At 39.2% G+C, this 72089-nt stretch overlaps 1 protein-coding gene and 1 non-coding gene across 2 annotated transcripts; both read right to left on the bottom strand.

The window, feature by feature from the left end:
- Positions 1 to 35143: 35143 nt before the first annotated feature.
- On the bottom strand, positions 35144 to 35225 carry LOC131217976 (small nucleolar RNA R38). The gene has a single exon (XR_009157556.1). It is a non-coding gene; the product is annotated as a small nucleolar RNA R38 (small nucleolar RNA).
- A 9140-nt stretch (positions 35226 to 44365) lies between these two features.
- Positions 44366 to 48258, bottom strand: LOC131217416 (probable LRR receptor-like serine/threonine-protein kinase At3g47570). The gene is made up of 2 exons (XM_058212338.1): positions 45570 to 48258; positions 44366 to 45020 (listed from the first exon to the last, which is right to left on the bottom strand). Exons 1-2 carry the CDS (start codon positions 48256 to 48258, stop codon positions 44578 to 44580), a joined length of 3132 nt encoding a protein of 1043 aa, XP_058068321.1. The 3' UTR covers positions 44366 to 44577.
- Between the last annotated feature and the right edge of the window lie 23831 nt (positions 48259 to 72089).

Here is a 72089-nt window from a genome sequence, read left to right as displayed (position 1 = left end):
CACCCCCATGCACACATGTGCAAAATATATATATATATAAGAAAATAAATAAATAAATAAATTTTAAAAAATAAAAAATAAAAAAATATATAGAAGGAGAGAGACGCTACTGCCAGCGTCCAGCGCTGTGGGCCTACAACAGCCACCACCCATGATGTATGTATTTAATCCACACCGTTCATCCGATTCCCAAGTTCATTTTAGGCATTTAGCCAAAAATGAAGCCAATCCAAATCTCAGGTAGGCCACACCATCAAAATGATTGTTTTAAAAGTAATAATTTATTAGGGCCTTCTGTGATGTTCTGTACTTTGAAAAATACTGAATATTGGACTTGTTAGGTCTGTCTCGGGCCATAAAATCTAACAAATGGAGTGGATCGTCAGGATATGGGCCTCATATATGGAAAACCTTGAGAAAGCAAAAAAATAACAAAAAAATATATATATACATAGAAGGGCGTGAGCCCATTGCTGACGTCAACCACGTCCAGCGTCCAGAGGACGCATGCATTGGAACGGGCAGGGAAGTGGGCCCCACCACAGGCCCCACCTTGATGTGTGTCAAGCATCAACACTGTACATTTGATGGGTCCCCTCTTAAAAATGGGTCACGCCAAAAATCAACCGTACAAAGAACTTAGGTGGCCCACACCATCTAAAATAATATGCAGACATGGCTAAAACATATAAAAGCACTTGCTGGGCTCCACCTGAAATTTGGATGCATCTGAAACTTGGACTGACCCCTCCATCAAGTGGGACACACACAATGAATGGACTGGATCTCTCAAGTGACACACCTTGATTAGAAATATACAAATACTAATAATAATAATATTAATATTAAAATAAAATAATGGGTGTGAAGGCGGTGGCGTCCTCCCCGAACGTCCACATTTGGGGTAAAATTTTGTAGGCCGATCATGGCTACACCATGATGTATGAGCTACATCTACACCATTCATTCATCTTACTAGCCCCATTTATTGCATGGTCCCAGAAATCAGGCCGATTAGAAGTTCATGTAGGTCATGCCACTTGGACAGTGGAAATTGTACTTAAAATACTTAGATTTTTCTGGGGCCACCATGGTGATGAAAAGTATATTTGGGCCATTCATCCACTCCTTCATACCATTTTAAGTCATGAGTAAAAGAATGAGGCAGATCCACACTTTAGGTGGACCACATTATAAGAAATAGTGTGAATAAAAATCCCTACTGTTAAATCCTTTGAGTTTTACGGTGATGTGTGACTGCCACCAAAGTTGGGTTAGCCATTAGACCGTGGAGCCAACTCGTTACATGTATTTTACATCCAAGTCGTCCATCATTGAGACCATCCATGTGTTATGAGCCCCACCCGACGTACGTACCTTCTATCCACGTCATTCATGTAGTGGGTGGTATCAGCTATGATGATATTTGTTGTACAAATTGTTCATGGGGTGAACCCCACCATGTCAATGGGACCCACAATTATACAAAATATAATAATAATAATAATAATAATAATAATAATAATAAAGAAAGGGAATTGCATGCTTACCAATCAAAGCTTCCCTGGACATAATGTGATGCATGTGAAGCCCACCTAGGTGCATGTGATGTATACCCACACTGCCTATATATTTTCCAGTCACTCGGGAAGTGAGCCCACCTCCTGTCCGTGGACACAAGATGAAGTAGAACTCAATTTTAGGTGTGCCACGCTATAGGTAGAAACAGTAGTAATAACCATTGGAAATTCTTAGGCTCTAGTGTGCCCTTATATGCTGGGATGCTTCCTTGACCATGGACTCCACTTTATAGTATGATGTAGATCTATGCCTTTCATCGGTTTATCCTCATCATTTTAGGGTATGGTTCCATAGACTAGCCAGATCTAAATCTCATGCCACGGGAGCAATATTGATCACTTGTCCACCGTTAAATATTTTCTGGAGCTGCAGTAATGTTTGTGAGAAATCTATCCATGTATTCTTTTTAACCAATCATGGGACACCTAATATACATGTTTTACCAGCCGTTCATCTATTTTGACTAGATCATTTTAGAGTGTGGGGCTGCCTATATATTTACTGCAATTCAAGTCGTTTTCATGGTACCCATTGTAATGGTTATTCCTCATTTAGACCGTCGGTTGGTAGGAATCATGTGGATCACTACACTATAGGAATTTGGGATCTTGGGTGGCCCAACTAGTAGTGTGGATTGGTGGAAGTTGTGTGGACCACCACACGTGAGTGCTTGATTTTTTATAGCCTACCTAACTGTATGAAAATTGGGGCAATCGTGTGACTACTTTCCTAAGTAGATTTATGATTGTTGTGGCCCTTAACCATGCGACACCGAATATGAACCATTATCTATGTGACGTGTGAAGTGGTTGTAGTATAAGACTTATCATAATTGATGTAGACATGTATTCGTAGCCTATGGGCAAGGCCCATTGGGATATATTTCCGGCCCATTTGATGAGGCTCATTGTGATGTATTTCTGGCCCATGTGAAGTGGGCCATAGTGATGTGTATTAGGCCCAGGTATGTGGTCTACCTGTGAAATAGATTTAAGGTCACTTGCAATGTATTTGAGGCCCATGGGCAAGGCCCGATGTGATGTATTTGAGACTCATGGGCGTGGCTCATTGAGATATATTTTAGGCCCATAGGTTGTGGCTTATTGTGATGTATTTGAGGCCCATGTGTAGGGTTCACCTCTTGTGTATTTGAAGCCCATGGGTCGTGAAGCCTGATGTGGTGTATTCATGGCCCATGAGCCAAGGCCCATTGCGATGTGTAGTGCACATATGATACGGCCCAATATGATGTATATGCGGCCCATGAGTGAGGCCCAATGTGATGAATGTGCGACCCTTGTGAGAGACCCAAAATGATGTATCTGAGGACCGATGTGATGTGTGATTTCACCATGATGTATGTATTAATGTTTTTGTGGGCCATTCCTTGGGGGCAATGTTGGTTAAATGTCCACATTGTCGAAGCCGATTGTTGAGGCTGGTTATTGATACTGATTATAAGTATGTGACAGCATAACATCATCATACATGCCCATACGCATCATCTGTATGTTTGTTATGAGATGTGGTTGACCATTACATATGTCGTTAGGCAGATTGTTATGAGACTCCCTGATAGGCGGAGGTTATTTCACATGAGTGCACGGTATGCGCAGGATTGATGCATGACTGTATTGTATGACTCATGCATCTTGCATTGTGTACCCTAGAAACATCAGGGCCGTAGCCTCCACAGGCATATCGTGGAATGCCAGATGGGATACCGAAAATGTTTGGTTCTAGCATACGGGTGCTATGGTTGTCCCTGAGTGAAAATTTCTAAACCTCCGAGGATAGGAGACGCCCCAACCTCGAGACTGAGTTGATTCATGAGCGCTCGAGTGTCGAATACCAAGAGGCCGCGTCTCTCACTGTGTCGTGGTCGATTGGGAGGGGGTGTGGCCTTACCCACCCGAGGGTAGGAGACATTACTAGGCTGAGTTTGACCAGCTTGTGAATGGGTCCATTATCGACGTGCCAGATAGGTATTGGCAGACTATTGGCTAGGCGGATAGTGAGGTTTCTTACGATCACTTGGACTGTGCTACTTGGAGAGAGGCAGTGCCATTTTGAGTGTACTAAACCCCGGTGATGATCTCAGAGAGGAACTGTACTAATATGTGGACCTATTAATCAGGAGTTGCATACTCATTCATTCATTTATTCACTATCCACTCGGGCTGATGGTGCGCAACTATTTGTTACGTGTACCTTCGCAATGGCTAGGATTTCGGTTGGGGCGTGCGACTAACCTGAGATCAGGAGTTTCCCACATTGAGTTTGACTATCCAAATTAGGTATGAGACTAGTTTGGATAGAAGTCCCTTGTGATGTACCTCGTACCCTGCGATACTACGTGCTATCATCCCGACTTCACACTCCAGCATGGTCATTCCATTCGCACTGCATATTGTATTACATCCACGGCATACGACATTTTGGGTTACTGTGCTTTTGCATTTAGATACGGCTGACAGCATTCGTGAACTCATCAGGAATTGTATATTGCATCCTCGGCATATGATATTTGACTCTTCATTTGCATAGCTGATCTGTATTATGTACTCTGATATTGTATGATTATGGCATGACAATATGATGATGATGATGTGATTACGGATGTGTGTAATACGGTTATGGACATGATATAGGAGAAATGAAAACATGACTTGGTGATGCTGGTAGCATTAACTCGGAGTATTACTATGATGTATATGCATTGCATTAACATTGATATCATACCTTACGTGCTACATTCCTTTCATATATATGATTTCCTCGTGGCATATTTATCTTGCTTGCATGTAGGACACACTGCACACACGTGTGTACTCACTAGGCTTTTACCTAAGCCTCCTATTTTTCATTTTTTTCAGGGCTGAACTAGCTTGGAAGACTTTGCTTTCTCGATGCATTGCATCTATTTTTCGATTTGGCAATGTTGACGTTATGTACCTTTTGGAAAGCATTGTACTTGTACCCATCAGGATTTATAATGGAGAGTGTTGCTTGGTATTTAATCATGGATCTCATGCTCAGGTATTATTATATGTATATACCAAAAAAAAAAATCAGTCAAAAATCTTCCTTGTGGTGCGCCGAACTCGGGACTTAGTGTATGGAAGTCGAGTGCCGAATTTGGGGCATCACGAAAGCTGTCCGTCCCCGAGTTTAGGGCGTGACACAAACCGACTACAACCATAGATTTAGATCAGGGTTTTCACCCTGAAATGCGGAGTTGGGTCACTCAACTCGTGACTAAGTTGGGGTGACTGTGAACACAGCTGGCTGGGTGGGTGAAATCCTTCAATAACAGAGAGAGAACCGGCGTGGGTACCTGATCAGGGGTGTTGCATGGATGCTGAAAGGGTCTGGATGTGGCGCTGGGGACAAGTAGAGCCTGTAGTGAGATGGGTCGGCTTTGGATGGACGATTGGGATTCACACTAGGCGCCGCACTTTTCTTTTTTTCTTTTTCCTTTTCTCCCTTTTTCTTTCCCTCTCACTACATCCTTCCTTTCTCTCAATCTTCTCTCAGCAGCTGAACGACTCAAACTGAGTCGAGTTGCTACCAGGCTTGCAACTTGCGTCAGCGACGTCCCATCTCTCTCTCTCTCTCTTACTATTTTCTTTCCTTCTTTCTTCCTTGGGATTTGCCCTAATAAAATGACTATTTATAGCCTCTTAGTTATTTAGGAGGATTGTCACGCCCCAAACTCAGAAACTGGGCTCACAAAATTTTCGATTGCTGAATCCGGCACCGACAGCCTCCGTAGTACCCCATTCTCATCTCCCGGCACTCACACACCAGGTTCCGATCCTGGGATTCTACAAAGAGGATTTCTAACATAATTTTGATTCGTAATGAGCATAACCATAAGTATAACCCACGAACAATAACCACAAGAACACCATCACAAAATCTACTATGATAAAAAACTTTGAGTACAATGCGTATGAAAGGGAAATATAAGATAATGAAAATAATAAAAACTCCAGAAGCTCGACTGCACACTCCAACTGCGGCGAGGCATGACTGCATCTTGATGTCACCTACACGCATCAATCGTGCATAAGCATATAGAAAGCTTAGAGGGCGGTGTAAGTGTTTGCGTAATATGAGCGTGCTCAAAATGCAAGGTCAGAGTAATGTGGAATCATGCTGATGAGTACATGAATGCAATCAACCGTACTAAGACTATGTGGTGCAAGATATGACTACTATCGGTCATATTAAGACCATGCAATGCGAGATGCAACTCAAGCATGCCAATCCTTATCCAAATCTATATATCAATACGACTCATCACTAGAGCATCAAATATCAGTATCGTTCTCATTCTGGATAATCACCGGGGTTTAATACACTCTAAATGGCACTGCCCCTTTCCTATGAACGTAGTCCAAGTGATCGTAAGAAATCTCACTATCCGCCTGGCCAATAGTCTACCAATATCTATCTGGCATGTTAATAGCGGACCCATTCATGAGCTGGTTAAACTCAGCCTAGTGATGTCCCCTACCCTAAGGCGAGTAAGGCCACACTCCTTTCCAACCGACTACGACACAGTGGGAGACGGGACCTCCTGGTATTCGGCCCTCGTGCGTTTATATATCCACTTGGTCTCGACGTTGGAGTCATCCTCTTATACCATTGGGTTTAGAGATTTTCACCTAGGGACATTTATGGCTCCCCGATGCTTAGTAACAATATTTCCAGTGTTTGATCCTGCCATCCACGATGTGCCTGTGGAGATCATAGCCCTGATGTTGATAGGACGTATCATATCACATGAATGCGAAATGCATAAATCACATTACCAGTCATGCAACAATCCTGCGCATACCGCACGCTCATGAAGGACAACTCCACTTATCAGGGAGCCCATAAATAATCTGCCCGAAGGCATATGCTATGATCAGTCACTCCTCATATCAAGCATACATATGATGCGTATGAGCATGAATCATGAAACTATACTAAACATGTTATATGGTGATGGATTCTGTTCATAACGAAGATGGGCTTAGACGGCCTACGCACTACAAGTATGGGCCTATCAATGGGCCCTATGGAGAGTTACTATGTGGACATTTAACCATCATTGCTCTTACAATGTGGACGTCAAACCATCATTGCTCCCAAGGCATGGCCGCCAAAACATCATTACATACATCATGGTGGAATCTCACATCGCAATGGGCCTCATATACATCACAGTCGGCCCATACAAAGGCCTCACATACATCTCATTGGGCCTCATATACCTCAAGTGGGCCGCTCCAATGGGTCAATCATACATCAATTGGGCCGCACCAATGGGCCGATTCAAATGGGACAAATCACATGGGCCGAATCAAATGGGCCGTTTAAATGGGCCAAATTAAATGAGCCGATTCAAATGGACCAATATAAATGGGCTGATTCGAATGAGCCGATACAAATGGGCCGAATCGAATAGGCCGATTACAACACAATTCATCTACTTTTAGAGATCAGTATAGAGTGTGTGTGTGTGTGTGTGTGTGTGTGTGTGTGTGTGTGTGTGTGTGTGTGTGTGTGTGTATATATATATATATATATATATGAATCATATTAAGAGATCAACTGGACTATACCACATCTAACAGTGGTGATAATGATTTTCATAGTTAAAAATTTAGAAGGCCCACCATAGCATTTATTTCCCATCCATACTATTCATAAGGTCACAAAGTCATGAATGGAAAGGGAAAACAAATATCACATTGGTCCAGGACCCTATAACCCAAAAGGGTTTTCAATGGTGGACATTCATCCCACTGTTTATGCAATGTGGTTCACTTGATATTAGGATATTAGATCCGCCTTATTTTCAGTCTCAAGCGTTGAGACAAATTAGCTAAATGGATGGACGATTGGATGCAGCACATCCATCAGTGGTGGGCCCCTGATGCCACCGTCCAGATGGATGGATGGATAAAACGCATCCACCTATGGTGGGTCCCATGTTCACGCATAGATGGACGGTAGGGATATAACACAACATCATGTTGGAGGTCCAGGAGCGTGGCAGATGGGTGGACGGTTCAGATGGAAAATGTCCAGCGTGGCAGACGGGTGGACGGTTTGATATTACACAGACCTCATGCGTGGGACCCACAACACATCAGATAGATGGACGGTGTGGATGGGGTCCACACAGCAGTTCGGCCCCATACGCTGCTATCGGCAATACAGTAGCTATATATCTACCGTAGGGGCGCTGGCCATTCGGCCATAACAAAGGTGGGTCCCACGTGGTTGTGGCCCCACCACAATATATTATTTAAATATAAAATATCATATTATATAATAATATATAAATCATATACAATGCAGTAAGGTGGGCTCCCACGTGGATGTGGCCCCACCACAATATATTCATTTATATAATATAACATAACATCTAATATATATATATATATATATATATATATATATATATATATATATTCTATACTACCGTCCAGCGTCCAGGTAGCTGGACGGTTGAGATACATTTGGCCCTCAACACATCTGGCCTTCAACACATCTCATCATGATGGGGCCCATAGTATTTAATGTCGTCATCACAGCAGCATGCTGCTGGGCCCACATAGACGGTCTGGATGATGGTCAGCCCCCACAGACTTGCTGACGTAATTACAACAGCAAGGTGGCTGGTATGAGATACCCCAGCCAATCCACTTCCATTCCAGATGGGTCCCACGTCCAGTTTAGCTGGACGGTATGGATGAAATACATTCATGGTGGGCCACACACTCACATATGAGGTGGGCTATCAACAAGGAAAGGGGAAAAGAGAGATGGATAGAGAGAAGGAGAGACAGATTGGCGTAGTGGAGGGACCCCGCCACTATGGGCCCCTCATATGACTACAACACATACATTAAATTGGGTCCCATCACAAGTGGGCCATCAAATTGAAAATGAATGGTGGATCACCCACTTATTGCACTCCTCTTTGATCCCTTGGACTCCTATACTCCTCGCTTTCAATGTTGATGGAGGTAGATGATGAATGAATGGTTGAGATATGAGATGAGAGTGTGGGCCATACTTAGTTTTTGAGAGAGAGCTTGGTTGTTGGATATTTCTCATGGGATTTGGGAAGTTGCTAGAGCATAAGAGAGAGAGATAGAAATAATGGATGAAGTGGTGGTTGTAAGGAAAGGAAATGGAGAGGTAAGGTTTTGTTTGAAATTTGTAAAAGAGGGATGGGTAGGGGAGAGAGAGAGTTGACTTGTGAAAAAAAGATAGATGAATGCTTGTACTTGACGTATGGGATGTACTTGATTGATTGATGGGACATGTTGTAGAGATTCCCTCGAAATTCGTAATGCGTGACGTTTCTTCAGAATGAACGCGGGCCCACATCTTCTGGCTCGGGTATCGGATCGATGCGCGAGTCAAGGCGTTAGAACCGTGACGACGGCGCGGTCGCCAAGATACAAGTTTCGGGTTGAGCCGACTTTGGTATGTAAGACTCGGCTTAGGATCATGCGCAAACATCGGATACAGGTCGAGGGTGGCCGAAATTCGACCGGAAGGATTGCAGAAGCTTACGGAACGGTACGGTTTATGATACAAGCCTTACAAGGATAGACCACTAATCCCTGGGATTAATCGTAGCTTTGCGATTCTAACCCGAACAAGAGCTTGGTTGATTATCGGACACATGCACATTTTGGTTTGGGTGTAGTTAAGCTAACTTACATGGTCAGAATCCATCATTTCAGAGGATCATTTGATGCCAGAGGCCACCAATTGGACGACTCAGATCAGTAGATGGGGCCCACTAGAGAATGGTGGGTTTTTCATTCAAACCAAGAAGATGACTTCCATACTAATGGCAAGTTCGGATCAGCTGGTAATTCTAATGATCTGATGCGTTCAAACGGCGTGGATTTCTCCCACAATTAGTGGGACCCATTGAATGGGTGGCGATTAACATCTCTTAAGCATTTGGTTTCAACAGCGGTGACGAGTGCAACTTGGGCTGGCTATTGAGAAAGCCCTAGTATGAAGGGCTAGGATGGATTTTCAATGAGCGGCTGAGATCCCAGAAGAGGGTTTCACACGGATTTCTAGCGTGGAAAGGCAAGGGGCAGAATCCTTTCCCTTTTTGGAACCGGGTGTGCTTGTAGCCTGATTTGTGGTTGATGTTGTGTGCACATGTGTGCAAGGTATCGGGTTACAAAGGGAGTGGATTGCACGAATTTTGGTCCTCTATAATATGGATGGTTTGGATCATGCGTATGGGCCATGATGGTGGGCCACGATCCTCCCAAGCGGACATTGTCAGTTCGTCCAGACGCGGGCGGGAAAAATGCCTGCTGTTTTGCCATTTCCATCGAGTCAAACCCGGTTTGACAGGGGTTTCCCGGTCTTGTGCACAGTGAGTGCACACACTCCACGTACACACGCATCAAAGGTGGGGCCCATAGGGACATTCGTGATGTGATCCACTTCGTTCATCTGTTTTGTTGGCTCGTACCATGGCCCAGTCCAAAAAATGAGGCAGATCCAAGTCTTAGGTGGGCCATATCAAATGACAAATGGCCTTTGAGTGCTGATTATTGTCAATTCAACGACGATCTCTGATCCCATCCCATGATCAGAACTGTCCATCTAACTCCTTGATGTGTATAGGGCCCTAAGTCTAATACTGGGGCTGATCTGGAGTTTAGGTGGGCCACACTTTAAATTCTTAGACTTTAACCATGGATTTTCGCTGATCTGATGGTCAGATCCTTTCTAAATCCTATCTAATGGTTCGTACTCCAATTTAGGGTAAATTTCGCAATCATTTCTATAATTAATCACTCCTACCTCTCACTTGGATGAACGATCATGGGTTTGAACGGGTGGATTGCCTCAAGACGATTCATCGACAGTTTAGAAGTTCCTTATATGGATTTAATGACTAGTTTTGATGATCATATCCATCATTGTACGATGCGAGGCCCAAATCTAATTATCTATCTCGAATTTCATAGTTGACCCATAGTTCCAAGGGTCGCCAGATCTTGTGATCCAAAAGTGCAAGTGTTTCAGACTCACTCCTCACAAGTCCTAGGTGTTCTAAAGTCAATAGAGGCAGAGATCTAGTGACCAACCCTATGATCAAAGGTTCAGATGGCTTGATCTACGGATGAAGATTCTCCTAATGGTTGGATTTATGTTTGAACAAAGGTGGGTGTTTAGACGAATTAGCTTCGTGATTATGTTAAGCTAAATTCTCCTGGTAACACCCGAGTACTGAAACGTATGGGGTGTTACATATCCTAAGGTGAGGATCACCCTTTAAGCTTTTCTACATCTTAATAATTAGCTTGTTCATTCATCTTTGTTTATTTACTTTATTAATTAATAATGTGGTTCATTACTTCTATTGATTTTGATTTCTTGTGATGATTGATAAATTAAATTTAAATTCAATATTTGAATATGCAGTAAGATCTAGAGACCTCGATTTTGATTTGAAATGAATGCTTTAGATATGCATGTACTATATCGATATTATACATGCATGATTTAAGTTGTCATTCATGATCACTTGATGGAATGATGAGAGGTCCTAGAACTAGTGGCCACTTTGTCTAAATAAATTAAATGAAACATTTGATGTAAACTTATCATCTTATGAAACGTACGTTGCCTAAGTGACCTTTGGGATAATCCATTTTTATTACATCCATGGGATGGGTTGTTTGCCCTATGTGGCTTTAAGGAATCGTCTTCATATAACCTTGCGATGATAAGTTTCACTTGTAAAACTATAATTGGCTACTAGTTATGTAAGTTACCTTTAAATATCCTATTTTTTAACCTCATGAGCCAAGGATGGTGGAATGAGACATTATGCCTGAGTTGTCGGCTTATGCTAGGTGACAAACCCCCTTGGTGACCTTTGACCTTTCTTAAAATGATTGTTTGAAATTGGAATAATAATGGTTGGGCTAATTATTCATTTTCATGACATGTGGATTTTTTCGGGTGCCTAGTCCTCCTTGGGCGTACCTTTGAGTATTTTTCCGGGAGACTAGTTCACCTTGGGCGTCCTCGTTACATTGTCTTTTCTGAGTGGCTAGTTCTTCTTGTGCGACCTCGTTGCATACTCTTTTCCGGGTAACTAGTTCTCCTTAGGCGTACCTTTGAGTACTTTTCCGAGTGGCTAGTTCTCCTTGGACGACCTTGTTGCATAGTCTTTTTTTGGTGACTAGTTCTCTTTAGACGATCTCGTTGCATAATCTTTTCTGGATTACTAGTGCTATCTTATAAGAAGTATGATTGGTTTTACAGTTATCTTATAAAACTTTTCCTTCAATTTTAATGGTATAGTGCTATTAGGTAAAACTTATGGGGCACATCTCATAAGGGCCCACTATAGATAGATCAGAAACTAAATTTGAACTACTTAATTACTTGGGTGGATTGGTGGATATTTCTTGGATGGTTGAGATGAAAAATATATATAGCAAATGGTTTTAATTCAATAAGCAATTGTTCCATCATCAGAGCTTAGGATTGCTCAACCAATCAGATTTTGCTGTGATGACCTATAATCAGTGGGTCCCACAACTTTAAACGTTTAATTTTGATTAGATAAACGCTTTGATGCACTAGCACGGTGTGATGGATGATAAGCAAGATTTAGATTTACAGAGAAAATGCATACATGGCACGCAAGTAATTCAAATTAAAGTGTCTAATATATGGGTACCAATTTAGATGCAGTGTGAACCAAAAAATTTCTTTTATTTGATAATTCAAACTAATATGTTGATCGACATTTATTGGACGTTTAAAAATGAAAAATATCAGATGGTCTTATTTCAAAAAATAAGTATCCATGAAACAAAAAAGTTAGGATTGTTTAGCCAGTCAAAAGTTAGTTAAATTAATTTATGCCATGTGTAACATTTCTAAGTGCACGCGTATCAAGCGTCGTATGCAGCTGGAGTGTCAAAAAGTCCCCTTTTGGTGATGCAATGCATGAGGACGACATCTCAGTGACTGTGAGTCAATCGTTACACGTATGCCGGCCAGCCTACTAAATTAAAAGGGACCGAGTGCGGATCCGGTGTTTCCTGGAGTCCGGAACTCCCTGACTCGCGTCACTGAAAGTGCCGCATCACCTTTTTTATTTTTTTTTATTTTTTTTTATAATATATATTAAAAAAGTACAATTTAATCAGAACTGTAACGGAGACGATAGACACGGGGACGCGGATTTCCTGTCAAAGCCTTTTCCATAATGCTCCTGTGCAAGGATTCGGCATGGGGCTGATTGCGAAGTTTGTGACAAATGCAACCTATTCATCCGTTTTTAGATATCATTTTAGGACATTATCTCAAAATTAAGGTGTATACAAAACTTAAATGGGCCACACAAAAGGAAACAGCGGGGATTTAGTGACCACCATTGAAATATTCATATGGCCACAAAAGTTTTGTATCAGTCTAATTTTTTGGTAGTTTCACTTCATCCAATAAAAGTGACCTTATAAACGGTTTGGATGACATATAAACATCCAGACCCTTAGGAAGGTTTCAACAATAGGAATTTCTTTCTCCACTGTTTCATCTTGTATGGCCCAGTTGGGTTTTCAATCTTTCTAACTTTTGGTAACATGTCCTAAAATCAGCTATAACAATGGATGAATGGATTGGATTTCTTATAAACCTCATGATGGACCCCACCTTACATCCTAGCGGTGGAACTTCCTACAAAAGGCTTTCCCCGGTGAATCCTCATCCGTTAGACGGTTTCCATTGGAAATGGATTGGCTACTCCCTTGCTACTCCGTGCTATGTGGGCCCACCATGATGAATGTGTTTCATCAATGCCGTCCATATATTTTTCTAGATAAGTTTATGGTATGAGACCAAAAATGACGTATAACCCAATCTCAAGTGGACCACATTACATGAAAGTGTTGAATGAATGTCGACCATTAAAAACATTTTGGGGGCCATAAAAGTTTTGGATCAAGCTGATCTTTGTTTTTTTCCCTTCATTTGGGTCTTTATGACCAAATCAATAGATTGGATGTCAAATAAACAATACAGTGGGCCTTATGAGGACTTTAATGATAGATATCCAATCACCATTGTTTTCCTGTGGTGTGGTCCATATGAGATTTATATCCTCTCATTTTTGGGATCAAGCCTTAAAATTATATGTAAAAATAGATTAACAGAGTGGATGAAACACATACATCATGGTGGGACCCACCGAGCACTGACCACCACCACCAAGGCTGGTGGTAGGGGGAGTAGCCAATCCACTTCCGTTTCCATTTGGGATTTAGCACACACGTTGAGTAGTAAGACTCGCTACTAAGACTCGCTACTGAAGTGATGTTACCTATTTATGTGGGTTCTACTATGATGTATGTTTTGTATCCACACCTTCCATCCATTTGGAGAGATCATTTTAGGGCATGAGCCAAAGAATGAATCAGATCCAAAACTTGAGTGGACCCCACCACAGAAAATAGTGGAGAGAGTCACTTCCACCATTAAAAACTTCTGAGGGCCACAAAAGTTTTCGATCAAGCTGATATTTGTGTTTTCCCTTGTTTAATGTCTGTGTTAACTTATGAAGAGGTTGGATCTCAAATAAAAATCACGGTGGACCTTAGGAAGGCTTCAATGGTGGACATCACTCTCCTCACTGTTTTCTGTGGTAGGGTCCACTCCAGCGTTGGATCTGCCCTAAAATGATCTCTCCAAATGGATGGATAATGTGGATACAACACATACATCATGGTGGCCCTCACAGAACTTGGTGGCGTTACTTCAGTAGCGAGTCTAGCTACTCAACGTGTGGTAGCTAATTCGCTTCTAATTTCTTTCTTCTAAAATTTAATTAAGCCATGTCATCTTACGACACTTTTATAAGATAAAAAAAAATATTTACAAAATCTGCTTGATTAGCAAGGAATATCTTAGCTGCGACCTAGGATGAGTGATGTTCGTAGGATCTTCACCGTGGGCCCACCTTGATCTATGCGTTATATATCTACTACAACCATCCGTTTTCTCACATTATTTTAAGACTCGACTCGAATCGGTACTTGTGATCGGGTCAGACTCAGTTTGGATTAGTCCAAGCCAGACCCAGACTCAGATTGGGTTAGGCATGCTGGACTCGGTACCGAGTCAGGTCGAGTTTGGGTCAGGCCTATTTCAAAACCGAATCGAGTCGGGTCAGCCCTAACTCGATCCGAATCGACTCGATGCCCACCTCTAACCATGATGGCTGCTATTTATTTACTTATTTATTTTTTATCCACACTGTTTATCCATTTTGTCCACTTACATCAGGGCATGAGTTTAAAAATAGATAGATCGATATCTCAAGTAAACCACACCATAGGAAAAGTGGTGATTGAACACATACCATTATAAACTTCGTAGAGCCCAATGTAATGTTTATTTTCCATCCAACCAACTGATAATGTCACAAAGACATGGATGAAGAGAAAATACAAATATCAACTTGATCCAAAACTTTTGTAGCCCCCAATAAGTTTTTAATCTTCTAATCATCCATATTTCTTATGGTGTGGTCCACCTGAGATTTGGATCTTCCTCAATTTTGTGCTCATGAACTACAATGATCTATAAAAATGGATAGACGGCGTGGATAAAATACATGCATCATGGTGGATCAAATAGAGCTTTTCAAATAACACACAGTACTGCAGTTGGTAGTATATGTTACCAGTGTCCCCTTTGTCATAGTCACTGGTATGAGCAAATTGTCAATGGCTCAGGTGTGATGTTTTTTGAAAAATCAATTTGGACCACAAGGTGCCTCACCCCATTTTAGGCCACAGGCCGAAAAAAATCAGTCTATCTATAATTCAAGTTAACCACATGATTGTAAACAGTGTATAGACAATCCTCACCTTCCAAATTGTTTCCATTAGTCTGGCCGAAGTGATTCATGTATCGGTATGATTTTTTGGCAAAATGCTTTAAAAAAAATATTTATTATTATTATTATTATTATTATTTTAATAATCTAGTTGTTGAAGTGGATTTTGATGTAAGTATAATATTTGACCCTTTCTATATATATATATATATATATATATATATATATATATATATATATGGGAAAAGGTACTATGCGCTCGACCCCTGATAAGCTCCTGTGAGGTCGAGCTGTGTGGGCCCCACCATGATGTGTGTCGACCATCAACACCGTGCATTTGATGGGTCCCCTCTAAATGATGGGACATCCCAAAAATCAGCCGTATACGGAACTCAGGTGGGCCATACCATCTAAAATCATGTGAAGACACCGTTAAAACATATAAAAGCACTTGGTGGGGCCCACCTGAGTTTTGAATGCTGCTGAAACTTGGTCTAAACCCTCATCCAAGTGGGACACACATAATGGATGGGCTGGATTTGCAAACCACATCTTGGTGGGCCCAAAAAATGATTATGAATGTTTTAATGGTGCACGGCCCCTCCCCACTTCTGTATGTGGTGTGGCCCACACAAGTCACGAATTGACTTAATTTTTGAGACCTAGGCCCATGATGGAATGGTGCATCTGACTGATGGGGTAGATGTTCGAAACGAATCACGGTGGGGCCCACACAGCTTGACCTCATGGGACGGACTTGTGAGGTCGAGCACATAGTACCTTTTCCCTATATATATATATATATATATATATATATATATATATATATATATATATAAACTCTTTTTACGATTGGAGAAATATGGGGGATTGAATTTTTGACGGGGGCCCACCATGATGTGTATGCAAAATCCATTTTGACAATTAAACGCGTAATCATTTAGGCCCGAATAAAAAAATAAATAAATTAGGTTAACACGAGATTTATGTGAACCACATCAAAGAAAATATTTGGAAGAGAGACATCCACCCTTTAAATTTATAGGACCCACCATGATGATTATATAAAATGGACACATTTGGTTATCTAATGGAACCCCATCATTTTGTCTAATGGAACCCTATTACTTTGTCAAATGAACCCGTCACTTTGTCTATTGAAACCCCGTCATTTTATTTGACAAGCGCTACTTTATCTAGTGAAATCACATCACTTTACACAATAACATCTTCACTTTGTCTAGTGGAACCAAGTCACTTTATTTAAAAACTTTTATTTTATTAAGCAAAACCCTATCAATTTGTCTGGCAACCCCATCACTTTATCTAGTGGAACATCATCACTTTGTCTAATGGAACCCCGTTACTTAGTCCAATAATCATGTCACTTTGTCTATTAGAACCTTGTCACTTTGTCTAGCACTCCTTTCACTTTATCTGGTGAAATCCCGTCACTTTATCCAGCAAGCTCGTTGCTCTCTATCTAGTAGAACCCCGTCACTTGATACAGTAGAACTTTGTTACTTTGTCTTACTGCATAGTCTTTTTATCTAGTAGAACCTCATCACTTTATCCAGCAACCTAATCACTTTGTCTAGTGAACCTCGTCACATCGTCGAACAACCTTATCACTTTGTCCAACAACCTCATCACTTTGTCTAGTGGAACCCAGTCACTTTGTCTTTCAGCCCCATCACTTCGTTTAGTGAAACCAGGTCACTTTGTTCGGCAACCCATCACTTTTTCCGACAATCTATAACTTTGTTTAATGGAACCCTATTTACTTTCTCTCGTTTAACCTTATTACTTTGTTTTGTGGAATCATGTTGCTTTGTCTGGCAACCTCGTCACTTTGTTTAGTATAACTCTGTCACTTCATCTAATAACTCCGTCACTTTGTCCAATAAACCCCGTCACTTTTGCCTAATGACTAACAAAAAATTATCGACAATGGATGGTTTATATTGTCGATGGCCCTACATGATTTAAGACCCATATTGAATTGTCTTATTGCCATGAAAACTATTCATTATATATTGTTCTTGAAAACTATGCTTAATTATCTTGATGTTTAGTAAATCTTAGGGGTTGTACCTCACTGGGATAGCCATTGATGCTATCAAACCATATTTAGTGTGCAGGAAATGCAGATGATGGACATGTTAGTGTTCACTCGGGTTTCAGGTACCGGGGTGTTATAGGCGTGATTATTGGTCAAAGTAATGGGGTTCCATTAGACAAAGTGACAATGTTCTACTAGATAAAGTGATGGGGTTGCTAGATAGATTGATAGGGTTTTGCTTGATAAAATAACGAGTTTTCGAATAAATTAAGTGACTTGGTTCCACTAGACAAAGTGACGATGTTATTCCGCAAAGTGATAGGATTTCACTAGATAAAGTGGCTGCTTGTCAAATAAAATGACGGGGTTTCAATAGATAAAGTGACAGGTTCATTTGACAAAGTGATATGGTTCTGTTGATGCAGTTTCCGGCTCACCCCTTTGCTACTACCCAGGAAGAGGACAAAGGAGACCCTGGCTTGTACAGGGGACCCTCCAATGCCTAAGTGTTCACAACCCCAAGTGTAGGGTCGCGATGTGGTAATAATCTCAGTCAGACCGAGGTCGAATCCACATGGACTGATTGGTGTGTCTTCTGAAAGTAACTAAAACTGGAATTAGAAGAAGACATAAATCTAAATATGGAATATAAAGAGTAATTGTGAGAGATTTAATGAAAAACTTTAAGGAATTCAAAGGTGGGAAACTAGGATTTCCAAGGATCCACTTGCAGAGATCAGGAAGATCTATGCTTGATTCAAAGACACAACTGGAATCAGAGTCCCATCTTATCCAATTGAAAGATATCTCAGTAAAACTAAATCTGAACTTGCTTTGACCTAATTTTCAATGGATGAGAGCTGTGAGAACTGGAAGTGATTCCATGACAAAACCATGCCCAGGAGACAAGGCAAAGAATAGGATTGACCAATCCCACAACCAATTATAAGAGAATTGAGAAGATTAGGTAGGATTCTATCACCCAACCATGCCCATGGGACGTTGGTGAACAACGGGATTGCCTAATTTCACATCTCAATACATAGAAAGTACATACTCAAATCTATTGTAATTTGAGTCACAACAAATCATTAAAAACTGAAAGTATTTCTTAAAAATCAAACTAGAATTAAAGAAAGTTCAACATAAACATGAATCAAAGCAATAGAAAATATCCCATCACGCTACAAGCTTCATCTCTTAGCCCTAGCTAAGAGGTTTAGCCAACCATAGACATGATTGAACTAAAATTTCTTAAGAAAAGTATAAAAACAACTAAGGAAAAAGAAGAAAAACACTTGGCGACGACTTCTTTACACTTTTGCTCCACTTCTCAAACCCTAGATATTCCAAAAAATTCATAGGAAACCCATATTTATAGCCTTGTCCGCATAGATTCTTAAAACTGTCTCAAATTTATGTAGTTTTCCAAAATAGACTCTACTCTGTACAATTTCACAGAATGACCTAGAGTTTCAAAATATGCTCATTTAGCACACTTTTAGGAATATGTTTGTTTTTAGGACAATTTCAGGATTCTTTTTTTTTTTCACTTCAAATATTTGATTCTTTTCATTCCTCAGTTGGTTTTCTTGAATCTTTAGTATGTGAATTCTTCTATCTTGGTCTTCTAAGATTTAATCTTAGCTTTGGTGATTCTTGTGTGTTAAATCCATGCTTTTAGCATCCTTTTCAAATCTAAGCTCTTAGAATCACCTTGCAACACAAACATGATTAAAATAAGACATTAAGCATTATCATGTTCATAACACCAAGTAATAAATGGGGTCAAATATGCAATATTTGACCCTCAACACAATCCCTAACCAGCATTTTGCTAGTCCGATGCAAAGTATGTGAAAGATGACCTGTAATGCGAAATGTTCAACCTTTATCAAAAAATAATCTTTTGTGTTATCAAGTATGCATGAGTAAACTCAAGATGAGAAATTGAGATTTTGAAAAACCTAGAGTTGAATCATATAAGTAACCAATCAAACAAGTTCTTTATCCATTAAGCCAGAGCATAGTTCGCATATCAAGTTTTTCAATGCGTTCAGTGACAATATTATTTTTTTCACAATGTTAGCCATGCTTATCACTTATAGATTGGTTGAAAACTCGAATACTGATTCCGAACTTATCCCATTTTCCTTCTTTTTTCAGTTTTTGATTTTATATCAACGATCATTTGTATTCATTCAGTCTTTTCAAATTTTTTTTTTTTTTTTTCAGATTTCTTTTTCTTTTATAGATCTTGCATTATTTTTACATTCTTTTCTAGTCTTTTCATCACACATGACCTTTTTGTCGATCTCCTGTTTTCTAACTGGTTCTTTTCTTCTTTTAAGATGGATAAAATTCTCCAGACTCGGTTCTCAATATCTTTCAATGATCATTATACTAACAATTAAAAAATCTAATACTATTCACTGAAAACAATTTGAATAACATAATATTCAAACTTACTCTTAATCAATTGAATATAAGAACCATAAGTGATAGGCTACTTAGTTGCTCTAACTCCAACAATTCAAAAGTTGAATTCTATCTCATCGTCATACTCAAAATAGTCTTGAATATGCAACTTATTGCTTTCTAAACAGATAAACATTGAAAATTTTTCAAAAACTCTACACATTTTGCTCAAAACTGAGAAAACACTGATTAGGTTATCGAATCTCCCATCCCCAACCTAAAATCTACATTGTCCTCAATGTAAGAGAAATAAGCATGTCTTGCCAAAAAAGCAACGTAATTGTAAGAGAAATGATGGAAAGATAGTACCTGATGAAGAGATTTTGAGGTTTTTTTCAAAGGATCTCAGCGTGAAAGTGGTTAGAACAAGAGTTAATTAACCAAAAATAAACTTATCCTAAAATGGCGAAAGCAAACTATCCTAGAACGGCAAAAAGCAAACTATCCTAAACAACAAAGAGCAGCAAACCTAACTATACCTCCATCAGACTAGGAGATCAATCCTGATAGATAGGATCATTCAAAGGTATGAATATGTCCTCTGAATCAAATTTTTCAACAAATGGCCTCATCTGATGTCCATTCACTTTGAATTCATTGCCATTGATTGGGTTCTGAATTTCGATGGCCCCATGAGGATAGACATTGGTAATAGTGAAAGGGTTAGTCCAACGGGATCGGAGCTTACCTGGAAAGAGATATAATCGAAAATTGCATAAGAGGACTTTCTGACCTGGTGTGAATGATTTTCGAAGAATATGTTGGTTATGAAATACCTTCATCCTCTCCTTGTAAATTCTCAAGTTCTCGTACGCATCATTCCAGATTTCTTTTAGTTCATTTAACTGAAGTTTGCGTAGCGAGCCAGCATTATTTAGATTGAATTCAAAATTTTGATTGCCCAGTGGACTCTATATTCCAATTCCATAGGTAAGTGGCTAGCCTTCCCATAAACAAGTCTAAAGGGAGACATTTCAATAGGGTTTTAAATGCAATACGATAAGCCCATAAAGCATCGGTCAATCGGATTGACTAATCCTTTTTATCAGGGTTAAATATTTTTTCCAAAATGTGTTTGATTTTCCTATTGGAGATCTCAGCTTGCCCACTTATTTGTGGGTGATATGGAGTGCTCACCTTGTGAAATATGTCATATTTCTTCATTAAGTTCACGAATGACTTATTACAAAAATGTGAGCCCTCATCACTAATGATGGCTCGAGGTATTCCGAATCAGGAATGAATGTTCTCTTTTAAGAATTTAATGACCGTTTGATGGTCATTGTTCCGGCACGGAATCGCTTCGACCCATTTAGTGATATAATCTACGGCGAGCAAAATATATAAATTCCCAAAAAATTGGGTATATGGTCCTATGAAATCGATGCCCTAACAATCAAATGCTTCGATCATCAGAGTGGGATTCAAAGGCATCATGTTTCGACGGGACAATGCTCCCAATTTCTGACAACACTCACAAGCTTTGCAAAACTCATGAGTGTCCCTGAACATAGTGAGATAATAAAAGCCGCACTGCAGAATTTTGGCTGTGGTCTTTTTAGCAGAAAAGTGACTGCCACAGACCCGAGAATGATAGAAAGAGATAACACTTTGGTGTTCATTGTCTAACACACATCTCCTTAAAATTTAGTCTGGGCAATATTTAAACAAATATAGATCATCCCAGAAGAACTTACGAACCTCGGCGAAATTTTTTTTCTTATCTTGCGCAGTCCAACGTGTCGGCATGAAGCCTGTAGCAAAATAATTAACAATATCAGCAAACTAAGGTGAATGTGAGACTTTGAACATGATACACGAGCTCTGGATCAAGTTGATATTTGGGCCTTAGCCCTAAAATGACACGGCAAAAAGGATGGGTGGCATGGATTATATACATATATCAATGTGGGCCCCACAAGTTGGGCCTTGTCCATGCGAAAAAGGCTTTCGCTGATGTCACTTTCTCAACATTAAATATGTCGTAATTTCTTATTCACTCTGAAAACATACAACTATTGAACTAAGGGCATTTGGTCTGAAAAAATTTTCAAAGCTTGTCAAGAGGCCACCCTCAATTTATTTGGAAGGTGGAACCTCTTCCCAGAATTTGAACGTACAACTATGCCAGTAGGGTCAAAACCCCTTTCATTTATTATATCTTTCTTTTCCTTTTGGGATTGAATAAAAAAAGTAAAGGAGACTTAAGAGGCCACCCGCCCTTTATTCATGGCATCGTTCGTGTGATCACTGCTGTCATTGGGTTAGAAAGAAAATAAAAAGGAGGAGAGACTGAGACTAAGACCACAGGTATCACGCGGACTGCCTACCAAGTTCCTGCGTTGGGAAGTTAGGTGGACCAACAGTAATGATTGTGATAAATCTACTCCGTTCATCTGTTTTTTCTCCTCGATTTAAGACATGAGATAAAGAATGAGGCGGGTCAAAACCCCATAAGAGGCTAAAGCAGTGGAAACAGCAGGGATTTAAAGACAAACGATTGAAACATTCGTAACGCCGTAGAAGTTTTGTATCAGGTTTTCTTTCTTTTCAGTTCATCTCAACGGGGATAGCCTTATAGATGGTTATGAGGTTATATATATATATATATAAAAAAAAAAAAAAAAAAAAACCATATAAGCAGTTTGGATGGCATATGAACATTAATGTGGACCTAAGAAAGTTTCAACGGTAGGCATTTCTTTCCCACTGTCTCCTCCCATGTGGCATCCTCAAGTTTTGGATCCCCTTCATTTTTCGTCCCATTTCTTAAAATAAACTGGAAAAACGGATGGACAGGATGGATTTATCACAGAAATTATGCCAACCCTACCTAACTTCCCAGCACATGAACTTTCCCTTCCTAGGCCATCCCCGTCCACTAGCACAACTTTCCTTTCCTCACGTAATTCACGCCTACCATCAGATGAGTAATATGATAATTTAACGTCCGACCAGACAACACTACCTCCATTTAAATATATAGAAATCAAAATAAAGAAAATAACTATCTACGCTAAAAGCTAAAGATGAAAGATACGGAGGTATATAAGTGTTTGGCGCGTGAGGCTTTCATGTGGGGCCTACAGTATCAATATCCAACCATAGCTTGACACGTAAGCTCTCTGCGATGCAAACCGTGTCCATAAGTTAGACTCTCCCAGTCTCCTCATTCAACAATAGCTTCACCCGTAAGCTTTTTGAGATGGAAGCCGGGTCAAGACCAACACCGATTGTGTGTCCTTGGTGAAGTATTGACGTGGCAAAATTGTGTGCCCCACCACGATATATATGTTATATCACCGTTCATCCACTTTGAGAGATCATTTTAGAACACAAACTAAAACAGTGGCAGATTCAAAGCACAAGTAGACCACACCACAAAAAATATTGAGGATTGAATGACTACTACTAAAAACTTCTTTGCGATCATAGAAGTTTTGGATCAATATGATATTTAGCTAGACTGATATGATCATATGAACATGTTAGATGGAAAAATAAACATCAGGATAAGCCTTAGGAAGTTTTCAATGTTGAGTGTCGTTATCCCCATTGCTTTGTGGTGTGGTCCACTTGAGCTTTGGATTTGCTTTATTTTAGGTTTACGTCATAAGATAATCTCGAAAAATGGATGGATGATGTAGATATAACACATACATCATAGTGGGTCCTATAGAACTTTGTCACACAATGGGCCACGCAATCTTCTTCCTGTCGAGATCTACTCCTTCAGATGAGATGATGAAATGAGAATCCATCATATTCACTTTTTTAGGGTTCGGTTTGGGAGATGAGTTGCTGCTGTTGCTCGCCATCTTTCTTCTTCCTTTTTCTCGCTTTTCCTATTTAATGCTGTTTCAGGTGGAATTTATAACTAATGAGGAAGAGGCTGAATCAAAAATTGGTCCACCCAGCTTTGGATTTGGTTTGGGTTGATTTTTAGAGGGTGTTTGGCTGGTGATCCCAACGCCACATAGCTAGCTGCTGTCAAAACTCTGTGGGCCCCACCATGATATATGTGTTTTATCCATGCCGTCAGTCTGTTCATTTTTTAGCTACATGAGCCCAAAAACGAGGCAGATCCAAAGCTCAAGTGGACCACAACACAGGAAACAGTGGGTAGAATGATTTCCACCATTGAAACCTTTATAAGGCCCACAGTGATGTTTAGTTGTCATCCAACCTGTTCACAAGGTCCCACAGACCTGGATGAAGGAAAAACACAAATATTAGCTTGATCCAAAACTTTTGTGGCCCATCAGAAGTTTTCAACTGTAAGTGTTTTATCCCCTCTGTTTCCTGTGGTGTGGTCCACTTAAGCTTTGTATCTGCTCATTTTTTGGGCTCATGCCTTAAAATTAGTTGAAAAAAAATAGACGGCGTGGATAAAACACATATATGGTTGCACCCATAGAAATTTGACACCAGCTAGCTGGCTGGTGTAGGGGTCACCATCGCCAAGCCACGTCGTCTTCTTCGTGGCTTGCTGACTGTATGCGGCCCTGACGGTTATGAATGAACTGGTGCGACTAGCTTGACATTGGTGACTGAGATTCAGATGGGAAGCCAGGCCTAGTCCGAGCACGACTTGGGTCATGCAGGGCATGGACCCTAGTTTGTTACTCATGGGCTGGACTTGGACATGCTATAGTCTAGCCCATCTGCGATGCCAGCATATGGGCCGAACTTGAACCATGGTTTTAAGACGTGGACAACTCTGATGCAATTCCTCAACTCGAACTTGGTCAGACCTGATCTGGTAAGCTAGCCATCTTCCGAGTCCGATTCAGGTCATGCCGGGAATGGACGCAAGTTCTTGGCTCAGGGGGTTCAGGACTTGGACAACCCATAGGTTGGCCCATTTGCGACGCCAGTTTATGGGCTGGGCTTGACCCATGGTTTAAGACCTGGCTGAGTCCGAATCTAAGGTCGGGTTGAACCTTCGCTATAAGATCAGCAGTCTGATACATTTCTATAATGTTAGATAGCCAAACCCGAGTCTACTAAAATGGTTGTTGAAGCCCAATTCGAGTCTTGCTGGGCATTTAGACAGGTCCACAGCTCAAGGGCTAGACTTGGAGATGTCTAGGCTAGGCCGTTCACCCTCTCTAGTACATGGGCTAGACTTGAGCTCATGATCTCAATGTTCAAATCCACTTGCTGAGTTTATATATAGGGCTTCCCTATCACGAATGTTACCTGGACCGAAAATAGGGCAAGGGCAAGTGAGAATGGGCAGAGTCTGGAGCATGATCAATGCTCTGGGCTGAGCCCAACCATACACTAATCAGGCCAGGAATTTAAACCCATGATTATATAGAAGCCCGGCCCAAATCACAATTTCAAATCCCACAAAACTGGGCGAGGCCCAAAACAGCTTGAGAACATACTATCATTGTAAGATCTTTCTTTTTCCACAAGTGGGACCCATGGGATATTGATCCGGACTGTTGATCATGACTGGAAAAATACTTATCCTCAGTTATTTATCCTTGTTTTCGGGCCATTGACGTACTTTCTATTAACTGTCTCTTTAGAGGACACTGATATGTTTGGCATGGTGTCCCCACACAAAAAACCTAAGTTTGCCATCCCATTTCCATTGATCCATGTGGTGTGGCCCACCTGAGTTGTTTTTATGGCTAAAGTTTAATTTGTTCCAGGTACTAGAATCTAACATGGAACCTGATAGAGGGAGTGAATTTTGCTTATACAAGTTAGTGGGCCAAACAAGCTTGGTTGTTTTAGGCGCTGCCAAAACATTGGATTGCCATTCTTTCGGATCTACCTTCCACCATCTGGTAATCCATACATTAATAACAATGAATATGAGCGGGCCATTCGTAAACTTTTTTTTTTTTCCTGACGGGATCATTTCTTTTGTGTATAAAACATGTGGCCGACCTGATGAGCGGACATGCCTGACTTTGGGCCAGCGTCCACACATGGGGCACCTGATAAAAGGGCTTGGATCATACAACTTGCCATGTGTTGCTGGATGTTTTTTTTTTGGTAGGACAAAAAAAATTTGCATTCGGAATCCGTTTCCTTCATAAAATATTAAGAATTTTACAAAAGAGTACCTCATTAACATGGTATTTACATTTTGATATCTTTTTAAATTAAGATTTTGTTAATTAAGGTACCTGGTTGATCAAGTTATTGTCAAAGGGATACCTTCAGTTAGCTTTCTCTAACTTCCCTTATGATTTTTTTCTAAAATGATGAAAATACCCACCAATTAATGAGGTTGCTTAAGAAAAATAAAAAAGGTGCCTAAATATAAATATATTGATTAAGTGTTTTTATAATAAAAAAATCTCAAAAAAGGAAAAAAAATCAACAATTTTCTCCATATCTAGATCCCATAGTTGGGACGTGGCTATTAATCCGTGCTTTGCGGGCCCTACCATAATTGATGTATTTTATCCATTATTCATCCATTTTTCCATAATATTTTAGTGCATAATCTAAAAAATGAGGCAGATCAAAATTTCAGATGGAGCCCTAATGTACAACAGGTCGTGGATTCATTCATGATTAAAATGGACTAAAGCAAGCCAAGAAGGATCGAACACACTTAGCGTAGTTCGATCGGTTGACAGATTTTGTCGACATGTCGAAATTCTATCAGAAATTTCAGATTGTTTGTTGTCTGGTTTCTGCCAATTTTTATAGGTCAACAGATCTTGTCGACAAGTCAATTGATCAGGTAAAAAGTCCACCAAAATTTTATATTATTTAGTCTGGTTTCTGCTAGTTTTGATAGATCGACAGATCTTGTCAACAGGTCGAAATCCAGTTCAACATGTCGACAGATCTGGTTGACAAGTCAAAATCATAGAATTCCTAACTTAACTCTCTCGATACTTTTAGGCTATTAATTTCGACCTGTCGACAGGCGGCAGAAAAGTTGTGAATTTCTCTGAATTTGTTTCATTAGTTTATTAGAATTCTTTTGATTATGTTTTAGGGTTTGTTAGGGTTATTTAACGAGTTTTAAACTCATTTTTAATTATTCATTAATTCAATAAAGCAATTCCTTAGAAGTTTTCTTCTTTCTCCGTATGGATTTGAGATTTTCTCTTGTGCATTCAAGAGAGCCTTATGGATCAAGGTAGGTATCGAATGAGCAAGACGGTGATTGACCTCATCACATCCTCTTCCGTGTCTATAGTATCAAAGTGAGGACTCCCCTCAGCCGATAGCAACTAATGACAGAATGGATCAAGAGCTATCCACTGGAAGAGTCAGTTGACCATGCAAGGACTGCCGATAACCCTCGACTGTATTGTGGATGCACTAATCCTTCCCCCCCCCCCGAGTCCAAGGCGATGCTCTACCGTCCCTAATCGTTGTATGACGCAACCTCAATTTTTGTAGAGTGCTTTCAGAGGTAAATCGTAGGGCTATCCCAGATGAGTCAAGCTCCAGCGACGAGGACATAGATGGTGTCATTGCTTGACATCCAGTTCGTAGAGATAATTGAATAGATCGTGTAGAAAAAACTTATCGAGGTAAGGCCGAACTTCCCAGTTTTAATAGCTTATTGCGTATATAAGACTTTCTCGATTGTTTAGCCGAAATAGAGTGGTTTTTTATTATTATATAGACGTGTCAGAAGAAAAGAAAGTGAAGTTAGTTGTGTATAAATTGAAATCTAGTGCTTCTGCATCATAAGAGAAATTATAGCTCTCACGTGTCCGACAGAACAAAGCACCCATCCGGTCATGGCCGCGGATGAGATGTCTTCTTCAATCACGATTCCTCTCTAGTGATTATGAGTAAATGTTGTTCCAATAATACCAAAATTACCGGGAGGGGAAATGGATCGTCACAGATTACACCGAAGAATTTTAGCGGATAACAACGCCGAAAGATTTGTCGGAGATCGAATCGCAGAAGGTACCACAGTTTATAAGCAGGTTATGATCGACAATTCAAAACCGAAGCCAGATGTACCCAGTCGGAACTGTGGATGAAGCAGTTCCATTGGCAAATAGGGCAAAAACGCAACTTGTAAGAGTCCTGACTCAGCTTTATCCTTCGACTTGACCCCCCATGGCGGGTCCCACGAGAATTGCCTGTCGGCCAGAGAAAATGAACCAATAGGAGGGTGTGCTTAACCTTCTACAACCGCAAACCGTGACACGGGTAGTGGTATATCTATGCCTCAACATGCAATGCCTACAATAGCAGGTCCCAAAAGGATTCTAAGTCATTATACCCAACCAAGGCTGAACAATTGTTACCATTGTGGTCAACCGATCCACTTATCAAACACCTGCCCTTAACGCCCCACGGCCCACTTGGCCATTAACAAATGGAGTATAGAAGGTGAAAAAGTGGAATAAGGCCTTGAATTTGATGAGAATGAACAAGTCGTTGAAGAATGAGCATGTGACAACGAATGGTTGACCGCGGATGATGGTGAATCCTTGGTTGTGAGGCGGTTATTGTACACTCCAAGGAAGGAAGTGAACCTGCAGTGACACAAAATATTCCACACATGGTGTACTATTAATGGCAAGGTCTATGATGTAATCATATAAAGTAGTATTAGCGAGAACATCGTCTTGAATATGATGGTGGATAAAAGTCGCGGATACCTATGACAAAACATCCTTCTCCTTACTCAATTGACTAGATAAAAAAAAGGTGAATGAGACCAATGTAACTCAACAAAGCACTGTTTTAGTGGATAAGTCGTGGATATCTATGACAAAATATTCTTCTCATTACTCAATTGACTAGATAAAAAAGGTGAATGAGACCAAGGTAACTCAACAATGCACTATTTTATTTTCAATTGGTAAGAATTACAAGGATCAAATACTTTGTGACGTGGTCGATATGAAAGCATGTATATGTTGCTCGGTCGACCATGACAATCGGACCGTGATGCGACCCATCGAGGATAAGACAATGTGTACATCTTCATCAAGGATAGTCGCAAGATGATCCTTGCCCCTATGACACTATAGAACTACCCGAAGCTTTTAAAGTGGAAGGTTAATCCCTCCTGACTAGTTGGAATTTCATAGAGCAATCTAAGGAAACCGACAAGGTATACACCGTGGTGGTAAAGGGCGAAGAATCGGAACCCTTAAATATTTATCCCTCCAAGTTTAAGGCCATTGCTGCAAGAATTCAAAGAAATCTGGCCCGAATACCAATAGATTGCTCCACGTGCGAGATATCCAACATCATATAGATCTCGTTCCTGGGGCTGCCTTGTCCAATCGCCCTCATTATCCGATAAGTCCAAAAGAGTATGGGATACTTCAAGCGTAGGTGGAAAAATTAATCCGTAAGGGCATTCTTAGAGAGCATGAGCCCATGCACTGTGCTAGCATTATTAACACTGAAGAACGATGAGAGCTGGAGCATGTATGTCGACAACTGAGCAACTAACAAGATTACCATTAAATATCGGTTTTTGATACAATAGTTAGACGACATGCTTGATATGCTTAAATGTAACGAAGTGTTTTCTAAAATAGATATGAGCGAGTACTATCAAATTATTATTTGCTCGCGTGACGAGTGGAAAACGACATTCAAGACCAAAGAAGGGTTATACGAGTGCTCGTCATACCTTTGATATATTAAACGCACTGAGCACTTTATACGTACGATGAATCAGGTGTTAAAGTCATTCATTATACGGTTTGTAGTAGTATATTTTGACGATATCTTAATATATATCCAGGATGAGATAGAGCACTTGGAACATCTTAAGAAAGTGGTACATGTCCTAACAGTTAACAAATTGTACCTCAACTTGAAGAAGTGAAGTTTTTTAAAGACAACCTATTGTTCTTGGGTTTTATTATGATGTACATGGGCATCTGTGTGGACGATGACAAGGTGTGAACCATCAGGGAATGACTAATTCCAACGAACATTCATGATGTGAGGAGTTTTCATAGATTGGTAACATTCTTTCATCGATTCGTGCAAAATTTCAGCACTATAGTTGCACCCATTACACACCCAAATCCATAGCTCAACTGACAGACTAAGTGGAGATACCTTGTTTCAACACTTGAGGTCTTGGTATTGATCCCTAGCGGGGGTGGCTAACATAGAGTGTATGTACTGACATGGGTGTGTACTAACAAGCTAACCCCCCAAAAAAAAAGTTGCATCCATTACAGATTGCATGAAGAAGGGACCGTTTCAGTGGACCGATGAGGCTGACAAGAACTTTACTGAAATCAAGCATCGATTTTCCATAACATCGATCGTATTTCTTCCTAGTTTCGATCAACTGTTTGAGGTTGAGTGTATCTCTTCATATGTTAGAATTGGAGGAGTCCTATCACAGGAATGCATGCCGGTAGCCTTCTACAGCGAGAAGCTCAACAAAGCTCAAAAGAAATGGTCGATATATGAGTTTGAGATGTGCGCATTAGTTCAACTAATGCATTTACATCTCCCGTCTCCTCATTGTTTAACGAAATTATGTTTGGGTATGAGAGACTGTTCCTCAACTTTAGAAGTCTTGGGTTGGTTCTCCGTTCCCATAAGGACGAAGATAATTTTTCTATCATCTGTAATAAATATAAATACATTATCCCGACCTTTATGCGTATCATCAATATTATTTTTCCAGAGTCGACCAAGTAACATATGATAAGTTTCCATGTCGACTATGTCACAAAATACTTGGTCCTTATAATGTTTACCAATTGAAAATGAGACGGTGCATTGTTTGGTTACCTATGTTTTGTTGACATCCTTGATCCATTCAATCATGTACGGAGATATATATCTTTCTGTTTTCAGTTACAGCTTTTCCACCATTATTTTTGACAAGAGATTCTTACTGCTCCTGACATAGATGATCACATTATAAACTTTTTGGTTTACTGTGCACCTTGTTTGAAAGATATTATGCTGCTATAAATCTATCTCTACCTTTGGCATGTACAACGGCTTATTCACAATCAAAGTGGTGGCCTGCGATTGACCATCATTGGGTAATACTCTACGGAAATCGGTGTTGTGTTATACAGCGACCACGGGTGATTGAGCATCGCCTTGGGCTCAGGGCAAAATTAGCGCATCCGCAATACAGTTGAGGTTTACCTGCAGCACTTGCATGACCAACTGACTCTCCGGTGGAAAGCTTCTATTCTTTCTAAAAGATAATACATCCCTAGATCATTGTCCAAAGGATTACGCCAAAATAGTGAAAAAAAGACAGCTGAAAACCATCTCAAATATCAATAAATGACGATTTTGAACCATGGCATGAGCAATCCTATTTTGCTGTGTCGTATTAGTTAAAGGACGGTCATGGACCGTCATTAAAGATGGACATTAAAACAATGGTCATGGACCGTTCATAAAGAAGGACGGTCATGGACCGTCATTAAAGATATGATAGACAGTTACAAACCATGCAACACACTAACAGTTTGTGGCCGTCGTTAGTGTGCATTTAACGTCTTAAAAAAAGTAGAGTTATGGACCATCTTGAATCTCAAAAGCCTCTGAAAAATTTATCGCATTAAAAAAAGAAAAAGACAAAAATCAGCAACAATTTTCTGTGTTTCTTTCATCTAATAAAAAAAATATTTAACCAACAAAACGTTGTTATAATTCAAAATTAAGAAGAATTGCTAAGCTTAAATAGAAGCTTCATTTAAGTGGACAAGGAAATAATAAAGAAAAGTATTCCAATTCAAATTACTAGAAACAACAACAAAAATTAAAGCTTTGTAAAAAGAGGCGTGTGTTAAAAGGATACCTCGTTGATTCTCATGCATAAGAGTGCAATGATGATGAGAACAAGAATTGTAGCACACGGGTCTATAAATACGGCAATGTTATCCTGCAAAGAAATAAGATAGTATTAAATGTTAACTGTAGTACTTGATCAGATAGCACATAAAGTTCGGATTAGAGCTACAGTTTAGCAAAGGATTGCACTGCCATACATGAATGATAAGAAAGCTTAGAAGAGCTTAAAAAATAATCAAGTCCTTTTCTTTTCCTATGCAATAGAATATGTACAATCTTATGAAAACTAATCAATGAATTAAAAGAGGGTTCGAAAAAAATAGAAACAACAATATTCATTTAATGAGATGGCCTTCACAGTCTACAAACTTCTAATATAATGACATTATAAAATCTAGTAGCATAAAACAAAAGGCTATTAAATTCATGGGTTCTATGGTCCACGTGAATTTGCAACCATGAAGCATTTATAAAGTTTTGGAATTTTATTTTCACGATATTGTTAAACTATTTTTACTGGCAAGTGTTTAGCCAAATCAACTTTTAGCATTTTCATATCCAAAAGTCAAATCCATAGCAACTTCCACAACCTATTATAGACCTCTAAATCACTAGCCACATCTGTCTTATTCCCAACAGTATAAGAAAATGGGGCTTTAGCCTCTGTTCAAAACCGTGGCTAAAAAGGTTAAAAACTGAGGTTAAAGCCTTTAACCTCAGTTTTGCTTAAGTTATCCAAACTGAGATTGGAACCCCCGTGGCTAAAGGTTTTAGCCTCAATTTTAGCAACCGAGGCTAAAATGACTTTTGTAGCCTTGGTTCTTCAAGTGAAGCTAAAAGAACCTTTTTAGCTTCAGTTGTCTCGAAATGAGGCTAAATCAAAATTTTAGCGTCTGTTGTTTCCAACCGAGACTAAATCTAAATTTTAGCCTCAGTTGCCTCTAATCGAAGCTAAATTTATTTTTAACCTTGGTTCTCAACAAGGGAGGCGAAAGCCTTTTAGCCATGGGAGTCGTAGACTCAGTTTGGATAACTGGGGCTAAAGATAAATTTAGCCTCTATTGGCATCAACTAAGGTTAAATTCAATTTTTAACCTCAATTCTCAACAACTGAGGCTAAATTATTTATTTTAATCCATTCATAAACCTATGCATAATCATTCATTCAATCAATCAAATACAATCATTTATTTTAATTCATTAACACGATACCAATAAAAAAAAGTTATCATTCATAAAAACACAATACAAATAAAAAAGTTATCAACAATTGCATTCCATAGCTAACCCACCGGCCTTCATTTTCAAACTGATCAATGGAAAGCTGCCTGACCATACCACCCAAAGCTCCCCCCTCTACAGCAACAACCTGCAAATAATTTATAAGCAAATTGAGTGATTTCAGAGTCAACATACATGAATAGAAGTAACTTCATGCTAGTAAGTTAAAATAGATTCAAATAGGCGGTATTTAACTACTGACAGCTCTGTGATGCAGCTGAACTCCAGATGGTGGGACATTATTTGTCAACAATGAATGGTTGATGTAACACTCTGGACATTGGCCACAAGGATCAACTGAGAACTAGTTTCCACCGGATTGGATTGAACCATGACATTATCACTGTCATACAATAAAATGCACTCTTATTTTTCAAAATAAGAGTTCAATCTAGGAAAACCACTAGTTTGAGTCCAGTTTGAATTGTTTTTATTATCTTCAATCATCTAATATGAATTATTTCATCCAGTCAAGACTGGTTGCAGTTCAAAACCTGTTGGACCATATCAGGATGATCCTGTTTTTAAAACATTGCTAATTATAAATGTTGCTTATTATAGCATGATTTCTCAGCTGCTACATCACCAAAGTACAATGCATGTTTATTAAAGAAATCACTACCGTAGAGATGATAATCAAGACGAAATGGAACATAGTCACACACACACAAACGCTGTTTGAGTATTCATCTAAGTGAAGCCTCATACCGTCGTAGTAGTTGCATTTCCAGTGTAAGCACTCGCACTTGGTCATTCACTAAGAAAAAAAAAAAGGCCTATAACATACCTGTAATGGCCACAATGGCCGTTATGGACAATGATCCATTACAGGCACGTTACAGGGCCGTTATAGCCCATATCGTAATGGCCATAAGGCTGGTCATTATGACCAGTCGCCGTTATTGAATACCTTGCTCAAGAGAATATATTGACATGATTAAGGGCATACAAGCGTGCAAGGGGAAGGTTAATAAGAGCATGGGTAGAGGTTAACATAAAAGATTTGATGACCCATGGCTTAACTGAGGATGTACTCCCTAATAGAGTCAGATAGTGGAACAGGATTTGTATACCCAACCCCATTTAGGTATAAGGCTAGATGATGATAATCATTATGATACACTTGAGCAACTCACTTAAAGTGCCTAGCATGCAACATTGTTCAATGACATCAGCTGGGCACAGAAAAAAGGCTATGCATGGTTTGGAGTGTCATGTAGCATTGAGTGTTCAGGTGTCTGAACTCTAAAGTGCCAAGAGAGTAGTAACATGCAGGAATCTTGAGGTAACAACCAAAAACTGAGGTTGATATTACAAGATAAGCCCATTAGAGGCTTACAAAATATGAGTTAACAAATTAGTTCAAATGAAAGATAAGTACAGCAAAGAGTGTCAGATTTGAGAAGTATCAGCATTACTGAATCAGACACGGATAACTGTTCATTCTCATTCTCATCATTCAAAATGCTGTTCAAGGTAGCAATGGGTGTGATAACATACGATCAATAATAGTAAGCCAACTAGAGGCAAGGAATATCAGAAATGGGGGAGAAAAAACGTTTTTAAGTAATGCAAAAGATTTTAGGGAAAAAAAAAAACTATAAAAAAATCACTTGAGTAATAGATAGGTCTCCCAACATAAAGCCTCCACCTCCTGAGGAAGTATATCCACTGAGGCACATTCAAGATTCATTCACCCTTCCAAATAAATGGTTAAAAGGATGCCTAAACATACACATTGGTAGAAATAAACAAATTCATCATCTGCTATCATCGTCATCATGATCTTGTAAAGGTAGCAGTCAACTTACAGATAGACCAATTAACACATCATGCCAGGACCAAACACATTACCAACTTCAAATGAAAATCAACTACAACATTTGAAGAGCGTTAGATTTGAGAAAGTTCAGCATTAAGTGATAACTGTTGGTTTCTTATTCTAATAATTCATAAAGCTGTTTTAGGTAAGACGAAGTTTGGTGGCATAAAATACTAAGCATAGTAGCAAACCAATCAGAGGTTCAAAAGATATCAAAACACATTGCCACATTCAAATGAAAATTAACTACAGCTGAAGTGTCAGATTGAGAAAAATCATCACCGCTGAATCAGACAGGGATATCTGTATATTTCACGTTTTCATTATTCACAATGCTGTAGAAAATAGTACTTCAAAAGCACTACAAAATATCAAAGGAATTTCGGATATAGAAAGCCAAACAACTTACAGACTCTTTAGCCAACACATCATCCACACCATTTGCCTACCTACCAACATAACTCAAGCAAAGTAAACGGTTAAGCTAGAGGTATTCCTAGTTCTCATTAAAAAAGGACCAAACATCATATTTTCACTGAGAAATGCTTATGTTGCCTTTTGACAGAAACCACACTGGAAAAACCTTTGCTATGCTACAGATTCAAACCATCCATTTGCCAGTACTTTCTGTATAAGCATCGATTTTTCAAGTGAGAATGGCAAGTATCATATCATCTCACCAATGTAGTTCTTTAGAACCATAAGACATCCAATACATGGTGTGCATATAAGCAGGCTTTTATTTCCCATGACCTCATATAACTAATAGATTATATTTTTTGCTTTTTTTTGGTTAAGGTAATATGGGCTCGAACCTACGACCTCACTTTAAAAGCGAGCCCTGTCTGCCACTGAAGCACGGTCTCGAACCCCAAGATAGCTTAAAAGAATTCACATACCTTGTCAATTACACCAAGATAGCTGCCACGAATGTCTGGATCAATTCCACTTGATTCATCAGCAGTAAAGGCATGGACATTCATTTCGTATATAACAAGATCCTTCTGTATAAACATCAAGAGAAAAGGCAAAGGACAGATCAAAGTAGTGTAAAAAATGATAACACCAAATGGATTTCTAAGTAGCTTCTCAGGTTTACCTCAGGTATATCTGGAAACTTGAATGCCAAAGGTTTGAGATGGGTATAGGGGTTGTCTAGGGCTTTAGATCTAAGATTTGGAATGGTGACAGCCAAGATCAATTAGGGTTGATGGGCTGAATGTATGTATGGTAGTGGATGTGAAGATGTCAGGTTTTTTATGGCCCGGATTTGGCTATAAAAGGGTTGAGATATGGAGGGTGAAGATCTAGGCTTCTAGATGACCTTGGTTGGTATTTGGTGTGGGTAAAGAGGCTGTTTTGGATCAAAGAGACAGATTTAGGGATGAACGAATCTAACAAAAATATGTAGAGATAAAAAACTACATCAACGGCATTTTATTGAAAAATCGTGAGAAATTATCAGAAGTAAAAACGATGCTGTTTTCTTCTGATTTTGGTCTCTTCAAAACTCAGTGAAATTCAGATATGTTATACCTAACCAGTGCAACAAAACAAACATATTTAGAATGACAGGATATATATAGACACCTTTGTGTAAGCATTGCCAAATTCTTGGTGCAAAAGAGGACGAGAATCAGTCCCTACAGCAGCAATCCGCCTTGCCAAAGCTTCGAGAGGCACATCCAACCAAAAAAATGCATATTCAAGGGTCCCCTGCAGCTAGTAGCCTTTTCATCTGTAAAGACATGTTGGTTCATCTTTTTTTTCAAGGGTCCCCTGCATCCAAAAAACAGAGCATGTACTAAAGAATCAGCCTACCAGAATCTTGCCATGTATAATCAACAAGAAATTACAGACATTAGAAATTACGCAAAAGCTTCTAATGGCTGCATGATCACAACTGTCCCAATAGAGGAATCCTGATCATCAGATATGGGCACTATCTCATTTTCATTTCAGCATAAGCTTACCATGCGATACTTGGAATTTCTCCATCATTACAATTTTCACCACCCATAAATTTGAAAAGCAAAAAAGTCATCTGCAGGTCTTGAGCAATGGGAGTCACTCGTTAGTTTTGCACCATTTAGAAAATGGTGGTGAGACTTTAGACATACACATGGCATGCTTGTATGGCAATCCAGACCATCTAAATCCATGGATGGAGCACAAGTGCATAATAAAAAATCTTCAGTGAGAAGATAACATTAACCATCAGATTTGTCCTTCCAAATTTGGACCATTCACTTTTATTTTTAACCATCTATCCATATGATATCCATTAATTGGATGGTTAGGATTGCTTGATCAGTGTGATTTAGAAATGTCTGATTTTAGAAATGCTCCATCAACAATGAGATCCACAATCTGGATGGTGTGTATAGCTGTAAATCAATCTGAAATGTAAGGCGGATGAGTCACTACCAATTTTTAAATGGTGCCAAAAAAAAAAAAAAAAAAAAAAAAAAAAAAGAAAAAAAGAAACAAATAGATGCAATAGCTCTATTGAATTTACCATTTTATCCTAGAAAGTGAATTGTCTATCAGTGGAAGGAGACTAATAAATATGAATTCCCTTTCTATTTTCAAATCAGGTGGAGAAAGAAAATGAAGAAATATATATATATATATATATATATATATATATATATATATATATATATATATATGGGAAAAGGTACTATATGCTCGACCGTATTATACCTTCCATAAGGTCGAGTGCTGGCGGCATGTTATTCGTTGGATGGTGAAAATTTTAAACAAACTGATAAATTTTATAAGAAAGCTGGATAAACGAAACCGGTGCAAACGGTTATTAAAATACCCCTCCACCTCTATATCTCTCATGCTTATTTTATGCCAAAACCTTAGGTTAGAAACTTACATGGGGCCTACCATAGTCTCTTTTTTTTTTTTTGAGAAATCCACCTCGTTCAAATGTTTTTCCATATCATTTTAGGACAAGAGGCAAAAATTAAGTGGATCCAAGACTCAAGTGGGCCGAAAACATGAGGATTGAACGTCCATGATTGAAATATTCGTGGGGCCACGGAAGTTTTAAATTAGGATAATATTTTTATTTTTTTTTCAATTCATCTCAGTAGAAATATTGTTATGAACGGTATGGATGCAATTGAAACATAACTTTCGACCTAGGGAGGTTTCAACGGTAGGAATTTCCCTACCCACCTTTTCCTTTAGTGCGGTGCACTTGAGTCTTGGATCTGGCTCATTTTTGTCCCTGTGTCTAAAATGATCTCCATAAACTGATGGGCAGGGTGGTTTCTCACAAACACTAAGGTTGTCGGTGACAAAAAAACAATGCAACATTGAAAACCAGAGAATTTCTCGACGATAGAAGTTTAATTCATACCGTTTCTATCCACTTCGAACCGGATTAGATATGACAGGTTGAGTAGGGAGTAGCGAGACTCCTGCTGAAGTGATGTTACCAAGTTCTATGGGCCCCACCATGATGTATATTTTGTATCCACACCTTCCATCCATTTGGAGAGATCATTTTAGGGGAATATCCAAAGAATGAGTTAAATCCAAAGCTCCAGTGGACCCCAACAAAGAAAACAGTGGGACAGTGACGCCCACCATTAAAAACTTCTAAGGGGCACAAAAGTTTTCGATCTAGTTGAAATTTGTGTTTTCCCTTCTTTCATGAATGTCTTAACTTATAAATAAGTTAGATCTCAGATCAACATCATAGTGGGCCTTAGGAAGGTTTCAAGGTCGCTTGCAGAAATTACGCGTGAGAGAGGTGGAGGGATATTTTAATACCCTGTTGCATCGGGATATTTTAATAACTTGTTGCACTGGTTTTATTTCTCCAATTTCCCTGTAAAATCTCCTCATTTGTTTAAAATTTTCACCATTCGACGAATAATGTGCCGCCAGCACTCGACCTTATGGAAGGTATAATATGGTCGAGCGTATAGTACCTTTTCCTTATATATATATATATATATATATATATATATATATATATATATATATATATATATATATATAAAAGAGACCAAAATGTCCCATTATCCAACTGGAGGTGATGCTCTAGCGACACCAACTGCCTCATTGGCATTTCCACAAACACCGTCTGTGCGCCTATTACCGGACATCACCCTTTTTCCTCGGGCTACATGGGTCTTGATCCCCTTTTACTGATCCTTTTTCCCGGATGGATTAGCAGTAGGTTCCTTCCGATCTACCCTCGTGACCTCCTTCATTAAGGGCCAAATGGTAGGTAAAGTTCCAGCAAGATTCATTGTCATTGTCACAGGTTCCACATCGCAAGGACAGGAAAGAATAGTCCATCCACTTCCAGATCGAATGCTCTATTGAGCACTGTCGCTAGGTGCGGAACAATCATGACTCACGCAAATAGAAGGAAGGATCCATCCCTAGTTCGTTTACTGATTTCTATGGCATTGCCCAGTTTAGAGGCTACGTGATATCATCAACGAGTCGAATGATCCATGAGTGAGCATCCTTGGCCTCCCCCACCATTGCATACGCAAGATCCATCTTTCTCTGGTCAGATATTCTCTTTGGAACTTTGATTGGGTCTTCATCCGGATGAGGGGATACTCCTGTACAGGTAGTTCTAGAAATGGATGGAAGGTGTAGAGAAAGCCATGGGGAAGTAAAATGAATAGATGAGATGCAGAGGGTTTTTTTTGGAGGAGAGAGGGGGGAAGAGAAGACGAAAAGGTATCTACATTAGGGTTATTGGGAGACACGGGAATTAAAAAAGGATAAAGAATCTACGACTACACTGGGGCCGTCACATGAAAGCACAGGTGATTCACTACTACACAGGCAACTTTATGTTGGCTGGCGGTAAAAACGGGCCCGTAATTCCATATTTGCTATAGTGATCCAAAACTCATGTGGGCCCCACCAAGTGCTTTTATATCCTTAGGGATGTCTTCGCATAGTTTTAGATGTTATGGCCCACCTGAGTTTAGTACTCGGCAAATTTTTGGGATATCCCATAACCTAAAGGGGATACATCAAATGCATGGTGTTGATGTTCTACACACATGATGGTGGGGCCCACACAGATTAATCTCACGGGAAGTTCCATGAAATCGACCTTATAGTACCATTTCACTATTTTGATAACTCCTTCATAGGTATTATTCTAACCGTGTAGAGCCTACCTTAATACATTTTGTGTATATTAATACTCTTCATATATTTTTCCATCATATTTTAGGATATGATTCCAAAACATAAGAACTCGGTTATCTCAGGTGGGCAGTGATGAATAATCATTAGAAACCTTTTGAAAGCCACAAAAATTTTGGATCAATTTGATCTTTGGAGATCTTCTTAACATTATTAGCAAGTTGGATTGCAAATAAACACTAATAAAACCTTATGACGGGCTCTTTATAATTTTTAATGGCAAGACATTATATTACCACTCTTTCCGGTGGTGCGGTCCACATAAGATTTAAATCTATACTTTTGTTTATACCCCACCCAAAAATGGGCTGGAGAAACATATGGACAGCATGGATATATAACGCATCATCAAAATCTCACTTTTGTTATCGAACTTTTCAAATTTTTTTTTTTTTCGAAATACAAAATCTTAATATTTTTTCGAAATATATATTTTTGTAAAAGTGGTCAAATTTTTCACAAATTTTTTAATATTTTCAATTTTTTTCGAAAATCTATTTTTATTTTTTTATTTTTTTTTACAAATTATCAACTTTATTCTAAGTTCTTAATTTATTTATTTTTCAAAATATAGATTTTTATTAAATCATAGTTTTTTTTTTCTTCAAAATCTCAATTTTTCTCAGACTTTGTTAATTGTTTTTCTAAGCTTCTCTACTATTTTTTTTTTTCAAATTTATAATTTTTTAAAACTTCTCAATTTTCTATTTTAGAATATCAATTATTTATGAAAATCTTGATTTTTTTTTTTGATTTCAATTTTCTTTTTCAAACTTCATTTCCTAAAATCTTGATTTTTAATAAAATAAGAAGGACGTAGAGTGGGAAACTAATGGACAACTTGGATACATAATACATACATCAAGGTGGCCCCCACAGTAACCCTACATTAAGGCATGATCTACATTGCGTGAGGGAGTTATGGCAATAGAAGGGTAAGACAGTTTTGAGCCTATAAGACAGCCAATAACCGTCTCTGACTGTCTTAAATGACCACTATAAGACCGCTAACAACCATCTCTAATGCAGACGGTCTCTCTATAAGACGGCTAAGGACCGTCTCTAATGCAGATGATCTTTGACAGTTTCAAGTGACTATCTATAAGACAGCTAAAGACCGTCTTTTATTCTAGACGGTTATCTAAGTAGTTACTGACAGATTTTGACCGTTTTAAATGATTTGTGGATGTTCAACATTTTAAGACGATTTTAGTTCATATTAAAGACGGTTAAGAGTCATCCGAAATTTTAGAGACGGTTTATAACCGTCACCAAGGGATTTTAGAGACGGTTCATCTCAAAATTCGTTTTATTTTTCCCCTCTCACATAGTGATTTTGGTCCATACCTTCGTTATTTGTCATTCGTCCGAAGGAAGTTCTCACTCTGATACCAAATTGACGCAGGGAAGGACGTGTTGAGGTCGAGCATTGTCTTCTTCAGGGATATTTCGAATTCACAGAACTTCTCGGGACTCCTCATAGAGATGCCTCGAATCCAAAAGGGAAAAGAAATGAAAAATAGAATAATTTCTTGAAATTCATAATAAATTGATATTGATTGTCTGACATGTACATCCCTATTACACCATTAATTTAGAAAAAAATTTCATAATTACCAAAAATAGCAAAATTCTAACTCTAATAAAAATCTTAATTATAATAAAACTCTTCTAAAATCTAATTTTTAAAAATAAAAATTCTAAATAAACTTTTTCTAGAAGAGTCCTGGCATGATTACAAGTTGATTCTAAAAGAAAAGAAAAAATAAATAAATTTAAAACTCTAAAAAAATAAAAATAAAAAATAAAATCGGAATTACTAAAAGAAGCATATGCCTACCAAGAAAAGAAGCACATGACGGATGAGAAAAGCAATTACCACTGAAAAATAAATCCTCGGATCTCAGAGTTCCTCTTTTTGGGTCTTCTGTCTCCCACGTGCTTGACCAAAGAGGTTGTCACTAACTTTGATTCATTTTTATTTTTTTTTCTTTTGTTTTTTGTTTTGGAATCTAATGTCTTGTTACCCAACCATTGCTTGACACATAAGCTCTCTGTGATTGAAACCCTGTAGAGAATTTAGACTCTTCCATAGTCTCCATGTACAACCTTAGCTTGACACATGGGCTCTTTGTAATGGGAATCGGGGCAGAGAGAGCGGTTTAGCTGTGTCCCGGCGGGATCCAGACACGACCCTGACCCTGACCGTGGGGCTCACCATGATTTATGCGTTGTACATCCACGCAGACCATTCTTTTTTACAGATTTTTTTTCTTTATGCCATAGTCCCAAAAATGAATCAGATACAAATCTCAGGTGGACCACACAATTGGATTGAATTCTCACCATTTGAGGGCTATAAAAGTTTTGGATCATGCTGTTAATTAGGATTTTAGTTTATTGTTTAGAGCTTTGTAATCTTGGATGAAGGAGAGAGTGATTGCAAAGTATTTTCAAATTTTCTTAACTCTTGGGAATTCTAGATCCATTATGTCTTGTGGATTTAAGGTCTTATTTACTTGAGAAAGATAGTGATATTTCTCTTTATCCCTTCATGCTCTTCCCTACGTCAAATATTATTTTCAGTAAAAGAGCAAAAGTTATATCTTCACGTGAAGAAGAGACAAATTTCTATAGATGAGATGCCAAGTGGTCCAATTGTGAATATTGTGTGACCCAAAAATTCAGGCTGCCCTGCTCTTCATGTAGGCTACAATAGGGCTGAAAGTTGGGTGAGTTCAACCCGACCGGCCCGTGACCGACCCGACATTGGGTTGGGCTCGGGTAGGATGTATCCAGTCGGATCTCAAGTTTGGGCTATACAAACACCAACCTGATAAAACTTGGGTCGGGCTTGGGTTGAGGTCTCGGGTTGCTCGACCCAACCCGAACCCGATCAATATGTAAGTTACTCATAAATTATAATTAAGTGTGGATCATCAGTGTTGAAGGCATAAGAAATTCTAGTGCCGTCGAGTTTCATTGGTATAGATAGATTGCGTGCCACACAACACGTCTTTTAAAGTAGTCTTTATATATATATATATATATATATATATATATATATATATATATATATATATATATATATTCTTTCTTTCATTGATAATGACCCTAATTACATTCGGGCTTCCTCAGGAGAAAAAGGACCCGAGGAACGCCTATCATAACCGACCCAAAAGGAAAACACCCAAAAATCCCCCTAGAAATGAGATCCAGCCTGCTAAGTCTCCCTGATTGCCCCCAGGCCCACCTTATCAAGGAAAATGAGACCTCTAACCTGGGGAGGAAGACTAGAAAAAAGATAAAAAAAAACAGGAGTAGTTGTCTTATATTTTAGCTTGTTTGTTTAGAAAAAAAATAAAATTATTTACAATAAATAAAATAATTTACAATAAATAACTACATATATAATTAATAAAATCATACATACAAAAAATAAGTGTGTATTGAAATATAATAGATGAATGTAATAATGAAAACACTAGCATGTATCCACCCGACCAACCTGACTAACCCAACCGAGCCTGCTTGGGTTGGGCTTGGGTTGAGAATTTTCAACCCGAGGTTGGGTTGGGTTGGGTTGGGTTAGGGTTGAGGTACAGGAACCTTGTGTTGGGCTAGGGTTGAGCACCAACCCGACCCAACCCAACCCGCCTGACTTTCAGCCCTGGGCTATCAAGCACTTAAATTAGGCTGCTCGGCCCATTTGCTATGCCAGTTTATGGGATGAGCTTAACCCCATATACTAAAAGTCAAATGGTTGTTCAAACCAAATTAGGGTTGCTCATAGTCTAAACTTGGACAACTTAGGCTGAGCCATTTACTGATCTAATTGATGGGTTAGACTTGAGCTCATGAACTCAACTTGTATGCCATTGAGCTATGGGTTCAAACCCATTAAGTAACCTGCATTTCTGGATTGAGCCCAACCATACACTAATCGGACAAGAATTTTAGGCTATATATATATATATATATATATATATATATATATATGTGTGTGTGTGTGTGTGTGTGTGTGTGTGTGTGTGTGTGTGTGTGTTGGCCCAAATCAAATATTCAAAGCCCAAAAATAGTGGGCTAGGCCCAAAACAGCTTGGACGCTCTTTTGGGCAACACTGCACGATGCATCAGGAAGCCCACCCTAAAATAGCGTGAAAAAAACAAGATGTACCTTGAACCCTGTTGTTCTTGGACACAAAATCATTTTCTACACGTGACAATCATGTAACTAAATTAAACAGTCCGAACCATGATAGACAGGGAAGCACCTTGGCCCTTTTATTTACCCATTCTAATAATTGTATCTGCAACAAAGTCTCTGTTTAAAACAAGATTAAACAAAGGAAAGGAAAAAAGAAAAAAGAAAATCTTCCCCTAGATTCAACACTAGAACAATATATATCTAGAGCTTCTTGAGAAAAATGTCAAACAGTTCTATTATATATCGGAATCTTCTTCAATGTAACTACTAATCTAATCTTAGTAGTTATTGTGGTAAGATGAACCCTCACCTAACAAGAGGGGCCTATTTTGTCTCTGTCGGTGAATCCCAACATCCAGATATAAGTCTCTTATTTCATGCATTTCGATGACAACGTTTTTCATCTTCATTCGTTCCTTTGGCGATTCTGCAGAACATGATACACCAACGCTGACCAATGAAACCAAGCAACCATGCATTCTATCTCTCAAATTGTTATGATTTTCACCGTCTTGAATAGCTTCAGAATATTCTGAGAGAAGTCTAGGATCTATAATCTCCATTACTTGTTCAGGAAAAGCCGACTTTGCAAAGTGATGAAGGCTCTGATTGTCCTTAAACATGTCATCAGTAGGTCGCTTTCCAGTGATCATCTCGAGTAGAAGGATCCCATAACTGTATACATCTCCATGTGTGGACGCCTTGCCGCCCATCCCATGCTCTACGATTTACAAATGTCACATATTTGAATGTTAGGCAACTATTTAAAGAAAGATAAAAATAGTGGTTCGATATTGAGAGGGAGAAAAGGAAAATTTTATTTATATAATTAACATTTCTGCCTCTCCCAAAATTTAGAATATCTGAGAATAAGGAATTTGGCTAAACATATTTCTTCAATCTTTGTATTATGAGTGTATGGTTTGTCCCAACAAATAGTCCTTCTAAGAAAATATCCTATAAATAGAACAAGAATCCTCTCTTTTCACACACACAGTTTATCACAGCTAGAGAAATAATCTAGTAACAATTCTTTCGTACCTTATTAATTATAGTGTGAATCAATGTGGGGCCAATCTACCCAACATTTAATCACTGTTTACCCATGGATAAGAAGGTCTATCATGAATTGTTTATGCCCACTAAATCACTTTGGTGGGATAATATAGTTCTTAATGAGCTTCACCATAATATTAATATATGGAAATTACCAATCATTTTGCAAGATCAATGAATATAAATAAAAAGACAATAGGACTAAAATCCTTACCTGGAGGAATATACCCAATAGATCCCTTAATCCCAGATGTGCTGGTCTGATTTTGAGAGCAACTTTCTGCAGCTTCAGAGAGGAACCTTGCTAAACCAAAGTCACCCACATGGGCAACCATGTCATCATCAAGAAGAACATTGCTTGGTTTTAGGTCCCGATGAACAATTGGTGTTTGGTGATGATGATGAAGATAATCTAATGCCGAAGCCACATCAATGGCTATATTTAGCCTTTGTGTAAGATTCAAATTCCTCAATTGAGGTTGTTCATCCACATTTGGATGCAACCACTTCTCCAGACTACCATTTGGCATGTACTCAAACACTAGAGCTTTGAAATCATTGCCATTAAAATCAATGCTCGAGCAAACCGTTAAGATCTTGACAAGATTTCGATGTCGAATGTTTCTTAATGCTTCACATTCAGCTGCAAAACTCTTAAAAGCTCCTTGTTGTAGGAGGTTGAGTACCTTCACTGCAACAAGTGTTTCAAAGCCTTCTAGAATTCCTTTGTATACAGAACCAAAACTTCCCACACCAATTAAATTAGCTGAAGAGAACCCATCTGTTGCTTGAAGGAGATTCGCATAAGAAATTTGTAACCACTGATTCTCTGTGGAAGAGGCAGAAGAAGGTTTCTTTCCCGAGCTTCTCATCCAACAAAGAGCAGCAACAATGCATGCTAATAAAATTGACGATGAAACTGCAGTAATAATAATGAGTGTTACTCTATGAGAAGGAGATGTTTCTCGTTTCTTCGGAGCTTGCTTGTGGCATGGTGGCAAGTTTAGTTCGGGGATGCCTCCACAGAGTCCATTGTTTCCAAAAACTGAAATAGCTTCAGCATTTTTAAACACCCCCCCTTTTGGCACTTCTCCCTCAAAATTATTGAAAGACAAATCCAAATACTGTAAAAAGGTAAAATTCTCAAAGTATTTTGGAATCTGCCCAGATAAGTTATTGTGTGAGAGATCCATATACTCTAAACCTTTTAGAGCACTGAAAGACTGTGGAATGGTTCCTTGAAGCAAATTACCATTCATATGGAGGATTTCCAAGCTTTTACAGTTTCCCAATGTTTCTGGAATTTCACCTGATAGTTTGTTCTCTGAGACGTCCAATCCCCCAATATTTTCCAAGTTTGCAACTTCCATTACCAAGGATCCAGTGAATGAATTACGAGACAAGTTGATAAAATTCGCACCGTTTTGTGTAATTACCCTACCCGTGAGGTTATTTGCCGAAAGGTACAGGAGTTCCATGAATCTCAAGTTCCTGAAGCTTGATGGTATATTTCCATGGAAATCATTTATATTCAGCAGGAGTCGGCTCAATTGAGTGATGTTACCTATTGAAGATGGAATTTTCGCCGAAAGTTTGTTTCCACCCAGATACAATGCTTGCAACTTGTTAAGCTTCCCGATGCCCTCTGGAAGAGTGCCCTTCAAGGAGTTATCATCCAAAGAAAGAGCAATCAAGTTGACGAGATTCTCAATTACCTTTGGAATGGATCCATATATCCTGTTCCCTCCTAAGAAGAATCTTCTAAATTGCGACGAGAAATTAGCAATAGAGTCAGGCAACACACCTACGAGATTATTCCTGCCTGCACCTATTGATTCCAGATGAGTACAGTTGGATAGCGAAGTGAGGAAGCTCAAATCATCACCTCCCATACTTCCAAGCTTATTCTTAGCAATATTGAAAAAAGAGAGGCGCCGTAGATTTCCTAGATTCGAAGGCACAGGTCCACTAAAATTATTATAGCCGAAATCAACTATTTTGAGATTTGATGCATTTGATAACGAAAATGGAATGGATCCAATTAATTGGTTTCCACCCACATAAATCTCCCGCAGGTCGGGAAACACAAGGCCTAGGTCGCGCCTAATGCTCCCATATAGCTGATTATTTGTTACGTCGAACATTTGTACCGATGAGAGATTATAAAGTGGCGGTGTAACCATAGTTGATAATTGATTGAAGCCGATACGAAAATCTACCAAACTTGCCAATTGACCAATTTCCTCTGGAATCGGTCCATGGAAGAGATTATAGTTCAGACGAAGGACAGCAAGAGAAGAAAGGTTCCCAATGGAAGGTGGGATAGTTTCTGTGAGATTGTTGTGGGAGACAACAATCTCGATTAGCTTAGACAAGGAGCCAAGGTCAGCAGGAAGTTTTCCAACAAGCTGGTTGTACATGAGGCTAATGTTTCGAAGTTCCGAGCAATGAGTCAGGTTGGCTGGGATTTCTCCATGGAGTGAATTTACGGACAGATCGAGATGCTGCAACCGGAATAAACGGCCGATTTCATGTGGGACTTGGCCTTTGAGATTGTTGGTGGAGAGATCGATACTTTTCAGGAAGGATAGGTTGCCTACATGAGGTGATAAGTGGGCCACCAAGCGGTGGCCCCTGAGGTTCAAGATGGTGACCCTTTGATGATGGCGGAGACTGCAGGTGACTCCCTCCCATTCGCAGAAATGAAGAGAATCATTCCATGAGCTCAAGATTGCGAGAGGATCTTCAGAAATACCATCTTTGAATGCAAGCAATGCTAGTCGATCGGTCTCATTTCTCAATGAAATTACCGAGGATGAGCATGAGTTGATGGACGAGAGAAGGATTGCGGGGAAGAGAATAAATGACCAAAGTACCCCAACTTTCGAACGTTGGAACTCCATTCCCTGGATGGTAGATGAGATGAATGAGTATTCATATATATATATATATATATATATATATGGAAAAGGTACTATGCGCTCAACCTCACGGGTCCGTCCCATGAGGTCGAGCTGTGTGGGCCCCACCGTATTGCGTTTCGAACATCTACCCCATCAGTCAGATACACCATCCCATCGTGGGCCTAGATCTCAAAAGTCAAGTCAATCCGTGACTTGTGTGGGCCACACCATATATAGAAGTGGGGAGGGGCCGTGCACCTTTAAAATATTCATAATCATTTTTTGGGCCCACCGAGATGTGGTTTGCAAATCCAGCCCATCCATTATGTGTGTCCCACTTGGATGAGGGTTCAGACCAAGTTTCAGCAGCATTCAAAACTCAGGTGGGCCCCACCAAGTGCTTTTATATGTTTTAACGGTGTCTTCATATGATTTTAGATGGTATGGCCCACCTGAGTTCCGTATACGGCTGATTTTTGGGATATCCTATAATTTAGAGGGGACCCATCAAATGCACCATGTTGATGGCCGACACGCATCACGGTGGGGCCCACACAGCTCGACCTCACGGGAGCTTATCGTGAGGTCGAGTCACATAGTACCTTTTCCCTACACACACACACACCGTACTAGCTTTGATATATGGTCAATTTCCCTAAAGAGATTCAACCTTTCAAATATTCCAATGGTGGCCTTTTGACAAGCCTCTGAAAATTACTTGGACCAAAATACCCTTTGGCATTGGTTCTTTTTCAGTAAATAAGAAGCTATGTCATATTTAATGGTATGTACAAAACCCTTTTTTGCGCGTGGGTAAGGCCCAACTCATGGGGCACACACTGATGTATGTGTATAATCAATGTCGCCTATCCTTCCTGCCATGTCATTTTAGGGCTAGGGCCCAGATATCAGCCTGATCCAGTGCTCGTGTGGCCCACATAATAGAAAATAATGGTGACTGTTGAAACTTTCTAGGCTCACTGTGATGTTTGTTAAAAGTGGACACTGCCAAAGTCAGGACTTTTTGGGCCCACGACAAGCTGGCCAACAAGGTGGATGGATCGGATCACCCTATTGTGGGCCTTAGGATATAATACCAATGACTAGGTAGTAAAGGAAGTGAACACGTTGAAATCTATTATCCATACAACATGACAACCACGACCCATATAACATGGCAACTACGACCCATGTATACCACGATCCATATGGGCCCACATTGATGTATAGGTATAATCCATGTCGCCCATCCTTTTTGCTGTGTCATTTTAGCGGCAAGGCCAAAATATCAAACTGATCCAGTGCTCGTGTAAGCCACAAAATACAAAATAATTGTGATTGTTGAGACTTTTCAGGCTCACTATGATGCTTGTTAGAAGTGGACACTACCCAAGTTAGGACTTTTTAGGCCCACAGCAAGCTAGCCGACAAGGTGGATGGATCATATCACCCCATTGTGGGTCTTAAGATATGGTACCAATGGTTTGGTAAAAAAGGAAGTGAACACATTCAAAAACCACGATACATACGACATGACAACCACGGCCCATATAACAAGACAACTACAACCCATGCAAAACACGACCCAAATGGACCTACATTGATGTATGTGTATAATCCATGTCGCCCATCCTTTTTGCCGTGTCATTTTAGGCGTAGGGCCCAAATATCAGCCTGATCCAGTGCTCGTGTGGGCCACAAGATAGAAAATAATGGTTACTGTTGAAACTTTTCAGGCTCACTATGATGTTTGTTAGAAGTGGACATTGCCTGAGACAGGACTTTTTAGGCCCACGACAAACCAACAAGGTGAATGGATCGGATCACCCCATTATGGGCCTTAAGATATGGTACCAATGACTAGGTACTAAAAGAAGTGAATACGTTGAAAACTACGATCCATACAATATGACAACTACTACCCATATAACATGGCAACTACGACCCATGCAAACCATGACCCAAATGGGCCCACATTGATGTATGTGTATAATACATGCCACCCATCTTTTTTGCCGTGTCATTTTAGGGGTAGGGCCCAAATATCAGCCTGATCCAACGCTCATGTGGGCCACCAAATAGAAAATAATGGTGGCTATTAAAACTTTCTAGGCTCACTATGATGTTTGTTAGAAGTGGACACTGCCCAAGTTAGGACTTTTGGGCCCACGACAGGCTAGTCGATAAGGTGGATAGATCAGATCAACCCATTGTGGGCCTTAGGATATGGTACCAATGACTATGTAGTAAAGGAAGTGAATATGTTGAAAATCACGTTGACCCATATAACATGGCAACTACGACCCATGCATACCACGACCCAAATGGGCCCACATTGATGTATGTGTATAATCAATATCGCCCATCCTTTTTGCCTTGTCATTTTAGGGGTAGGGCCTAAATATAAGCCTGATCCAGCGCTCGTGTGAGCCACAAAAAAGAAAATAGACTGTTGAAACTTTCCAGACTCACTGTAATGTTTGTTAGAAGTGGACATTGCCCAAGTTAGGACTTTTTGGGCTCACGGCAAGCTAGTTGACAAGGTTGATGGATTGGATCACCCCATTGTGGTCCTTAAGCTGTGGTGCCAATGGTTTGGTAAAAAAGGAAGTGAACACGTTGAAAACCACGATCTATACAACATGACAACCATGACCTATATAACATGGCAACTACGACTCATGCAAACCACGAGCCAAATGGGCCCACACTGATGTATGTGTATAGTCCATGCCGCCCATCTTTTTATCGTGTCTTTTTATGGGTAGGGCCCAAATATCATCCTGATCCAGCACACGTGTGGGCCACAAAATAAAAAATAATGGTGACCATTGAAACTTTCGAGGCTCACTGCAATATTTGTTAGAAGTGGACACTGCCCAAGTTGGGACTTTTTGGGCCTACGGCAAGCTAGCCGACAAGGTGGATGGATCGAATCACCCCATTGTGGGCCTTAGGATATGGTATCAATGGCTAGGTAGTAAAGGAAGTGAATACGTTGAAAACTACGTTCCATACAACATGACAACCATGACCCATATAATATGGTAGCTACGACCCATACAAACCACTACCCAAATAGGCCACAGTTGTATGGATCACAGTTGTCATGTTATATGGGTCGCAGTTGTCATGTTATATGGGTCACAGTTATCCTGTTATATGGGTCGCAGGTCGCAATTGTCATGTTATATGAGTCGCAGTTGTTTTGTTATATGGGTCGCAGTTGTCATGTTATATGGGTCGCAGTTGTATGAGTCACAGTTGTCTTATTATTTAGGTCGCAGTTGTATAGATCACAGTTGTCCTGTTATATGGGTCATGGTTGTCATGTGACGTGGTTATCATGTTATGTTGGTCGTGGTTATCATGTTATATACGTTGTGGTTGTAATGTGACGTGTGGAGTTCATAAGGGTCAAGGTTGCCATGTGACGTGGACCCCACCTTAATGTATATGTTTAATCCACGCTGTCCACCACCTTCTCCATTTTATTTTAGGCTATGAACCAAAAAATGAGATAGATCCGAGTATAGAGTGGACCGCACCAAGGGAAACAAAGTTCCAATTTTAAAACTAAGGCCTAGTATTGTGTGTGTATGAGTCGTGGTTTGCATGGATTGTAATTGCTATGTTATATGAGTCATGGTTGTCATGTTGTATGGATCGTGGTTTGCATGAGTTGTAGTTGTCATGTTATATGGGTCGTGGTTGTCATGTTATATGAATCGTAGTTTACACGTGTTCACTTCTTTTATTACCTAACCATTGGCACCATAGCCTAATGCCCACAATGGGATGATCTGATCCATCCACCTTGTCGGCCAGCTCGCCGTGGGCCCAAAAAGTCCTGACTTGGGTAGTGTCCACTTCTAACAAACATCGCAGTGAGCCTGAAAAGTTTCAATAGTCACCATTATTTTCTATTTTGTGGCCCACACGAACGTTGAATTGGACTGATATTTGGGCCCTACCCCTAAAATGACACGGCAAAAAGGATGGGCAGTATGGATTAAACGCATACATCAATGTGGGCCCATTTGAGTCGTGGTTTGAATGGGTCACAGTTGACATGTTATAAGGGTCTCAGTTGTCATGTTGTATGGATCGTGGTTTTCAACGAGTTCACTTCCTTTTCTACCAAACCATTAGTACCATAGCTTAAGGCACACAATGGTGTGATTCGATCCATCCACCTTGTCGGCCAGCTCGCCGTGGGCTTAAAAAGCCCTAACCCGAGCGGTGTCCACTTCTAACGAACATCATAGTGAGCCTGGAAAGTTTCAACAGTCACCATTATTTTCTATTATGTGGGCCATACGAGCACTGGATCAGGATAATATTTGGGCCCTAGCCCTAAAATGACATAACAAAAAGGATGGGTGGTATGGATTATACATATACATCAATGTGGTCCCATATGAGTCGTGGTATGCATGGGTCATAGTTGTCGTGTTATATAGGTAGTGGTTGTCGTGTTATATAGATCGTGGTTTTCACGTGTTCACGTCCTTTACTACCTAGCCATTAGTACCATAGCCTAAGGCCCACAATGGGGCAATCCGTTCCACCTGCCTTGTCGGCCAGCTCGTCGTGGGCCCAAAAAGTCCTGACTTGAGTACTGTCCACTTTTAACAAACATCACAATGTGCCTGGAAAGTTTCAACGCTCACCACTATTTTCTATTTTGTGGCTCACATGAGCACTTGATTAGGCTGATATATGGTCCCTAGACCTAAAATGACACAACAAAAAGGATGGGCGGTATGGATTATACACATACATCAATGTGGGCCCATATGGGTCGTGGTTTGCATGGGTCGTAGTTGTCATGTTATATAGGTCGTGGTTGTCATGTTATATAGATCGTGGATTTCACGTGTTCACTTCCTTTACTACCTAGCCATTGGTACCATAGCATAAGGCCCATAATAGGGTGATCTGATCCATTCACTATGTCGACCAGCTCGCTGTGGGCCCAAAAAGTCCTGACTTAGGTAGTGTCCACTTCTAACAAACATCACAATGAGCTAGGAAAGTTTCAACAATCATCACTATTGGTACCACAGCGGTATGGATTATACACATACATCAATGTGGGCACATATGGGTTGTGGTTTGCATGGGTTGTAGTTGTCATGTTATATGGGTTGTGGTTTCACGTGTTGACGACCTTTATTACCTAGCCGTTGGTACCATAGCCTAAGGCCTACAATGGGGTGATCCATTCCATCCACCTCATTGGCCAGCTCATCGTGGGCCCAAAAAGTCCCGCCTTTTGTGGTGTCCACTTATAAAAAACATCGCAGTGAGCCTGGAAAGTATCAATAGTGGGTGACACTTTCACCATTATTTTCTATTATGTGGGCCACACTAGCTCCGGATCAGGTTAATATTTGGGCCCTAGCCTTAAGATGACATGACAAAAAGGATGGGCAGCATGAATTTTACACATCCAGTAGTTTGGCCTCATGCGTTGGGCCTTGCTCATGCTAAAAAGGCTTCTGTCCATGTCACATTATCGGGATTGAAATAACACATAACTTCTTTTGCACTCTAAAACCGTACAACTATTGATCCAAGGACAATGGTATTTTCGTTCGAAACATTTTATAAGACTTGTTAGAAGGCCACCCTTGAAATACTTGGACGGTAGTATTTCTTTCAGGAATTTGACCATACATCGAGGCTAGTACGGTCAATTTCCCAAGAGTATATAATAGAATCTAAATCCTATGCAAAGCTTTACAGGTTTACGCTTTTCCTCCACAGTCTCAGGATTTTCAGTTCTGGCTGTGATGTAAACATGTCATCCAAGGATATTTTAGTCCAAAATAATCATAATAATAATAATTACTTTGCTTCCAACTGTTGTGCCACTGTTTCTGTATCTAACATGAGGCCCTTGCATATGATGATCTAAATCATTCATTCTCTAGTCCACGCCATTGATTGGCTATTAAGTTGTTGGGGGATTGCCTAATCACATAGAGATGAATTAAAAGGAATAATTCAATTGCACCAAGCAAACACAAAGAACACGCAACGATTTTAATGCGGAAAAATCCTTACGGAAAAAAATTGTGGCACAATGTGACATATGATTACTATGAAAGCATAAATTACAAAAGAAGAGAGCTTACCCGATTCGAACAACCTTGAATCAAACCGTTACTACACCCTTAAAACCCCTTAGATGAAATAGAAACCCTAGCATTACCTTCGAATCCCATTTACACCCATATATATATATATATATAGCCTATGGAAAGATCCCAAACGAAATCGTAAACAAATTGTGCAAAATCGCAACTTTGTGAAAAATCTGCACAGAATCTGTTGATGACATCGATCAGTCTTCGATGTCATCGAAATTAATCCTTCATCGACATCAAAGCCACATCGATGGCATTAAATAAACACATCAATTGTCTAGAGACAAAACATGATTTTTCAGAAATTCTCGATTGCATCGTGCTATGTTCGATGGCATCGAACATTTCCTTTGATGTTATCGAACACCCTCCAATGACATCGAAAAGACACCCTAATAGTCAAGTGACCAACTGGAGAAAATTCAAAAAATATTAATGGGATCAAGCACTGTTCGATGCCATCGAACAGTTTGTTGATGGCATCGTTAGGCCCTGTTTCTGACAAGATTTAAGACACAAAAACAACAATCTCTACCATGTCTTCAATTATCAAATGTGTAGCTTCTTGTCCTCCTCTTTTATCTTTGACTTGCATCATAGTTCCATCAACCCCTCTCATGCACACTCTGTCTTCCTTTTATGCCATCGCCATGCCCAGAGAAGTCGCACAGAACTTAACTTCTTTGCAAGAACCACCTTAGTGAGCATGTTCGCCGGATTCATGCTAGTGTAAATATTCTCCAGAGTTACACCTCATTCCGTAAGCACCTTAGGATAAATGGTAATGAACATCAATATGTTTAGTATATTAATGATAAACAAAGTTTTTAATTAAATTGATAGTGATCTCGCTATCATAATTAACCGGCATGACCTCCTGCTGAAGTCTCAACTGATTTATCATGCCTCTTACCCAAATACCTTCTTTGAAGGCCTCATCATTATCATATATTCTTCTTTGGTCATAAAAAGAGCCACTATAGACTGAAGCTTAGATATACAACTAATTGCTCTACCCGATAATACAAACATGTAACCTGAAGTTAACTTCTTTGAATCTACACTGTCTGCGTAATCTGAATCCACATACACAACCAACTTTGTTCCTGTCTTCTCAAAAGTTAAGACGTAGTCTTTTGTACCTCAAATGTATCGAAGTAGCCATTTTACTGATTATTAATGTTGCTTGTCGGGGTTTGACATGTATCTTCTCACTACATCGACTGCCTGTGAAATATCTAGTCTCGTATAAAGACATTAAACTGCTAACAACTTCATATAAGACATATGAGACATATCCTGTTTTTTCTCATTTGATTTAAGACATCGTTATGAGGAAAGCTTAAAGCGAACCACGTGGGGAACGCTCACTGTCTTTGCTTTATCCATCTCATACTTGATCAATATCTTCCCATGGTATTTTGCCTGAGATTGTCAAAGCTTGCTCCTCTTCTTGTCTCTGTCGAGAACCCTCTTTGCAGCCTCCAGATCTTTCATTTTGAATGTCCTTGATAATTGAATATTCTATACATCAATATCAAACATTTTATGACTGACGATCAACATATCATCAATATACAATACCACGATGATAAACTTGTCATTATAATAGACACATTGATCGTATTCACTCCCAATAAAATTTTTAATCAACATGAAAGAATCAAATTTTTTTATACCACTGCATAGGTGGCCATTTTAGGTTGTACAACGACTTCAGTAACTTGTAAACCTTGTTCTCTGCCCCTTTAATTTCGTAGCCTTCTGCTTGCTCTATGTAGATCTGCTCTTCTAATTCCTCATGCAGGAATGAAGTCTTCACGTCCATCTACCCTATTTCGAGATCGTACTAGACAAACAACGTCAACACGAATCTGATAGACACTTGCTTAATAATCGGAACAAATTAAAATATCTTTGTGAAGTCGATTCCTTCTTTTTTAGCATAATCATTTTCTACCAACCTTTCTTTATATGTATCATGTTTCTTCTTGAAGATCCACTTGCACCTGATCGCTTTTCGGCCCACTGGAAGCTCTAACAACTCTCATGTGTTGTTCTTGTACAAAAAGTCCATCTCATCGTCCATTGTTACATTTCAATTTTCTAGATCAGGCTCATCAAGAGCCTCCTAAATAGTAGACGATTCCACCTCATCTATAATGAGGACATATGTAATATTAGAGTCGTCCCCGTATCTTGCCGGTAACCTGTGATCTCACAGCGGATTCCTTCTACGTGGCTGCTCCACCTCTTCCTGTATGTTTGTCTACACATCTGTCTCAACTTGAGTATCACCTATGTCAATCTGAATGTCCACGACCAACCTTTCTGGTTATTATTGCTCATCTTGATCATTCTTGTGGAATATGGAGCATTCGTCGAATTTGACGTCATGGCTAGTAATGATTTTACATGTGACCTTGTCATATAATATGTAACCTTTCACACCAATAACATAGCAAAAAATTATACTTTTTAGTTCTATAGTCTAGCTTATCTCTCTGAACTGACAGTACATAAGAGTAAGCCTCACAATAAAAAATATAAAATTTTGAGTAGTCTACTTTATGGCTACTGCATTCTTCATTTGGAATTTATATTCAATAGTTGTAGAAGGAGACCAATTCACCAAATAACATGCCTTGTTAATGGCCTCAGTCCATAGGTCATTGCCCAACCCATCATTACTAATCATGCATCAGGTTCTCTCTAAGAGAGTTCGATTCATCCGTTTAACCACACCGTTTTGTTCGGGTGTGTGACACACTGTATTGTGCCTAATAATCCATTCATCCTTACAAAATTAATTAAATTCACCTGAAGTAAACTCACCGTCATTATCTGTCCTTAATACTTTTAACTTTCACCTTAACTATTTTTCCATCATGGCCTTCCATTATTTGAGTTTAGTGAAAATCTCGGATTTATGTTTCATGAAATAAATCTAAACTTTTCGGGAGTAGTCATCAATGAATATGGTAAAACATGACGACCCTCTAACGGAAACCACGGGCGATAGCCTCCAAACGTCAGAATGCATATAATCAAGTACTCCTTTACAAACATGTTTTCTAATTATTATTTTTTGATTAGCTTGTTAGTACACACCCCACTGTCAATACACACTTCACTGTTAGCCACCCCCACTAGGGAATCGATACCAAGACCTCAGCATTGAAACAAGGTATCTTCACTCTGTCTACCACTTGAGCTAGGATAACCTAGATTGTTTACCATATATACATTGCTATCATATTTTAAATCAAAATTCTTAAAAATTGAAATTAAACAATAATCGAAAAGTACCTTGATGCCCTGCTCACTCATGTGACCCAGACGAGTATACCACATACGTGCAGAGGTGGAATTTGCTATAGTCGCTACAACTCCACCTATTATAGTGCTCTTAATCAACCTATAAACGTTACCGTGCCTCTGCGCTCTCATAACCACGAATGCCCCTTTGAAACTTTAAGGACATCATTAAACCGGTGAACTTGCACCTTATTGCCTCAAGTGCTCGAGAGAAATAAAACTCTTCTTCATATTAGGAATGTGCCTAGCATCAGTCAAGGTACACTCCATCCCATCAAACATCTTAATGTACACCATACCAACGGCCACAACGTTATAGGCATTATCATTACCCATAAACACCTGTCTACCATCGCACTCCCTGTAACTGGTGAACCAACTCTAATGATGAGTCATGTGATATGAAGCTCTTATGTCAAGGATCCACTCGTCTCTACGATCATTGTATAAGTGTCCGATCATAGACACTGACAGCACATCACCTTCACTTGTCTCTTTATCAGACGTGGCAGTGTTAGCTTCATTGGAAGAAGCCTCTGAGTTTTCTTTCTTCGACTTAGGATCTGTACAATCCTTCTTCATGTGCCTAGCCATCCCACACTTCCAGCGCTTTAACTTGCCATTGCCCTTGCCCTTGGATTTGGATATCGACCGAGAAGATCCTGTATCTCGCTCATTATTCTTGCCCCTCGTAAGCAATGCATCAGTAGAGGCCCCAATGCTACCATTTTTCTTTTTCATGGCCTTTCCCTGAAGGTATGAGACGACGGTATCGACACTAAGGGTTGTTTACCGATGCACAAGGCGTCTTTAAAAGATTCATGTGAAGCAGGTAGAGAATTTAATAAGATACATGATTAGTCTTCTTCATCGACTACTACCTCTATATCCAGCAATTTGCAGATCATCTTGTTAAAATTGCTAATGTGGATTTCAACATCTCCTCCCTCTGCCATCTTGAAGTTGACCAATTGCAACTTCAAGTGTAGGCGATTTTTAAGGGACTTCTTCGCATAAATGTCCCCTAATTTCACCCACAACTCTGCTACGGTTTTCTTCCTCATGACATTATAGAGAACCTCATCCGTTAAACACAAACAGATTGATGATTTAACTTTCTTATCTAGAATTCTCCATTCATCATCATTCATAGATGTACATCGCTCCTCAAAAGCCTCATCCAGCCCTTACCAAGTTAATAGACTAATCATCTTTATATTCCATAACTCAAAGTTAATTTTGCCCGAGTACTTCTCAATATCATACTTAGGATTTTCAGCCATTTATACTTCTCCTTACAAATTCAAGCATGCGCCCCAACGTTAGCTCAGATACCACTTGTTGGGGGACCACGTAAGCACACAGAGATGAATCAAAAGGAGTAATCCAATCGCACCAAGCAAACATAAAGAGTACACAATGATTTTAACATGGAAAAATTCTTGCGGGAAAAAACCACTGCACAAAGCAACGGATGATTACTATGAAAGCAGAAATTACAAAGAAAGAGAGCTTACCCGATTCGAACAACCTCAAATCAAACCCTTGCTACACCCTTGAAACTCCTTGAACAAATTCGAAACTCTAGCATTACCTTTCAATCCCATTTACACCTGTATATATAGCCTATGGAAGGATCCCAAATAAAATCGGAAACAAATTGCGCAAAATCACAACTCTACGAAAAATCAGTACGAAATCTGTCGATGTCATCGATCAATCTTCAATGTCATCGAAAGTAATCCTTTGATGGCATCGAAGCCACATCGATGGCATCGAATAAACACCTCAACTGTCTAAATTCAAAATATGATTTTCTGAAAATTCTTGATTGCATCGTGCTATGTTCGATGGCATCGAACATTTCCTTTAATGTCATCGAACACCCTCTGATGGCATCGAAAAAACACCCTGATAGTTTAGTGATCAACTGAAGAAAATTCAAAAAATCTCGATCAGATCGAGCACTGTTCGATGCCATCAAAGGTGGCATCGAATAGTTTGTCGATGGCATTGTCAGGCCCTATTTCTGACAAGATTTAAGACAAAAAAACAACATAAACTAGATTAATATTGGTTGAACAATCCTAACCATCTATTAAGTGTGCCTTTTATCACCAAATTTGAGCCGTTGAGGACTTTTATTTATTGTTTTCTTTTTTTGTGCCAAGTAATAGCGCGCAACTGATGGTTCTCAATCGAGGATCTGTGTTTATCCTTGGTCAAGGATTTCATAATTCCTTGATAGTCACTCAGGCGCTATTAAACGAAGTAAGGGAGGTATGGAAGTGCTTGGCGCATGGGACCTTCATGTGGGGTCCACAATCTCCTTATCCAACCATAGCTTAACATGTAAGCGGTTGACGATGAAAACCGTGTCGTGTGGAGAAGGCAGGCTCTTTGTGATGAAAACGTGTCGTGTGGAAACGTTGGCTATCCTAGTCAACCTCATCTAACCATAGGCCCCGGAAGAAAGGATGATGACACAGAGAACAAATGACCAAATTACCCTTAAGGTTTGTTTGGATTTGTGGAAATCATTAGAAAGGAGAAGGTATTTCTCGAAAAACCTTATTTCCATAAAATCGTGGAAAATAATATTTTTGTTTTCCATGTTTTTTTCCACATTTGTTTTTAAATGTGATTTACAAACAGAATTTGAGGCACATTTTTAAGTTTATTGTTTAGCAAAATTACATTATTATTTTTTTCCCAATAGTTGTTGGCATGTATCAGACTAAAACACAATATTTGTGTAATGATAGAAGATAGACTCTGACGCCTGTAGGTGCTTAAGCTTAATATTGTTAAACGACACATGAGAAGTGCTTAAAGATATACGAAGACACATGTGACACAAGTAATTTATTTACACATTTGTACATGTAGACATTTGAGGATAGATGATGAGATGTGCATATAAGTACACGGGCACATATAGCATGTTGTCTCATATAACTAAGATAGAGTAATTGAAGATACACAGTAGCACGTGTGGCACTTAATTTCCACATGTAGGGCACAAGTGAAAGATGCATGGCGGCATATGTGTAACACAAAGGAAGATGGACAAAGAGAGTTGGCACATGCAGCATATGTAAGGTGCTTTTTACATGTGCGGCCCAAGCAACGATGGATAATAGTACACGTGGAGTATTAACACATTTGTGACAAAAATAAAAGATGAATGGTGGAACATTTGTATACTTGACGCATTTGAGGTGATTGGAGGTGGGTGGTAGCATATATTTGTTTAACTCTTGAAAATTTTATTTTCATTTAACTTTGGAAAAATGCCTATTTTAAGAGAAAATGTGAGAAATAATTTTATTGATTCTCTAACTGATTCGATCCGAGTCAATTCAAGTTGATTCGAGCTCGAATAAGCTCGAACTCCGCTCGAAATTTTTTTGAGCTCCAAAAATCAGCTCTACTCAGCTCGAACTCAGTTTCAAACCAGGTCGAATCGAGTCTTTTCGAGTTGGGTTGAGAGAGTGAGCCGAGCTTATTCGGTTCGTGTACAACTCTAATAGGGACGCAGGAAAGTTCATGCACTGGGAATCTAGGTGGGTCCCACTATGACGTTTGTAGAAATTCACCTGTTCATCTGTTGGGGAACTCATTTTAGGATAGGCCACAAAAAATCAGCCGGATCCAAGACTTGATGGGCCACACAAAAGGGAACAGTGGGACACCGTTGAAACATTTGCATGGCCACAAAAGATTTTTTATCAGGCTCATTTTATCACACCGATGAAAACACAAAAGTTTTCACTTCATCCTAGTGGGAATGAACTTATATGATTTAGATGACTTATACGATTTAGATGGCATATAAACATCAAGGTAGAGTTCAGAAAGGTTTTAATGATAGACATTTCTTTTCCTAATTTTCCCCCTCGTGTGGCTCTCTTGAGTCTTCGATCAAATGATTTTTGGTGACTTGTTCTAAAATGAGCTCTCGCAACCGATGGATGGGGTTGATTTCTCACAAACATCACAGTGGCCCCACCTAGATTCCCAGCTCCGGAAGCCTTTCCCAGGAAATCCTCGTCCCCTCTACAGGTCCTTGTAAAATAAAGCCCATTCTATAAGTTATTCTCCTTTGTGCAATTGATTATTCACTTGCTCATACGCTATTGCCTGTTGGGCCCTACAGTGGTGTATATATATCTCATCCAACGTATGCATTAAGTAGGCCCCACCAGAATAATCAATTGTACCAAAAAACAGGCCCATCCCATGTTTACGTTGGCCACACTGAAGAAAAAAAAAAAGAAGAAAAAATTGAACATCCACTCCAAAAACCCAAACTCACGTGGTAGCTAGCTCACTCAATGGTTGGATCAGCCAGATTATTAAGGTGTCCAACTTTCAATGTGGGAGAACCTACTGTACAGGTTGGAGGCCATACAAACACTAAAATAGGCCACATGCATAACTTTCATCGAATAAGCATATCCTAAGAGGTACTTGCAGGGTAACAGGCTTCCCACAAAGGTTGGCGCAAATAATATTAAGTCGAGTGCGGATACTCTGTTTACAGCGCACCCTGGCTCCCCGTATTCTGGAATGTAATTGGTCCACGTCATTTGTGCTGACATCAGCACAACACTTAAATGAAATAATGATCAGTTTACAAAATTCTGCTCAATTAAGAAGAAAGGTTACGTTTCCCGTAGCTGATTCAAGAACGCGTTGCTGCCACACGCACGTGCATTTCGGAGGAAGTTCCTGCGCAAGGATGCTGGTTGGGACCCACCCCTATGATTTTGAGAAATCCACTCCGTCCATCTATTTTATGAGCTCATTTCATGACAAGAAATCAAAAATCAGTAAGATTCCAAACTCAAGTGGGTAAATAGTGCATTTTCAGCGAGCACGGTTGAAACATTCTAATGGCCATAAAAGTTTTGTACCAGCCTAAATTTGTTGTGTTTTAACTCCATCCAAGCAGGAAACATCAACATGGAGCCTAGAAAGGTTTCAACAGTAGGAATTTCATTCCCTAATTTTAGGGCCCGAGCCCAAAAATGAATCATATAAAATGTTCAAATGGGCCAGACCATGCACAAGAAGCAGTTGATTTGAACGTCTACCGTTGAAAAGTTCTTAGGAGCTACGGAAGTTTTGGATCAAGCTTATATTTGTGTTTACTGTTCATCCATGTCTATATGATCTCATGAACAGGTTGGATGACAAATAAACATCACTGTAGGGCCTAGCAAGGTTTCAACGGTGGAAATCCTCATACCCACCGTTTCCTGTGGTATGATCCACTTTCATTTTGGATATGCTTCAATTTTGGAATCAACCCTTTAAATTAGATGAAAAAACTGATGGGCGGCATGGAGAGTCCATAAACATTCAAGGTAGGCCCGACTGAGTTTACTCGGTAAGATAAGAGGTGTACTGAGTCAATCCGATTTTGGTGACGTTGGTGGGACCTGTCTGTGGCCCACCTTATGCTTTATATATCTACAACCTCCATCCGTTTTTTATTTTTTTATTTTTTTATTTTATTTTATTTTTTTTAATTTATAACATTAATTCTCCAAAAAATAAAGAAGATACAAATCTTAGGTGGACCACATCACAGGAAACATTGGTTACCACACGACCACCATGGAAAACTTCCTAATGTCCACGGCTATATATATTTGTCGAGATTTGCATCTGTTTCAATTTTATTTATTTATTTTTTCCATTCCTTAAAATGAGCTGGTAAAACAAATATATAACATAAATATACACTACATACATCAAATTAAGTGTGCCCCATGATAATGTCCCACTCACATCCTGGTACCTGGGGTTACAAAAAGCTGCATTACCTTTTCAAGACTAGATTGCATAGTGTACCAAGCAGCACCCATGTGGGGTGTTATGTACTAATACACAATCTCCATTGGCACACCATGACAGATGTGTCTTATCCATGGTGTCCAGCCATTTTTTTTCACCTCATATTAGGGCATGAGCGCAAAAATGAGGTAGATCCAAATCTCAAGTGGATCACACCGAAACAATAGTGATTGAAAGCTCATCATTAAAAACTTCTTAAGGCCCACTTTAATGTTTATTTGCCATCCAACCTCTTGATAAAGTCACAAAGTCATGGATGAAGAGAAAATACAAATATCAGCTTGATCCAAACTTTTGTACAGCCACCGAGAGGTTTTTAATGGTGGGTGTCCAATCACTAGGTTCTTGTGGGTGGTCTACTTGAGATCTAGATCTATCTCAATTTTGTGCTCATGCACTAAAATAATCCATAAAAATGAATGGACAACATGAATAATATGCATACATGATGGTAGGACCTACAAAGTTTTTCCAGTAGCACGCAACCATCCATGGTTGATGCTGCCCTAGGCAATCTAAGTACCATCCCTCACTGCTACTTGCAATAGCAAATGGTTAATTGGTGTATCAAGTTGGACTCAATGTGATATTTATGTAAAATAAACCCCAACCACTAGGTTTTTGACCCCATGTTAGGCCATGGGCCCAAAAATCAATTCCATTTATCATTCACGTTGACTTGAATATAATGTAAAGGGCTCTGCCAAACTATTTCCATTGGTGTGGCCCAAGTGATTCATGTCCAGTTACAATTTTTAGGGCATAGACCTCTTTTTTTTTTCGCAATTTAGTGGTTGGAGTGAATTTCATACAAGTATCATGTTGAACCCTTTAAAAATCAAGGGTATACATCTCTCTCCAAACCATTTCCTTTAATGCAACACGGGAGAAGCACATGTCATTATGAATTTTTGTCTTTATGCCTAATATGAGACTTAATACCAAATGGTCATAGTGGATCTTATAAAAACATTACGGTGGGCCCTATATAAGTTAATAACTATGTCCATAGAAATATTTTTTTTGTAAGTAAACTCCATATACAGTTGAAGAAGTTCTATTAGAGAAAGTGATGGGTACTATACAAGGTGACTGGATTGCCGGATAAAGCGATGAAGTTTCACTAGACAAAGTGACAGGGTTACCAGACAAGGTGATAAGATTCCATTAGACAAAGTGATGGGATTCTGCAAGACAAACTGACGAGGTTGTGGGACAAAATGATGGAGTTTTACTAGATAAAGTGACGAGGTTACACTAAACAAAGTGATAGGATTATGGGATAAAGTGATGGAGTTCTACTAAACAAAGGGACGAAGTTTCCAGAAAAAATATTGTGGTTCCATTAGACAAAATGATGGAGTCTTACTTGACAAAGTGACATGATTCATTAGACAAAGTGCTGGAGTTGCTGGACAGTTACAAGATTCCACTACACAATGTGAAGGAACTGTGAGATAAAGTGGCATGACTGTAGTAAACAAAGTGATGGGGGAAGTTGTAAAAAATGGTGGGCGCTATGGTGATTAGTGGACTCGTCCGATTCATCCAGAAGCATTAGATCTGAAGATGGGACCATACATAAAAAGTCGTCATAGTTGGCGAATTCATTTTTTTTCATTCGAGCGAAAGATCCATCATGATGAATTGGGCCTCATTGCTCGACTTCAAGCATCATCCGGTAAACCCTACTACAAGGAGTCTATCCCAAATACTGGATTAACCCCATGCAGGTACGATATTAGCTTACTCCCCCTAATGCAAGACATAAGAAGCTCAAGACCATTAAACTAATCCCATAATTAGTTACAATTTTAGCTTTGAGAAGGAGTCCGAGAGCTATCAAAACTCTTTTTTCTATTTTTTCCATTTTAAGAAATCATCCCCTCCTCCACGCAAGTCAGGTTAGTATGATTGTGAGCTTTGATATGGAATTAGTGTCTTAATGTTTGAATCAACTCAAATTCAAGCATTGCTTGGGTTGAGTTAACTCATTCCCAACAACTGTACGAGTTGTCTGAGTAACCTCTAATTTTCTGTTGGATAGGAGAGCTGAATATAACTTATGAATTATCAACAATCGTCGATCCAAGCCTTATCTGCTAATTGTGCTCTATTTCGCCAAGAAACGGTCATAATCGATGCTGGTGTTTTTTTTAAAGATTTTAAAAAGGATCCAGTCCATTGAATCACAAATTTACGGTCATGATCAATGTTGGTTTTATTGAAAGATCCAATCCATGGGATTGGGAGTTGACGGTCGCAATTGATACTGATATTTTTTGAGATTTTGGAAAAGATCTAGTCCATCAAATCGTAATAATTGGTTAGTGGCTACTCTGGTTAAATATAACACCCTTTTTACTCATAAACAAAAGCCCTCAAGTGAGGCAACTAGTGGAAAGAAGAGAGTCGCTCTCTCATCCCCTTAAAAAATCCGCCTTCCAGTGTACACAGTATTGGTACAAGTTTTTGACAACATGCCTTTAAAATAAAAATAAAAATCCAAGTGGTTAGAGTGGATTTCATATATAGAAGTTTCATAGAACCTCATTACTTTACTTTGGAGAACCCTATCACTTTATTTAATAGAACTTTGTCAATTTGTTTACTGGAACCATATCACTTTTTCTAGTAATCCCTTACTTTGTGTAGTGGAATACCATTACTACGTCTAATAACCCTGCCATCTTGTTCGACAACTCTGCGACTTTATCTTGTGGAACTCTGTCAATTTATTCCGTAACCCCATCACTTACCCAATAAAACACTGTCAAATTGTTTGGTAAAACCTCATCATTTTATCTAATAAAACCCCATCACTTTGGTTAGTGTAACCACACCACTTTGTCTACAATTCCATCACATTGTCTAGTGAAACCCGTCACTATGTCTAGTAATCCTATCATTTTGTCTAATTGAATCCCTTCACTTTGTCTGACAACCCTGTCACTTTGTCTTATGAAACCACTATATTTTTTCTGGCAACGCAGTCACTTTATTTAGTAGAACCTCACCACTTTGTCGGGCAACCCAATCACTTTCTCTCGCTAATAAAACCCATCACTTTATCTACTGTAACCATAACATGTTATCTCATAGTCTCATCACTTTGTTTACTGTAACCACGACACTTTATCTCATAGTCCCATCATAGTCTCATCACTTTGTCTAGTAGAATTTTGTTTCTTTATCTAGCAACTCCATCACTTTGTCTAGTGAATCATGTGCCTTTGTCTGCTAATCTTGTTACTTTGTCAAATATGACCCCATCACTTTGTCCAGTGGAACAACATTACTTTGTCTGGAAACCCCACCCCTTTGTCTAGTAAAACTCCATCACTTTGACCCATAATCCCGTCACTTTGTCTAGTGAAACTTTGTCACTTTGTCTAGTGAAACCTTATTACTTTGTCCAACAATCTTGTCAGTTTGTCTTGCAGAATCCCATCACTTTATTTAGTGGAATCTTGTCACTTTATCGAGTAAGCCTGTCATTTTATCCGATAATCCTGTCACGTTGTTTAGTAGAACTCCTTTATCTGACAATCGGGTCACTTTATCTAGTGGAACCCATCAATTAGTCTGGTAGAACCCCTTTAACTGTATAACGAGTTTACTTTTTTTAAAAAAAAAATTGTATATTGGGACATAGCTATTGACTTAGATAGGGCCCATCGTGATGTTTTTGTATATAAGATCCACTATGACCATTTTTTTTATTAAGTCTTATATTGGATATAAAGACAAAAAAATCAGATCGAATTATGATTCTCGTGGGCCATACTAAAAGAAATGGTTGTGAGAGATGTATACCCTTGATTTTTAAAGGCTCCACCGAGATAATTTTATGAAATCCACTTCTACCACTAAATTGCACCAAAATAATAATAATAATAATAATAATAAATAAATAAACTTAGGCCTGTGCCCTAAATTTGTAAGTGGATGTGAATCACTTTGGCCACACCAATGTAAATAGTTTGGCAAAGCCCTTTACATTATGTCCAAGTCAACGTGAATCATAAATGGAATTGATTTTTGGGCCCATGGCCTAACATGGGTGAAAAACCTAGTGGTTGGGGTTTATTTTACATAAATATCACAGTAAGCCCCACTTGATCCACCAATTAACCATTTTCTCTTGCAGGCGGCTATAAGGGATGGTATGCAAATTGCCTAGGGTAGCATGCACTGTGGACAGTTGTGTGCTACTGGAAAAGCTTTGTAGGCCCTACCATGATGTATGTGTATTATTCATACTATCCATGCATTTTTATAGATCATTTTATTTCATGAGCACAAACTTGAGGTTGATCTAGATCTTAAGTAGACCACACCACAAGAAACTGGTGATTGGATGCCCACCATAAAAAACTTGTGGCTACAAAACTTTTGGATCAAGCTCATGTTTTGTATTTTTCTCTTCATTCATGACTTCGTGACTTTATCAAGAGATTGGATGGCAAATACGCATTATAATGGGACCTAGGAACTTTTTAATGGTGAGCTTTTAATTACTTAATGGTGTGATCCACTTGAGATTTGGATCTACCTTATTTTTGTGCTCATGCCCTTGTATGATGTGAAAAATGGATGTACAACATGGATAAGACACATCTATCACGGTGGCCCCACGGAGATTGTTTAGTGGGACACAATACCGTCATGGGTGCTGCTTGCTACACCATACAATCTGGTTTTGAAAAAGTAATGCAACTTTGTTGGCAATATGGATGAGCACACCTTGATGTATGTATTATATATTTACGGAGTTTAATTGTTTTGCTACTTAACTTTAAGGAATGAAAAAATTAAAAAAAAAAAAATTGATGCAAATCTTAGGTTGACCACACCGCAAGAAATAGTACTCACTCACTGTTAAAAATTTTCCTCGGGCTACAAAGATTCTGGATCTATCTGATATCTGTATTTTTCCTTCACGTGATCTGTGTGGCCTCGTCAACGACAGGTTGGATGACAAATACTCATAGCCGTGGACACTAGGAAGTTTTCAATGGTGGCAGTTCGGTGACCAATGTTTCCTGTGATGTAGTCAACCTAAAATTTGTATCTTCTTCAATTTTTGGCCAATGAATGTAAGAAAAAAAAACGGATGGAGGGCGTAGATATATAAAGCATACATCCAGGTGGGCCACGGTCAGGTTCCACCAACTTCACCTATCCTGGGTGGCAGCTACACGCCCTTGAATATGCGAATTAGCTACTGACAGGTTGGAGTAACGAGAGACTTGCTACTGAAGTGACGTCACCAAGTTTTGTGGGCCCACCATGATATATGTTTTGTATCCACACTGTCCGTACATTTGAGAGATCATTTTAGGGCATAATACAAAAATGAGGCAGATCCAATGCTGTAGTGGACCCACTATAGAAATCAGTGGAGAGAGTGACGCCCACCATTGAAACCTTCCGGAGGTCCACCATAATGTTTATTTGAGATTCAATCTGCTCATGTGTTAAAGCAAACATGAAAGAAAGAAGGGAAAACAGAAATATCAGCTTGATCGTAAACTTTTGTTGCCCTTAGAACTTTTTAATGGTAGGCGTCACTCTCCTCACTGTTTTCTATGTTAGGGTCCACTGGAACTTTGGATCTGACTCATTCATTGGATTATGCCCTAATATGAACTCTCTAAATGGATGAACGGTGTGGATACAAAACATACATGATGGTGGGCCCACAGAAATTGGTGACGTCATTTCAGTAGCGAGTCTCGCTGCTTAAGCCGTCTGTATCTAATCCGCGTCCCCTTGAATCAGCTGCTGGAAATCGTAACCTCTCTTCCTAACGGGCGGTATTTGTAAACTGTTTTTATTTTATTTAAGTGCGGTGTTGATGTCACAATTACGCGGTCCAATAAGACTGAAACAACCACAATTTTTTCTGCTGGACGCAAACAGAGGGTCCGTATTCGCGCTTGGAAACAGAGGATCCGCACTCGTCCAAAACAGGTAATTACTCTGCAGGTGCAAATGATGAGTAAATGCAAGTATTGAACTACTTATATTTTTGTTTTCAACCGTTGTGCCACCGTTTCTTAACCAAACATGTGGTACATTCTTTTGTTGATCTAAACCATTCATTCTACAGGCCACGCCATCGATTGGTCATTAAACGAGATTAGTATTGGCTGAACAACCCTAACCATTTAATAAATGAACCTTTCTTCACCAAATATGAGTCGTTGATGACTTATTATTTTCTTCATGTCAAGTAACGGCGGGCCATTATGGTTCTCATATTTCCTCCTTTTTGAAACTTCAGTCACCTACACGCTTTTGACCAAAGAGGTCACCTTTGATTTATCTGTTGGATCTTTTCTCTGTTGGACCATGATCACGAGGGTGATGAGGTAACTTGATGCCGATTGATTTTTATTTTTTTTTTGTATTTTCTTTAATTGGGATTATACCACCTTTAATTTTGCTACTTTAGAAAAATAGTAAAATATAGCATTAAAAACTTGGAAAAATAATAAAATCTAGCCTCACAGACTTATGTGGGAGCCAAACAAAAAAGCAATATATGTACCTTACCATATGGGCTCAGCCACACAAAACATGCTTCAGCCAACTCCGATCAAGTGCTGGTGGTGGGGCTGGATGGGATACTCGGAGGGCATGGAGATAAGGGCTCATGTTGAGGGGTTGTTCCTGCTGTTATTGAAAGCTATGGATCTAATTGGGGATTAGGTCCCTTTTTTATGTGATTTTGTATTATTCTTGCCAATCTTGTATAGGTTTGTTTGGTTTATTCTCCACGACATGTGAGGCCTGCAGATTTTTTCCGTGGAGCCCACCTGAATTCTTATAAAAACCTTTTTCAAAAAAAGAAAAAAAAAAATAGAAGAAAGAAAGATAGGCTCTAAATAATAATAATAAAAAAACTCAAATCAAGGATGGGATGGACGATGCCAATTGGACCCTATCTCCACTTGCCTGGAGCCCGGAACAGGCAAGCCTTTGAGGGACCCACCATGAAGTATGGGTTTCATCCGCGTTGTCTATCTATTTTGTCATAACATTTTAGAGTGTAAGCCCAAAAATGAGGCAGATCTAAGGCTCAAGTGTACCACATAGGATGGATTGAACACCCACTTTTTTTTTTCTTTCTCTTCTTTTCTTGTCTTTTTTCTTTTTTGGGAAAGATGAGAGCACACTACCTATGACTTTGTTAATCTAATATAAAAGAAGGTACAGTTTTGGATAGGCAGTGCAAAATCAGACTATATAAAACCTTGCACACCATTAACAAACTATAAAAGAAGTAAAAAGCGCGTGACAAATGGTTGGAGAAAATCATACTAGGTCTCCAACCCCTTCATTTATTAAATGGTTAGTGTTGTTCAGCCAATAGTAATCTCATTTAATGACCAATCGATGGCATGGCCTGTAGAATGAACCTACCTTCACCAAATATGAGTCATTGATGACTTATTATTTTCTTCGTGTCAAGTAACGGCGGGCCATTATGGTTCTCATATTTCCTCCTTTTTGAATCTTCAATCACCTATGCGATTTTGACCAAAGAGGTCACCTTTGATTTATCTATTGGATCTTTTCTCTGTGGGACCATGATCACGAGGGTAATGAGGTAATTCAATGGCGATTGATTTTTATTTTTGTATTTTCTTTAATTGGGATTACACCACCTTTAATTTTGTTACTTTAGAAAACTAGTAAAATATAGCATTAAAAACTTAGAAAAATAATAAAATCTAGCCTTACAGACTTATGTGGGAGCCAAACAAAAGAGCAATATATGTACCCTACCATATGGGCTCAGCCACACAAAACATGCCTCAGCCAACTCCAATCAAGTGCTGGTGGTGGGGCTGGATGGGATCCTCAGAGGGCATGGAGATAAGGGCTCATGTTGAGGTGTTGTTCCTGCTGTTATTGAAAGCTATGGATCTAATTTGGGATTAGCTCCCTTTTTTATGTGATTTTGTATTATTCTTGCCAGTCTTGTATGGGTTTGTTTGGTTTATTCTCTACGACATGTGAGGCCTGATTTTTTCCGTGGAGCCCACCTGAATTCTTATAAAAACTCTTTAAAAAAAAAAAGAAAAAAAATGAAACATAGGCTCTAAATAATAATAATAAAAAAACTCAAATCAAGGATGGGATGGACGATGCCAATTGGACACTATCTCCACTTGCCTGGAGCCCGGAAGAGGCAAGCCTTTGAGAGACCCACCATTAAGTATGGGTTTCATCCACGCCATCTATCTATTTTTGCCATAACATTTTAGAGTGTAAGCCCAAAAATGAGGCAGATGTAAGGCTCAAGTGTACCACATAGGAGGGATTGAACACCCACCTTTTTTTCTTTCTTTTCTTTTCTTGTCTTTTTTCTTTTTTTGGAAAGATGAGAGCACACTACCTATGACTTTGTTAATCTAATATAAAAGAAGGTACAATTTTGGATATGCTGTACAAAATCAGACTATATGAAACCTTGCACAC

The sequence above is a fragment of the Magnolia sinica genome, chromosome 10 (assembly GCF_029962835.1).
Source record: "Magnolia sinica isolate HGM2019 chromosome 10, MsV1, whole genome shotgun sequence".
NCBI classification, from domain to species: Eukaryota; Viridiplantae; Streptophyta; class Magnoliopsida; order Magnoliales; family Magnoliaceae; genus Magnolia; species Magnolia sinica.
This window is presented reverse-complemented; position numbering and strand designations above follow the sequence as displayed.

Coding starts and splice junctions, on each gene's coding strand:
- LOC131217416 (XM_058212338.1), bottom strand. CDS start 48,258: ATGGAGTTCCAACGTTCGAAAGTTGGGGTACTTTGGTCATTTATTCTC. Junction 45,021..45,569: donor TATTGGGTATATTCCTCCAG/GTAAGGATTTTA, acceptor TGTAAATCGTAG/AGCATGGGATGGGCGGCAAG.